This window comes from Lampetra planeri, chromosome 2 (genome assembly GCF_965212315.1).
Source record: "Lampetra planeri chromosome 2, kcLamPlan1.2.h2, whole genome shotgun sequence".
Taxonomy (NCBI): Eukaryota; Metazoa; Chordata; class Hyperoartia; order Petromyzontiformes; family Petromyzontidae; genus Lampetra; species Lampetra planeri.
The window spans coordinates 34,021,094-34,093,182 of record NC_136108.1 but is presented as its reverse complement, the minus strand read 5'-3'; the positions used below and the strand labels follow the sequence as shown (position 1 = coordinate 34,093,182).

The 72,089-nt window shown below is 49.8% G+C and overlaps 1 protein-coding gene across 1 annotated transcript; it reads right to left on the bottom strand.

The window, feature by feature from the left end:
• Positions 1-21,927: 21,927 nt before the first annotated feature.
• Positions 21,928-65,670, bottom strand: LOC144732426 (angiopoietin-2-like). Its single transcript, XM_078613915.1, has 9 exons — positions 63,986-65,670; positions 42,876-43,085; positions 42,540-42,661; positions 41,882-42,117; positions 36,882-37,063; positions 33,488-33,589; positions 29,103-29,269; positions 25,306-25,436; positions 21,928-24,375 (listed from the first exon to the last, which is right to left on the bottom strand). The coding sequence occupies exons 1-9, from the start codon at positions 64,427-64,429 to the stop codon at positions 24,209-24,211; spliced, it is 1,761 nt and encodes a 586-aa protein (XP_078470041.1). The 5' UTR covers positions 64,430-65,670; the 3' UTR covers positions 21,928-24,208.
• Between the last annotated feature and the right edge of the window lie 6,419 nt (positions 65,671-72,089).

Sequence of the window (72,089 nt, the reverse complement as noted above, 5' to 3'; positions counted from 1 at the left end):
CACAAAATGAGCTTCCATCACCGCACAAGAGCACCGTCCCCGCATATGCACACAACAGCAGTGTTAATTGGAGATTAGCACTATGCTGATGGGAGAGATTAGGGGGATTTGCAAGTTAATGTCATGTGTATGTGTAACACAAGCTGCGGCGCTGCCAACTGCGTTGTGAGAGGCAAGCGCATCCACGGAAGAGAGCCACCGCAACGGTGGTCGTGCCAGTGAGACACAAAGCCCATCACACAGCCAGAACCATCGATACATCGAGGCTAAGGGAGCAGAGGTGGCCATGTTAGTGAGACCCCAGCCCCTTAATGCAGAAGCACCTAACAGGGTAATGCAACTCAGAGAGTCGGAGATAACAGCCAAACGGCAGGGAAGAATGGAAGCACCACAGCAAGTGACGACTTTGCTTGGCTAATAACGTCCTTCCAATGATTGCTCAGCTTATACCCATCTTCTCCGTTGAAATTGTCTCTGTGTTTATATATCTGGATGGCTTCATGGACGAATCTTTGATGGTAGCCCAAAGGTTTGCAGAGCACCTTGGTCTCGGAAAAAACAATATCGTGCGAGCCCACTGCGTTATAACAATGATCAGCCACTGCAGAGGTATTGCTTCTGCCGTGTTTCAAATCTGCCTTGTGTTCGCGCTACACGGTCCGAGACATTTCCCCAATGTAACTGCTGCCACAGACACAACTCAGTTTGTAGACACCAGGGTATTGCATGTCAGGAATGACATCCTTCACAGATGGTATCAAATCACGGATTTTGTGTACTGTATTGGATCAGACCTGGATCTTGTGTTTGTTTAAGATTTTGCAAATCTTTTGGTAACACCTGCTATGTATGACAAGGTGATGGTTTTGATTGGGTCCTCAGATGGTTGTCTCCCCATGGTTGCGGATACAGCTTTGCGGATTGTGCAGTCTGAGTATCCATTCATCTTGAGGGCTTGGTGTACGTGCTCCAGTTCACTGGCTAGGTGGCGCTGGTCGGAGATGCAGTGGGCCCTATGGTGTAGTGTTTTGATGAGGGAGTTTTTCTGGGCCGGATGGTGGTGGGAGCCAGGCTTTAGATATGAATCCGTGTGGGTGGCTTTCCTGTAGACGGAATGTCCCAACGAGCCATCAGGCCTCTTCTCGATCAAAACATCCAGGAATGGTAGCTTGCCATAATTTCCACTTCCATGGTGATTTTGATGGATGGGTGTATGGAATTGCTTAGCTTCTGAGATCTGATAAGATTTGGGGCTTTCCATGTGATTTCTTTGTGTCCGACTTCAAATAGGCCTATTTAACTGACTTCAAGTAGGCATATTTAATAACAAACACATCGGGAAACAAATTGGCAAGTAAACATATGTTCCACTTTCATTGTGTTTGGTGAAATTAATAATAATTCCCCCAAAAGGCAGTGGTTTTTTTACACGTCGCTCTTGATGTGCCAGAATAAACAACAATAACGAAACGATTTTATTTTCGGTAATGTTGAGACAACATTACCGCTCGCCTTTTTGGAGTTCTTTGCTCTGACACTGTGTGAGACTAGGCCCTCAAAGAAGGCTGTCTCTGGTGTAGGCCCATCGTATTTATCAGAGCGTGTTTTTTGTTTGCATGTTCACCACAAGTACTGTGTGGTTAACGAAGACACGATTCCTTGCAGAAGGTTTCTATTTGGTGATTGAACATCTTAACACCTCCTGTTTTATTGTCAAAAAGGGTAAAACCTATTCTCAACATTTCCGTATTCGCCGGATTATAGGATACTCCGGAAAGTAAGACGCGGTCCCAACTTTTGCTTTAAAACACATGCGCCCGGGTGTGGTCAAAAAGTGCGTGCCATATAATTTGGAGAGAACGGCGGTGATACATTTTGCACCATTCCCGTAGCAGCGCAGTCCTATCACGGAGCCCGAAGCTGTCCGCCGTTGGTGTTTTATGTCGACCGATACATTTTGAATGCAAAACGCCTCTTTGCGTTGCCTCTCTCGCAGGGTCGGTGCACTCGGAAATCAAACAAATACAGCAATCCACCGGCGACCCGTGATTGGCATGATACGTAACAAAACATCAAATCGAGTGTTTCTGTTGCGACAAAACGCGAAACACATTGCTTTGTGTTGTGATCTCTTACCGTTAAGTCTGAAAGTGTAGATTTTGGAAACGAGCTTAAAAAAGCAAAAGTGACGGTTGATATGTTGCCTTTACATCAACTGGCAAAGACCCTCAAGCCAAACTTGCCATTGTCAATGTGACAGAATGTCCGTCATTGATTTTCAGATTTTCACCATTCGGTTCAGAATGAATTTTTTTTCTGTCTATTGTGGTGCAAAACGCTTACACGTCGATAGTGCATGGGGGGGGGGGGGGGGGTTAGTGTCCTGTGTTAGAAACTCCAGCGGCCCGAGATCGATTCCTAGTCCCAGCTAACATCACTCCACAAGGCGTGGGGTTTCAGCTGGTCTTGTGCTCCCCCCCCCCTTCACCCAACCCACGCTGACGAGTGTGGTGAAGTGTGGATCCTCTGAATATGAATTCTTTGAAAAAGAGTTTGCCGTGTGTGCCGGCGGTCACAGACCAAATTTTGTCAACGTTTGCAAAATTGCTCACAAATTACTTCAAAGGGGAAAAAAACACGTTGCAACGTCGCTCCACTGGCAGACTATACTTGTCTGTGACGCATATCGCTTTCGTGATGGCCTTGCAATATAATTATTGCCCATATTGCACGTTGAACCTCTTTCGTACCGTGCGTAGCCAACCGTGCTGGGGAAGGACAACAAACTAAACACAAAAATCAGTTCTAAAGAAATTACTTTTCAATTGAGATTATTTCAAAGTTGCATAGCCCCAGCGGCTTCCTAACGTCGCATGGAAGAGCGTTCCAGACGGCCACAGAAGCGCATCCAAAAGGACGCACAATGTAGTGAGCGTCTTTGTTCGACGGCTCGCCAAAAGCTGCCGCGAGGATGACCGGAGTTCATGGGATGGTTTAAAATACCAAATGTACAAAATTTTTGTTAGTATTATTATTAAACAATGACCATTGTCGACACAGCATAGAGAGTCTCTAAGCCAGCAGTGGATGGAAAAGAGGCTCTTTCACGATAGTTATTCTATTTCAAGGTGGGAAATAGTTCTTTAGCAAGAGTGCAGGAATTACATTTTCATACAATTTCTTTGCTCGGTCGTACGTGCAGCAGGTCTTATGAATCTGTAAACAATTAGAGAGGGCTTGCGGAAGAATGGATGAATATTTTTCTTGGTAAAATGCAAGTGAGGGAAAAATCTTCACTTCCCAGCTCCAAAGTCACTTGACACGGCACGAAAGCTATAAAAATAATGCTGACATGGACGAAGGGGGGCGTGCGAGTTTGCAGTGTTTTTCACATCTCGCAGCAACTGATAATCCAAAATACACAGACACTTACCGCATCGTATAATGTGGGATCTTGTTAAAGAAGAATCGTGTTGCCTCCACCCAGAACATCCGCAGATGCGTATCTGCATCCCATTCTCGTAAAACTCGATATTCGCGATCATTTTCCATGTATTGTGCACACGTGGGACGAGGGCACTTGCTGAACTGATACTCTGGTTTTGGTATTAATAAGCATAGAGCATGGGTACTGCATGTATCCGTGTCGTAAAAAAAGAGAGAAATCACCAAATTAAGATGGATAACACTGGTCAACAAAAAAAAACATTTTTTTTCTGGCCTGGACTATTGCAGCTGTTTTAGACTAATTTCAGGGTGCTGATTCCAAATCTGATCTCAGATTTGCTCTATCACATCTCATTTTATCCTATTGGCATACCCCATTTTCATTGATTTTACCCGAAATTAACTCTGTCACTTATGATTGCAAGTTGTTGCGAGTCAGTGACTGCTTTAGTTTTAAAATATGGTGCTGTATTTTAGGATAGTGTGTTTATAATATCATTTTATGTAGATATCCACATTTATTTAATATTTTTCTTCTGCAGCTTTTATTGAAAATGCAATATTTGATATCTCAAAAACCTGATGTGATAGACAAAAACTGATGCCAGATTCGGAATCAGCACCCCACATATTACCTCAAAACCATTGGAATACCTTATGCCAGAAAAAGTGTGTTGACCAGTGTAATCATTCCGCTGTGCCAAGCGGGGCGGTTACGCTGGGACTGGAACTCGGTGGAGCGCTTTTGAGACGCGGCTTTGCCACGACGAAGCAGCGGCGTCAACCGAAGCTTGACGCCACTCTTACTGGACTGTGAATGACAACGACGGGCTGGAAAGATGTTTTTTGTTTTACATTTTCTCAACCCCACCCCTGCTTCTATTTGGATGCGATTCAGGACCGCGTCCATCGCGGCCAAGACGCAGCTGCAGTGAGGGCCCCCCTCCTAGGTCAAAGCCCTCGAACTCTGGGGCGGCTGAGTTATTAGAGCACGCGCTCTCGCCTTTCAGGTGCACGGCTCCGCTATTGGAAGCAGATGAGCGACTTTCACTTCTTGAAAACAAACCCCCCCTAATTGCTCAACTGTCTCAAGTGCGCGAGCCGTCCGCGCTCCGTCGCTCGCTCCTCTGCGCGGGTAGAGACGGCCATGCTTTCCGTTAACGGTGTCGGCTCTGATGGGATTGGGCGGCTGCGATGCACAGCAAAATGCATCGGCGATTTTCCTGCACAGCCACTTTGATGCCTCGGCAAAGGGAGCTGTTTGGTGTTCGAACATCTTAACACCTGCTTCATTGCCAGAAAGGGAAAATTTAAACTTTTCTTACGTTTCATCACTTTGCTACCAATAAAAATATATGGCTATCACCACTATTGTGCACGAGCTCTGTATTGTATGCATGCGTGTGTGTGTGATGAACTTCTAAACTTTGATTCTGATTCAACCGTGCTGATCGGAGGTGTGGGAGAGAAACAACAAAGTACACAGAAAAAAGCCCAGTTCTAAAGAAATTAGTTTTCAATCTAAATTTAAAAGAGCGTAGCTACAGTGGCTTCCTCATATCGGAAGGGAGAGCGCGTTCCAGACGGCCGCTGAAGCAGCGCATCTGAAAAGCGTGCGATACACTCGCCGTCTTTGTTCAAGGAGCCCGTACCGTTGGCACGATCTCGACCCGTCCAATTCTTTTGGGATAAACAACATCAGCTGCCCACCGTAGCATTTGTCACTCCCACAGCCAGATTGTCCACCCGCTGCCGGATTAGAGGCTCCCCAACACCGGTGCAGGCAGCGAGCGCTATTTGACCATACTTCACTGCGTAAGTATACATGTGTCGCAACCCTCCACCACCCGAACACGGCCAATCAGTAAAAAAATGTGTCACGTTGACAAAAGACAAAATAGTTCACTACTTTAGCCCACCGGTGTGTTGAAGAGTGAATCCACAACAGTACGCCGTTTCGCTGGTAATTACATCCAACATATTTGGGCGATTTTCCAGACTAGAGAAGCCACCCACGTGCTTCCGGTTTTAAATAGTGCAGGATGACGTCATCATTGAACCCAAACAGGTTTGGAGATCGGAGGCAGAAGTGGGGGGGGGGGGGGCTGTATTGTAATTATATAACAGATTAGAAATCAGTTAATTAGTATGTGATTCCTCTATAAGGAATTGTAATATGTACTGTGTATTACTTAATAATACGCTTCCAGGCTGCGCTAAGTCTGTAGCTATCAGTGGTTACAATTATTGGTATTTCTCTCAATTTCGATGGATTCTCTAATTAGTCTTGGCCAGTAATAGTTCGTTTTGCATGACACTTCAACGTTATCAAAATCAATTGAGTGTCCTTGTTGGCAAGCATGTTCTGCCACTGCCGACAGTTGTGTTTGAGATAATTTAATGTTCCTTTGGTGTTCTTTTAGTCTTACGCTAATGTTACGTCAAATATAGCATTTACAGCATTAGCACTTCATCCGATATACACCTTCTGTTGATAACTTAGGTAATGCATCTTCAGTACAAGACACTTACGCGATCTAACCCAAAAAACCTTTATGATGAAAAATAGTGGTCGCGAAAGCCCACGTGTTATACTTCACTGGTTCAGTGCGGGTTGTTGACGGGTGGGTGAGTGCAGAACAACGGATGTTGATGCCCTGCTCTATACTGCCCACAATTCAATAAAACTACCGGTTACATGCTTGTCTTGTGCAATGTGCAATGAACCAGCGACATGTTAGCATTTTACTTTTAGTATAAATTATTTTTTTTCACGAACATTTTTTATTTGTTGAAGGGTTTTGTACTCAACAGCTGTTATAAGGGAACTAAGTGCCAATTGAAAAACTTTTCATCAAAAACATTTTGAAATGTTAATCCTCACCAGGTCCCATTGTGCTAAGTGCAGTCTCTAACTCATATTATCCACTCTGGCCTCCATTTACGTGCTGTGAAATGTCACATGTTATATATTTTTGTCTTTTAAGGCTACGACGTTATTGATGAATGTTATTTGTTTTAAAATATATAATGCATGGAGATCACATATTCTGGCTTATTTGTTCAAAAGATATTCTCAGATACTCACACACAATCGTACGTGTGTATGCTGGGGTGCCACTCAAAAGTCACGTTTGGATATGTTCGAGGTCACGCTACCTGGTTTCATTCATTTTCCTGCTAGGAGGCTGAAGCCACGGCGAATTTAAAGGCAATCCGTCGATATTTACCGGTTGCTCCATAGAGTTGAAGAATGCATCACAGTCAGTCCACACAGAGAGCCACGGTGTAGAGAATTAGAGGAGATGGCGAGATGTTAACTACCTTGCCTAGGATACAGGAGGTCGTGGGTTCGATCTCGATCCTGACGCCTGCTGTATAATTGGAGTTTGCGTGTTCTCCCCGTGGTCGCATGGATCAACATGCACTTCGAGTGTTTGGCTGCTATAAATGTCCACTTGATAAGCCACTTCATTGAGCTATCATTTGTGTGCCAGGTCGCTATATAGCTCAGTGGGCCTTACCTGGTATAAAAAATAGCAGTAGTTTTTAGATAGATTAGAACGACATTCTCTTCAATTGTCCACACGCGGAGTGAGTGACACCCTTGTTGTAATACATAGATAACCATACAATAATGAATTGCATTCATTAAATGACATTTTACACATTCCTGCGGAGGGAGCTGGTAGGAACGTTGGGTTGCTCGGTCAATGGCCAGGGTCAACGGAGGCGTGGTGTATTCCGCAAATATGCCCGACTGTGAGTAGGTTAAACGTTGAGTTTTATATGAGCACCAAGGAGTGACCAGCCCCTCCCCACCCAGCCCCACCCCTCCCACCCCCCACCCAGCCCCACCCTCTCCACCCAGCCCTTCCCCACCCTCCCGACCCCGCCCCTCCCCACCCTCCCCTCCCCACCCAGTCCCTCCCCACCCTCCCCTCCCCTCCCCACCCAGCCCCTCCCTCCCCACCCAGCCCCTCTCTGCACGACGGACGGACACAATAATCCCCTGTGGGCTGGTGGAACCAGTGGGTTCCTACCAGTATTAACCATATGTGGAACCATTGAGATGCATTGGATTCGGTCATTGCTGATTTTTTTTATTGACTTACCTTTTGTCCGACTCCCGTCTTGTCAGTTTAACACGTAGGCATTTCATTGTCAGAATTAGATTAACAATTTTTGCCAGTTCTATGAGCAAATGCTTCAGTTACATCATCATCCTCACCAGTCGTACATGCACGTGGTGAGGACTATTCTGTCACGTGTAGACGGTAAGGCTACATAATTAAAATGCCGTTATTTCAACAACTGAGATATTCCAGGCCTTGCTAGCCCCTAATATGGCGTGCGTGCTCGTTTCTTTCGCAGCATTTTCTGGACCATCACACGAACGTCCGCATTAATTATTATTATGACAGCTTATTTTTCTTTCATTTCCCAGAGTTCGGGTGTGGAGAAATGCCCCCGCTTTTAAGAAACGAAAACTAGCAGCGATTGTGGTGCACGATAAAAATCTAAAGCAAATATGTTCAATATTTTGCGTAGCACAGAGAGCAGTCCAGGCGCTACGGGCATTTAACTCGTGGGCAATCGAGGTGTGGTGTAGAGCGGTGGTGCAACGGTTAGGGCCTCGTCCGATGGATCCGGTGACCAGAGTTTGATTCCCGGCCACAGCAATGGTAATATTCACAGAACCGGTCTTGCCCTCTCAACCTCACCAAACGCCAATTTTCACTGACCAGCGGGGTGAAGTTACGGTGCATGACGTGTGGATTGTAAATCGGGTGAACATTATTTTATGTTCTTATTGAGGCGTTCACCCGACCGCCGTTGCAATGCCTCTGTTTACATTCCTCAGACCCTCTTGTATTTAATGAAAGGCATTAGAATAGGGATGTGATGTTTGCTTCTATATATATTTTTTCATTACCAGGAAAACAATCTAACAGAAATGTTTAAAATTGTCTTTCCACGAGCCCCGAACTTCTGCATCAGCACAAGTCCTCCACTGATGCCTTCTTGTAATTCCCCTCCATCCTCCGTTCCATCAGTGTCCCTCTCTTTCTCGGTCACCCCCCCCCCCCGCCGCTGTTTCGCTCCGCTAAAGCGTTGCCGTCGCTCAAAAAACACAAACCCGAGGCTACAAGACAAGGAAATAAAAAAATCTGCCCGCTCTCGATAATTAATTATTAGTGTAAAATTTTCCCATAAAACAAATTTCCGCGCAGCGATGCCCCCGAGCCTTGATGGTGTCTGCAAATTTCACAACCCGCCACAGAAAGCAGAGCTCCGCTCGTTCTTATTATTGGTCTTATGTTTGCGGAGGGCCAGCTGACTTAGTCAATCTTCTTCCATGTGACACGCAGGAAGAACATACCTTTTGCCTGGTTCTCCTTAAATAAAATAACAACAACCGCATTGTACAGCGTGTGAAAGAGCACACGCGAATTGTCAACAAACTGTAAAATGTCGTCACTTTGACACGCAACGGAATACTTAAGTGCGGTGATGAATGGGGGGGGGGGAGGGGTACTAACCCCACTTAATTACTTGCGTGCGTGCGTGAATACAAGTGACAGATGATTGAATTGGCTTGCACCGCCTCTGCAGTAGGGCGAGCGCAACTGCATTGGCACGTGGGAAACGTCCGCTTTGAGAGCGATGGCCCAGAACGCATTACACAGAATCGTGAAGGTCAATACGAATTTGCAGCCGGTGCAGCAGTGGAGCGCGCACTGCTGTAACCACCCCCATGCGTTTCCCTTCCCGTGATTTTCGTCAAGCCGGCGCGTACCTCGACCCGGTCACGTCTCCTCCGCCGCGATCGGTGAGGCGCGCGAAAAAGGGCCGCTCGTCCGCTTTCGGTGAGTTTCCAAAGCAGTTTCTAGTCGTGGCAAATTAACCACGACGTAAGCAAGCCGTGGTGCCGTGAGATTTGCAGTCATTGCCCTCCCCCCACCGCTCCACCGCCGTAAATATTATTTCAATGATGTTTTTGGTAAACGCAGGCCAAGCTTTGGCCGAGGAGGATTTTCTGATTTTTTTTTCCCAGAATTGTTCGTTGCAATTAGCGCGTTGGAATGTCTTTGTGAGCGATTGCCCTTGATTCGATGGTAGCTCGAAGCGACGATATTGGGCCACTTAAAATAAACTGCTCCACGAACGCCGTGCTTTTCAATAGAAATGTGTCTCGCGTGGTTTTCGTTAATATTTTCCCCCGCTCAATGTCGGGCACGGATTTCAATTGCTGCGATTTCCTGCCACGGGTACGGAAATGTATCATCGTAATGGAATATCCCGTGTGCCCTCAGTGACATTCTGGTGTGCGTTACACCAAACAATGCAACATCGTTCATAAATTTATCGAAATGATATTTCGCAACAAGAATCCCCGAGGCCAAGTCGGCTTCCCGAAACATATCACTCGCCCCGAAGCATTTTTATTTTTACATCGCTTATTTTGCATTCCGACGTCCGTTCCGGACAAAACAGTGTCGATCGCAGTTTGGAAATTACGTAAGCTCCGTGCAAAGGAGCCGCAAACAGCCGTCCATCGATGCCATCATCTGCACGGCCGTAAGAGGGCCCACGTGCAAGCGGATTGCGTCAAGGCCGCGGTCGCCTGTTTTCTTTTCCATTCCACCCGGCTCTTCCTCTTGATCTGTTGCCTCATCTGGCAGGGAAGTGGGCATCCCCGCACCAGGATGCAGTGACAGAATTGGGCATCTGGCAAGGACAACAACTCTCAGGCACGTGTCTGCTAGACCGCTAATGGCCATCGTAGTATTGGTCACTCGGCATGAATATCTCGCACGGAGTTGCCTGTCCTCTGATTGAATATACTTAAGCGAGCTTCCGACCATGGCGTGCCATACCTCTTCTGTTTGCCTTCCCGTGAGAAGATTATTTTAAATAGTTTCAAAGGTCACCCCTTTTAAATGAACGATAATATCACGATGTCTTTCCGTCAAACATCGCAAGCTTTTGTCTTCTGTTGTTCGTTTCAAGGTCACTGCATTTCGATCAGATCTAACACAACATCTGAGCATCCCACCCCCGCCTCCCATCACCCGTGACTATTTAATGCAACCCCTTTATTAGTAATCAACTGGCCAAGTGCTTTATGCAACTGTTAATTGTTCTCTGTTGCATCACTGCCAACGCAGCATCACCAAATCGTTTTCTCAACTGTTGGTCGACTCCAAATCCACGTCTTCAATTAAAACATTAACGGCGAAGCCGCGGTACACACTTCAAACAAATAACACGATTCGAAGCGAACGTTCATTTCGCAATGATTGACGTTCCTGCCAAAAAAAGAAAATAATCATTGAATCACTGACAAGTTAAAACGTAGGGAGAAAAAAATCGTATTGTTTTTTGAACTTCTACATTTTTCAATGAAGAACTTTTTTTTTCTTTTCCACCCATGGCCAACCCGCAGAAATGCACTTGACAACAGCTTCAGTGAAACGGGTCGTCTCGCTGGGATTCTAACGACTGCAGAGGTTCAACGTCGCTCACATCATCGCCTCCTCACGCTTTGTTTATTGGCTGACAGCAGTCTCTTTCTCTCGCTCTCTCTCGAACAGTGCTGAGCAAAATCTATAGAGCAAGTGCCAGGCCTGAACATTTTAAAAATAATAAATATCTGCTCTTAAGTGTGGCTCCAGCTTGCTACACTAAACACTCCCGAAGGGGATGCGGGAATAAAAAATACCGAATTGCTGATTTCAACCACAGGACCACCAGGCCGCACTGCAGAAACGGATACTTGCGCGGTCATTTGGCGATCCCAAAAGCTGCATTACTCTGATTCCCCACAGCATCCAGTAATTTTAGCACCATCATCATAATAATCATCATCATCATCCTCATCATCATCAGCCACGGTCAATTCGCTGCTGGGCGAAGGCCGCCCCAGCCACCGTCACCTCTCGCGCTCCTGCCACACGACAACCCGCCTACCATTTGCACACGAGCTGATTTCATTACTCCATCTCCTCGTTGGCCACCCTCTACAAGACGTCCCATGCTGTCACGCCGTCGTAATGATTGACCGTCGGTCGAATGGCTCCTCGCGAATGATACATGCCTCCTCAGCAGCCTGTACGACTACATGCAAGTGGTTGAAATGAAAATGTAGAAGTCCTGGCAGAGGTGGGACAAAGTCATTGTTATGCAAGTCCAAGTCGAGTCGCAAGTCATCAAATTCATGACTCGAGTCCACACCTCTGAGTCCTGGTATGAGACCAATTCATCGTCGAGCCCATGAGAACGTATGTTGCCCTTCCGCAGCAACACCATCGTACAGGAACAGGAGCAGTTCCGAACGGTGCCCTCTAATATTTGCTGTTCTGAGAGGCGTGAGGTATGGTAAGCCGTGGACGTTTGCCAGCACATATTGGCCACTGGCTCTCGGGAGGCCTAGGTATGAACACAGCCACAAACTTATTTTTTTACGCCCTCCAGAAAACCACACTCGCCCACGTGCGACTCTGCCGAACGAGCGAACCGCTCTGTTGGACGAGCGACAAGAAACTCCGAATCCCGGCCCTAAACCAGATCTGACATCAGGAGCTCTTGCGCTACTCTGAGAGAGCAGAACACATGGACGCTTAACTGGTGGACAGATGGCACGTCCAGATGTTATGTGAGTGCTGGCAAATCACTTTATGCTTGCGTGTGCCAAGTGGCCGAGTGTATTGATAGCCCTTCCAATTGCCTCTTAATTCCATCACCTAATGCCCCGTGTGTTTCACTCCGGTAATGCGTTCCATATGGAGATACTCCTTTCTATAAATGTGCAAACCTTAATTTCGAATGCTTAATTATCCCTGGGTTCTGTGTTATTGTTTTATTATTCATGCCGAACCTTGTCGGAGCAAAACTGAAAACAAACATTGGCTGTTATGAGTTCAGCGCTGCGTGAAGACCACACTTTTCAAATAAAATCCTTTAGAGACCCGACGGGGCTCTAAAGTCTGCGTACGATGTTTGTAATTAAGTTAAAATCGTTTCTAATACAATGAAATACAATTCAGATGTATAACGGGGTCTGCAAGCAACTCCATCTCGAGATGCTCTACAAAGACCGCGAGCGTATTTTATTTTATAGAGAGAACGAGGCAGTCGATCAGAGGGGCAGAGAGGACAAAAAGAACGAACGTTCTTGAGCCGAGACCTGAAGAAATTCGACATCAAGACTGGCTGAGGGAAGGCAGTTCCAGACTCGAATGGCAGTAAAGGAGAGTGAGCGATCCCCCACTGAGCGAATATTCACTGGGGGGCTTGGGTAGAAAGCCTTTGTGGCTGGAGCTGAGAGTGTGTGGAGGGGAGTAGAGTGAGATGAGAGGGGAGAGGTAGGAGAGTGTATGGAAGGGAGTAGAGTTACATCAGAGGGGAGAGAGAGGTAGGAGAGTGCGTGGAGAGGAGTCGAGTGGAATAGGGGAGAAGTAGGAAAGTGCGTGGAGGGAAATCGCGTGTGACAGTAGGGAAGAGCTAGGCAGGGTTGGTGAGTCTGTGAAGGATCTTGAAGTCAAGTGTGAACTTGAAGTCGACTTCGGACTGGATCGTACTGGGAGCGAGTGGAGCGGTCGTGGTGTGGGGGTGATGCGGCCTCCTTTATGGGTGCGGGGCGAGGAGTCTGGCAGCAGACTTTTGGGATCATTGTTTTTCTGCTGAGACCGCATCGAGAATAATCCACAAGGTTGGAGGCTTGTGCAACGGACTGATGTGTGAGTGCGAAGGTCGCATCATTTCCCACGAACAATGTCACGCAATCGACGAAGTCGTCCCTAGAGCAGACGACTCCTGTTTGATCTTAATCCACTTCCTGTTCGATCTGAATCTGCTTCCTGTTCGAGCTTAAGCCACTTCCGGTTTGATCTCAATCTGTTTCATGTTCGATCTGAATCCACTTCTTTTTCGATCTCAATCCGCTTCCTGTTCGATCTTAATCCACTTCCTGTTCGATCTCAATCAGATTTTTGTTCGATCTCAATCTTGGCCAGCACCGGCGACATCGAGACCCATCCTGAGTGAACCCATAATACATTTCACGTAGTTATTTAACTTGCGTGTCGCCACCATTAGGTGTGTGTGTGTGCGAGAATTAACATCTGTTGTTAGAAAGTATAAATTCCAGACATTTTCAATCCACAATTGGATGAAGACATCCCCAACGCTAAGTCGGACACGGCGGACAGTTGGAGTGCGGTTTGACCATACTTCACCACCCCGGTCAGTGTGGGTTAGTGAAGGAGAGGTTGCAGGACTGGTTTTGATATCACTGATGTTAGCCGTGGCCAGGAATCGAACTGGGGTCATCGGGTCCATAGCACGGCACACTCATCCAGCACCACGCCCGGCTAAACCATTTGTTTATTGACGGCAAATCAATGAGCAGGGACGGCAGTTTGTAGGATGGCGTGCGCAGAGGCGCGCTGCTGATTGTTGTTGAAAGAGAATGTCCTTCCTCCCACGACTCCTTCCTCTTCCCTCCTACACCTTTGCGTGGCCGCATTCTTCCTGCAAACAAGCAACCAACGCGGCGGATGATGCTGCAAACACTTAAACAAAACATCGACCGTGAATGTCAAACGGTCGTACTCGGGGGAGGGGTGTGGGTTGAGAGGGCTAGCGCGAGTGGTGGTGGTGGTGGTGGAATTAATAGAACGCAGGGAGAATAAAACAGGATGTTTTTCCTTTTTTTTCACGGCCGGTCTCAAAACTATTTTGCATTCCTGATAGCGGATAAGGACGGTGCCTGCACGCACAGTGACAGCAGCTGGCTGGGCTGTCCACAACAATCCCTCCTATCTCACCGCATCGCGCCTCCGCTGTTGTTGTTGTTGCTGCTGCTGCTGCTGGTGTTGTTGCTGCTGCTGTTTTCGTTCTCGACGACTTCTGCTCCGGCTCTCTCGCACTCGCGTCTGTGGACATTTTCCGCGACGTTGGCTCCTCTCGTGCCGCGTGTCGTTCGGCACGATGTCCGACGTTTCGCTCCGAGGGCTGGATGTGTTCTTGGTGGCTTCTTTTTTGGGGGGAACGTAATTATTCCTTGCACTTAGAGGAAGGCGACCTGACGATGCAGGCAGTGACGAGAAGGAAACTGGCACTGTTTGGACACACACGTGTAGGATGGACAACAACAGGCAAAATAAAAAAAAGTGTGTTGTTCGGCAAAAATGGAAGGAACAGGAAAGAGAGGAAGACCTAACAGAGGATAGCTTGACGATGGCATCACAAGAGATTGGTGCCAGAAAGCCAAGTCACTGCGAGTGGCTCTCTCGCCAACAACACCGACTTGGAGTATCTTTCCTTTTTTTTTTATACCCCTCGAGCCTTCGAGATTTCTCGAAAAAAAGTCACGTTCGTTTGAGCGTTGAGATATCTCACTATATAGGTACTAATAATAGGGTTTTTCCCCTTTTTTCTGCCAAGAAAACTGAAACCTTTTTACAAGGAATCATGTCTACATTAACCACAATACTTGTGGTCAAAATGCAAAAAAAAACACTGATAAATATGCATTGTCATTGAAACTGATTGGTCCACACCAGAGACAGCTTTCTTTTGAGCCTCGTCTCAATTGGTGCTAGACCAGAGGACGCCAAAAGGCGTACAGCTCAAAGACAATGCACTATCAAAGTTATGAGACCACAAGTATCGTGGTTAATGCACACATGATTCCTGGTAAAAAGGTTTCAGTTTTCTTGCCAGAAAAAGGGGAAAACCCCTATTATTATATTTTGGTACAGGCAAAGGAGGTCTAATGATATGTAGGTACTGTTTATCGGGAAACAATTCAAACACGTTCGGTAAAACTTAGAATTGTCAGCTGAAGAAGTCATTGCTCAACCCTGTTTATTTTCTCACCTATGCGTGTTAGCTTATAGGAAAATATATTTTATTTTAAATGTACTTATTTACACGTATTGCATAATATGTGCCTGTGCATTGTTTCAAAAGCTACATTTACATCTGGGTCACAAATAACTCTATTAATCGTTCAATTTTTTTGTCCGTTTTGCACACGACGACGAGTTTCACGGTCCAGAAATGTGGAGTCGGGAGACCGGCGAAACGGAACAAGTCGAAAGTCAAGAGGCACCATTTATCCTGAAGTTATCTCGTTGTGTTGGGGTGGGGGGGGGGAGTAGGGGGGGTAGTAGGGGAAGGGAAATGTGTCTGTGCGTCCTCTGTAAATACGTTTGCTATACCGATGACAGATCAATCACTGGAGCCTGGGTCGGGGCTCGCAAGGGTTTTGGCCGTGTCCAGCGCAAAAGCTTCGCCAGGGACACCCCACCCACCCATCAACCCCGAGAGCACGAGGTTTTGGTTCGACGTCTGCGCGACTGCGAATATTACTGCGGCTTTGCGAAAAAAGTAATCAAGGCAACCCACCGATAGAGAGCCCACGGCGAAACCCACGCGCGTGCCGCCGGCAAAAGTTTTTCGCGACGCAAATTCATCGCGGCAATAAAATAAATGCGCGTTTTTTTAAATTTCTCCTCCTCTAGAATTATTGAAAGAATTCCAAATGGGAGTAATACCGCTTGGAATATATTTCAACAACAGCTCGGGGGAAGTGTTTAAACGTTGTTTGTTTTTTTGTTGTTGTTGAACATTTACTTCTCCATAAATCGGAATTACAGAAAAAAAAAGTATTTGAACTTTAAAACGTCCCAGCGCCGTCGAGGTGGGAGCGGACGGACGTGACGGCAAACTCTGCCGACGCGATCCCTCGGCATCAATCTTCTGTCGCGCGTGCCAAGACAGGGCCGAGACAATGGTAACCGGCACCTCGGGTGATTGGCAAAAGGAAATAAATAGATTGGCAAAAATAAATAAAAGGGCTCAAGCGATCGCTGGAACCAACAAACTCCCGATTCAGGTGGTTTTTGTTCTCGCGAGCAGCCTGTGAATGTGGACACTTTTTTTTTTCTCCACAATGAACGCCTTTGGCCAAACCTGTACCCCGGTCGTAAGGCTTGCCAAGGGGGCTGTGCTTCATTACCTCAGGGTGTCAGGCCTCGCAAACCCTCACCATCCATTAGACCGCCAGGTGTTGCGATGTACATTTTCTATCATCTGGTTGATGTAAAATAATACTTGGGGGGTTAGTCCATTATTTATTCATATTTCAGCAATGCTCCAGCTTCAATTTTGCCACGCAAAAAAAATTACCACATCTGGTTGCGGTATTCCTGTCCCCCTCGTTGATTTGTTTCGTGGCGAAATGAATAGATGGCTAGGAAGAACCTGCCACGACCAGCCAGAGTGGTGTCCCTCTCTCACTTACCCCCCGCGCTCGCTCTGTCGCGCAACACTCACATGCCTCGCATCGTTTCAAGCGACGCTCAAATGTTTAATTGGGTTAAAGGTGCAGCCCTTGCAATTGCTTGCTCATTGCCACTGCTGGAGGAAGGGCCTCTCTCTCGAGAGAGAGGCGTACAGCCACTCGAGAGAGAGAGAGCTCTGGAGGATATTTTGGCCTACTCTTCCACGCTAGCCAGGGAATACCCACACTTTAGAAACATGCGGTTGAGTTGTTTTGTTCCCCCCTCCACATTTATAAATATGGGTTTCGAGTGTTTTGGTTGCGATAAATGTCCACATGATAAGCCACTTCGTTGAGCTATTAACTTGTGATAACCAGGTCGCTTCTGAAAAATAGCTGCATAGCACAGTGTGGCCTTGCCTGGTCAAATAAATGTAGTTAAGTTAATCCCACCACACGTGACCTGCCGATCGACCTACCGTGGTGTACTCATTGATGCCGCTGGGATACACAGCGGTCGGGGGGGGGGGGGCGGATTTAAGACGTGCAACTGCCGCGCCAGGAGATCGAACCGGCGCGTCCTGGACTTGCAAGCCCGGTGCGCTAACGAGTGCCATCGACGGCGGCATCTCGCAACGTTCGACGGCGTGGAAATAAATTCACCGTTGAGCATTTGCGCCAACGGGGTGTCAAGCAACAACAGAACGCAGTGGGAGCTCATTCAGTTTGTAAAATAAAACTGGAGTTGGGGGGGGGTTTAGTAAAAAAGAATATGTATTTATTTGAAAATATAATTATTAAAATATATTGATTTTAAAACTAATTTAATTTAAAACAATATTATCTATTTAAAAATATATTTATGTATTTGAAAATATATTTACAAAATATGTAAATATTTGAAAAAAAGATTTATTAATTAAGAAATATTTATTTATGTATTGCGACGGGCGGGGCGTAAGAGCTGCGCGACCCAAGGGAACTCCAACAGTCGTCAACAGCCGGCCCAACGAAAGCGTGAGGCCGACAGAGCGATCGAAGGTGGGGGGGTAGCAGGGGGCGGTGGATCCATCACGACCCCCGCCACCGCATTTCCGTCACGAACCGAGGGACCCCCCCAGCCCCGCCCCCCAGCCCCTCCGCTCATCGTCACTTCACGGTTGACGAGACATTTCCGAAGATGGTTTTTAGTATTTGTAGCCGTGTTAAAAAATAAAAAAATACAAAAAAAATGCGGAGATGGTTGAGTCGCGATTGTCCGACAGATTGCACGGGACGAGATCGGTGGGGGGTGATTTTTACAACGCGTCGCGCGGCGTCTCTCTCTCTTCCCTGCGCGCTTTGTGCGACCCGGGCTGGTGTGGCTCGATCAAAACGGAAATTAATTGGCATCGCGACAGACACTTTACATCGGCAGCCCGCGGCGGTGTTTGGATAACAAGCTAACAAAAAAGTGGCGGCTCTTTTCTTTTTCAGTTCTACGAAAGTCCTCCCGGCTGCCACATTCCTCGCGCGATTCTCCACGGTGACATCGCACGCGTTGCTCTCGTCGTTTAGCTCATCTTCGTCGTTATGAAGAGTGACGGAACACCGTAACTGCGTAATGTACTGGCGAATAGGTCATTGCAACGTGTACGGTATTGCTTTCTCTCGTGCGGTCCTGGAATTTGTGTACGTTCAAGGTTATGCGAACGGGCGTTGTGTCGTGCTCAGGGTTTTTTTTTATTTCTCGAGTGCTTTCCGGCAAGCACGTCAACCCGCAGCCCAGCGGGTTTGGGATTTTCGGTGACCCACCAACCCTCGTATTAGACATGGGTGGGAATTGAACTGAGGTCAAACATGGGCCGGCTTTCATTAAACACCAGCACCAGCAGCAGCAGGCAACGCTCTATACTCGAGGTAGAACGTGAGCAACTCCCTTCACTTCCTGAATTGCTTTACGGGCACGTACATGTATGTATTTTGAACTTCTTTCGCACCGTACGTAGCCAACTGTGCTAATCGGAGGTGCAACGTTTATGTACTCTGCGACCGCTGAACTCAACTTTATTCCCTGCCACAGCTGACATCAGTGTGATGTGATATCTGAACCGATCCTGGGCATCCCTCCTTCACTGAATCGCAGTGGCCAGTGTGGTTAACGAGAGGCAAGGCACCCCCATAACTGACGCAGCATTAGGAAGCCTTCGTCCAGGTGTGAATCAACAAAGGTCTGTCATTGTTTATTGTTCTAACCACTTAAATGTATTTTTGCACCAGCACGATTTCGGACTTGCTGCCGTTACATGTCGTAATGTTTGGCTTTTGAGGTCACGATATAATTTGTGATGTAAATTAATCCCGAAGGGACGTTCATTAAGGCTTGTGTTCCTCGTTTTATGAGGTAGGGCTCCCAGAGGCACCCACGGTCATTTTGCGCCGCTACCACAACAGGGCTCCTCGGGATGATGAAAGCAATGGTCTCAAGACGAGACCAGGAGGGCATTACCACCCAGGGCCAAGCAAACACAGGTGGCGTGAAGTCACACGAGTTGGGCCCCAATCGGCCACGGGAATCCGATCCCTGAATGTTGTCACGAAGCTGCCCGTTGTGCATTTAGGCTTTTAGGGGCGGGTGGAAATGTTTTCTTTCCCCGACAAACATCGGCCCGATGACCACTCCTGTGAAACGTTGATTAAAAAAAAATAAGCATGGGAGTGACGAGGTGAAAAAGAAATTGCGCTTGCAAAGGGCTCCTATTATTCTAATTAACGTAATTAAATCATTACTTCAGCTACAGAAAAGTCAGGGACCAGTGGGCCGTTCAAAATTGTTTCCTGAAAGATGGCGGAAAACCTCCCACCCCCCCAAAATTCCAAATTTCAAAATGATCACGTGGCCAACAGAAAGTCGAGCTTCTGAAGCATTTGCCAGATATTATCGTAATTTTTTTTTATTAAGGTCATCGAGTCTTTCACAATAACACGAAGCCACTTTTCTCCCGTTTTTTTGTTGTTTTTCAAAATCTGATAAGAAAGCGCAGAACTTAAAAGATTTTGGCTCCGCATTATAAAAATTGTCAAAATACGTTTCTCTTGAAGAGAGCAAGGCCACGCTGCTAATTGGACGCGGTGACGTATTGGCATTTCCGTCTCGCTTGGAAGCGAGCGAGCTTCGTTAGTTTTTTTCTAAATTGTTAAAGCTGAAATAAGGCAGAGCGCAACTCTGACAGCAACCGTTAGCGAGGCCGTTCCCCGTAAGTGGCTGTGCTCGATGCCGTTATTCATCTGACAGTATAAATACGGGCCGAGAAAATTGGCACGCAATATATTCTACGGGACATTTTTTTTTTTTGCCAGTATCAAAATGATGAAAAAGAAACGAGGAGAGGATTTGCCCTTTCTGGCAATAAAACAGGAGGTTTTGAGATGTTCAATCACCAAATGCATCAAGTCTACACTCACGAAATGCTTGTGGAAAGAAATGCTAACAAACATGCTCTGATAATATATGCATCCGTCATACTTGCATTGCCTTTTTACCGGTGGCCTTTTGGCGTCCTCTGGTCTAATGGTGAGACGAGGTCGTTAACAGAAGGCCGTCTCCGTTGTAGGCCAATCAGTTCCGAAGACAATGCAGATATCAATTCTAGATTTGAAGCTTTCGTGACTGCAAGGATTCATACTCTGAGGTTTTTTCGGTAAAGTCACGTAGGTAAAAAATAAAATAATAATAAAATATTTAAATCACGACGTTTCGGAGGCAACACAAGTCTCCGTCTTCAGGTGGGACCGTCACAGCTACATTTATACTGTAACAGCTCACTTGATACAGTAACAGCAAAATTTATACAGTAGCAAAAAATGTATACAGTAAATTTAGCTGTGACGGTCCCACCTGAAGACAGAGACTTGTGTTGCCTCCGAAACGTCGTGATTTAATTGATTTATTATTATTATTTTATTTCTATTATTATTTTTTACCTACGTGACTTTACCGAAAAAACCTTAGAGTATGAATGCAGATATCATCAGAGCGCGTTGGTTTGCGTGCCGGATGTATGCGTCACGAGACGGGATGATGGCGAGTGGTCGATTAAAAAGATGGGAGTGCGAGCCAGGAGAGTGAACGCGCTCAGCAGGACGCCCGCCGTGGAAATGGAGCGACGAAACCAGCTCGTGTGCGATGATCCGTGGATCGTTACACTGCGGGGCAGCGATTGACGGCGACGGCTTGGGGAAGACTTCACTCAGCGCGCATCGATCAAGGCTGCTAATTGATTGACGGCTCAACTCTAGATCTCAGGCAGGGTGGACACGTTTACACTTTTTCAACGTTCTCAAAACATAATCCCACACAAGTGACGCGTGGCGTTTGTCTTGCGCGCGTCTAATATTTCTCTGTTTTCGCGTTTTTTTCTATTCTTTGCGCATGACGATGGCAGCAGTTTGGTTTGGGAGCTGAAATTGACACCATCGAGGTCTGCTCGCCACGACAAGAGGGCTTCAGGAGAGAGACTTCGCGTCGTTTTTCTGTTCCTCCTCCGTTGAAAGAGCGCAAACTACGGTGGCTTACATCAGTAACTTGCCATCTGCATGCTCTATGTATATTGTATGCATGGTGTGCGTATGCATGTTGAACTTCTTTCACACCGTATATAGCCGACCGTGCTAACTGGAGGTGCGGGGGGAAGGACAGCAAACTAAACACAAAAATAAGTTCTAAAGAAATGAGTTTTAAATATAGATTTAAAAGTGCATCGCTCCAGTGGATCCCTAATATCGGACGGAAGAGCGTTCTCGGTGGCAGTAGAGGCGCATCTGAAAGCGCGCGATGCAGTGACCGTCTTTGTTTGGTGGCAAGCAGCCACAAGCCACTGCTGCTGCTGCAGCTGCAGCGAGGATGACCGCAGTTGGCGTGGTGGTATTTTGTGCTCCTTGACACACATCCTCGGCGTGTGTCTCCTAGAAGGCGACGGTGTGAATGGTAGTGTTTGTGTGTGTGTGTCATCTCAGTCAGTCGACCCGTGGCACCTGGGTCTGCCCCGTGACTTCCTGCCAGCGGGCGTTCGACACTTCACGTGGCCTCAAGGTGCACATGGCCTGGCACAAGCGTCGTGGTGACGTCACCGCCACTTAGTGGCGAATGGCGCTTGTTGTTGTTTTTCTAAGTATAACAGTCACTGGGCACTGTGTAGAACACAACGTGTTTTCCAGTTCATATTTATTGTGTATCAGAATACGCACATTCTTCCTTTAAAATATAAAACGGTATAAAAGAAAATGTTAATATATAACTATTATATACAAAGGGCTCATATATATATGTCAAGATGATGTTAAAATGTAATCACCACACGCCGCGAAGTGATTTTACATGATAGCAATATAACGGTATTACGCACATATATATATAACGTCTGTAATCTTTTCGAGACTTACTTTAAAAAAAACAAAGTGCTTCTGCACTTGTAGTGAGAGCGGCTTTAGGAAATCAGCCGTCCAGCAATAAAAGCAGGCATTGTCATGATTGAAGCATCTGGGATGAAATTTGTTTGGAGAAAAAAAAATCACATCCCTTGTGAAATGTAATGAATTATCACCATTCGGGGTTCTGATCCCATTCAAGAATTGATTCTTCCGTGTCGCCGTTTTCACCATCTTATTTCTACTAAACTTTTATTTTTTCCACCTTATGTTGACATGTGTGCCCGTGCCATTAGCCCTATCGGCACCTTTAGCATTTCACCTACATGTGCTTTTAATTCGTTAAAACCATCGATGGGTGCATCGTGGGAATTGTCAATTGAAAAACGGATGCATCGTTACACCCCTAATATCTGTGATCAAACATTAATCATTTATATAAATAAAAAAAACTCAACACATTCGTCAATATAACACTGCCTTTAAAATAAAAATATGTATTATAAAGAGAAGGTCCATTACCCAAAATGTCGCCTCATATACGTTTTTATTCTTTTAAGGCCACAGTGTTATTTACAAATGTGTTGAGTGATTTTTTGTTATTTGTGCTTGTGTATAACTGCCTATGCAGCAGCATCAGCAAAAAATAACTCGCTAAATAATTTATCTGTCAGTTAAAAACCGTTTGCCTTTCAGAAAACTGTCAAGAATGTCACGTGACTGAAACAAAGTTGCATTGATACATGTTAACAAATAACGTATATGTATAGATGTGTTAATGAATAACTCGTACGTTTGTACGTTGAACTTCTCATTATTGTCGTTAATATTATTGCCCTGGTATTTTCATGACAACGAATTGGATGCGTAGCTTTGGAAACGCACGTGGATCGTCAGCATAAAAAAAAAGAAATGCGTCGATGAAATAACGCGAAAATAAATCGGATGGAAGTGGCCGTACAACCGCTTTGAGTCCATTTTAAATACTACCGCCGGATCGCATATCGTGCCATGTGGCCCAGGCGCACGCGTTTAAGGCGCTCTTGCCGCGTGCACATAACCGCGGCGGGAAAACACAAAAAAAGCACACACAACCCCAGAGCGGGGTTTTACTGCCAAGCTCGTGTGCGCAATAAAAACCCAGCATCTGAACATCTGCAGCTTTTAATAAACGCAGGAAGTCTCGGTGGCGGATGTAAAGACGGAGAGGGGGGGGGGTGTTTGTCGTACGCTAAATAATTGTTGCAAAAACAAAACGGAGATCGTCACAAGTCGCAGTCGCCCAAACCCTCACCCACAATCCCCCGCGCCGCCCTGGCAACCCCGTACGAGCTGGTTGTGATAAGTCACCGCGGCCGTACGCCTTCAGTAACTGAGCGGTTATTTGGATGTTTAAGCCATCTTACCGGGGGCAGATTCGAGGGGAGGTAACAAGCGGGGATATTCGTCTCGGGCCCCAAGACTCCAGGGGTATCCATGATAAAACAATATATATATTTGAAGAAAAGTTGGACTGTTCATTAATATCATAGCTCTAATATTAACACTATAAACAATGGAGTTATACTTTTACTGGAGTGCGGTGACGGTTGGGCATTGTGTGTGTGTGTCAATATCAGGGTTGCCACCTCTGAACCACAAAAAACCAGGACATGTCATGGGATTAAGAATGCCTTTCACAGCACTGGAAGCGGGGGCGAAACTACATTGTAATGCACCGTGTTAAGCGTAAGGGCATTGTTGCACAGCTGACTTACAGATGCCCCAGGACCGCTATCTCACTCAAACAGAGGACGATCCTGGGAAAAAGACCAGGACAGGTGGCAACTTTAGCCTCTTGAGTGTAAGAGATTGGGTGCGGGGGAGGGGGCGTGAGCACGGGCGGTTTGAGGAGCAGCGGTTAATTTCTGCTCCGATGCCCCGCTCATGAAGATAACTTAAATCATCTGACCCTACACTCTCTACCCATACGTCTACCACCAGAGCAAGCGTCGCCACCGTTAACCAGCAGCGGCAGCTGCAGCGAGTCGCGAGACGCGCGACAAATCGACGTTTGTCGCGTCAGGAGTCGAAGTCGGCGGGGCGGATCTTCATGGTGGTGGTGCGCAGGGAGTAGCTGGAGCCCTTCCAGTAGTGCCACTTGACGCCGTTGAATTTGCCCGTGTGCTGCCCCCCCGAGTAGTGGCGGCCGTTGAGATTGGACGCCCCACACGCGTCGAACCACCAGCCTGAAAGCAATTTTACGGGCGGAACGATTATTCTTATTCTTACTTTTTTTGGGTTAAATGTTTCACGCGTGCGAGTTTCCGCGGCTTCAAAACCCAGCCGAGGGCGGGCGTGCGACCGCTCGCCAATTGTGTGCCAGGACAGAAAACAAGGGAAGAGGTGGGTAAAGAACACAGACACAGCTCTCTCTCTCTCTTTCTCTGTTAAGCTCATGTGGCATTGCGTTGTGTGCCAGCACAGCGTGCGGTTTGTTGTGCTTCGGGGGATTGTTGTGGCAAGCATGCTGGGGAGAAAAGCCAGGGAGCGTTACGTCGACTTAGTCGTGCTCAGCTGCGGTTGGCGCGTGAATACCCTGGCCAGCCGTAGACAAAGGGGGGCTCTGTGCCCGCACTCCGGAATCGAGCGGAGCACGCGAATCCAATCGCAGCGTTTAGCCGGCGCGTGAATGGAGAGCTGCGATGGGTAGTCCAGTAAATACAGCGGGAGAGACGGGGTTTCTTTCTCCTCCCCACCCCCCCCCCCCAAACTATTTTCACTTCAATTCGATGGATGAAGGAGCAGCCCCTGCAATTGCTTGTTAATGCCCCACTTCCGGCGGAAGTAACTCCACCAGAGGGAGCTCTAGAGCCCCTCTAGAGGGCAATGCAGTTAAAAACGGGAAGGCATCATGGAAGAGGTGGAAGTACCCACACTTTACCCCACCACGCGCGGCCTTTCAGTCAACAAACTTGGTGCACACATTGATACACGGCTGGGTCGACAGACGCGGGAGGAGGGTTTAAGAAACCTGCAAAGCGTCAACACCAGCGCAGCAACCATCGTCGGATAATTGAGTGAGTTAATCGATGACTTTGACAAACGGATAGCCCAGACCCTACACGTGAATCACGACAGCCCGGCATTTGCTGGGGGTGATTGGCTCCTCTTCTCACCTCCGGTCGCCATCTGTGAGCAGCGGCAGCCGCAGTTGTCGTTGTCGGCATCCTTGGTGCTGAAGCTGACGCCACTCTGACTCAGGCTGCTGAAGCGTCCGGCTGTGCCGCCAAAGCCCTTCAGCAACAGCCTACGATGCGCACGCGTGCACGTGTGTAGGTATGTGAGATTTATACAGGCGGTTCTCGACTTAGGAACACCCGTACTTACGAACGCCCGCAGTTACGAACACCCCTACTTATGAACACCCCCACTTACGAACACCCCCACTTACGAACACCCGCACTTACGAACACCCCCACTTACGAACACCCCCACTTACGAAAACCCCCACTTACGAACACCCACACTTACGAACACCCACACTTACGAACACCCACACTTACGAACACCCCCACTTACGAAAACCCCCACTTACGAAAACCCCCACTTATGAACACCCCCACTTACGAACACCCCCACTTACGAAAACCCCCACTTACGAACACCCACACTTACGAACACCCACACTTACGAACACCCACACTTACGAACTCTCGCACTTACGAACACCCACACTTACGAACACCCCCACTTACGAACACCTCCACTTACGAACACCCGCACTTTACGAACACCCCCACTTACGAACACCCGCACTTAACGAACCAGCTTCCATACATTTTTTGCATTGACTTAAAACGCGAACTCACAGTTGCAAACTGAACCACGGAAATATTTTGTTCAGCAAGGCGATCCTCTGCGAGATGTAATGAGTCAGTCTCGCGTTGGGAGTGAGTGTTTGAGTGTGTGCGCGTGTGCACATTGTGTGTGTGAATGTGAGTGTGGGGAGCGGTAGCGTAGCGGTTAGCGCACTGTGCTATGAACCCGGCGACCCGAGTTGGATTCCCGCTCACGACCAACACCAGTGGCAATTATCTGAACGAGGTCGACTCAGCCTCAAATGAGTACCTTGTGTGGTATGTAAACATCACCACAAAGGCGTGGTGTTGATCACACATCCCCTCTTGTGCAATGCCGGCCTTCATAGGTGCTACTCGGTAACAACACTTGTCCCGACAGCACTGTTAAGGAGATATATATTCTTGTTTGCTCACGTATTAGTACAGTACTGTGGTCACCCTTTATCTGTTTAATGTTCGCGTTTCTGTGACTTAGTTTTGTAATGCGTGCCACGTACAATCTGGAGGTAATCTGCCTGGGCCGATTTGCGCTGCGGGGAATTTAATACTTTACTTTGATTTTGCATTGATTTATGCTTGTGCACTATTTGGAATTCCTCAAGCGAATGGGGTTGTGGTATTTTTTTTTTTTGGTACGATGTCTGCTTACTTCACCGCTGGACTTATTTTGTTTGTTTTGCTTTTGTTAATTTTGAGTGACCCGGTTACTCTCTGCAAATGCGGCTGCTCTGGTCCCATGAGTTCCCGCCCAGTTAGACAGGACAAAGCTCGAACGTGCACAGCCAACTTGCAGGACAACAGACCCTTAATATTCGCGGGGCTTCTCCAATTGCGGTTTTACTTATTCGCGGCAAATTTAGAGTTGTATGTTTAATGTGCAAGGCCACAGTGTGCCACTTCCCAACAAGAAATCGCGAGGCATGGAAGATTTTCTTTACAAATGATTTTTTTGCGTCACTTTGTTGTCCTTCCCCCGCGACTCAGATAACCACGGTTGGCTACGTACGGTGCGAAAAAAGTTCAACGTACATGCGGATGGAGAGAGCGCAAAGGTTGCTCCCCAGCTCAGTTTGCCTTTGTTTGCTGCACCGTTTGCACCGTGAGTTTTTTCCTTTATAATATTTTGAAATTTGGTACCGTATAATATAAATTTATATGATAATTGGTTCTTTACCCTTCTATCTGGCAACAAAACTGACACCTTTTTTACAAGGAGTCATGTTTGCATAGACCGCAATACCTGCAGTCATAATACAAACAAAAGAACATAACTCTGATAATGTGCAATGTCCTTAAAGTTGATTGATCCACACCCGAGACAGCTTTCCTTAGAGCCCATATGAGACTAGGCTCTAAGGAAAGCTGTCTCGGGTGTGGATCAATCAACTTCAAGGACAGTGCACATTATCAGAGTTATGTTCTTTTGTTTGTATTATGACTGCAGGTATTGCGGTCTATGCAAACATGACTCCTTGTAAAAAGGTGTCAGTTTTGTTGCCAGATAGAAGGGTAAAGAACCAATTATCATATTTTTACTGGCAAATGAGGTTCCCATAGTATAAATTTATATGTTTCTATGAATTATTTTTAAAGGTGACTTAAATAACACAACGATGCTGTACAATATATATGTAGGCATTAGTATACATGGACAGATGATGTGTTTATATTCAAATCTAATACATGTTTATGCCCCTCCATAACCCTATTTTTTGCGGATTTAATGTTCACGAAGTTCTTCAGGAACGTACCACCGCGAATATTAAGGGTCTGCAATCTAGCAAACTCATTGCAAGCCTGTACTACTCGTTACACTCTAAGTATGCACATAGTCACTTTAAGATGTTTTCTTGTTCATGTTTTTTTGTTTGTTGCGGTTGCACCCGATTCAAGAGCCGAATGGCTCACAGGACTATACCTAATAAATGAACTTTGATGTACTATGCTGAACATCTTTCGCACCGTACGTAGCCAATTGTGCTGATCGGAGTCGACTGGCACTGGGCTCCCTCTGTGTTCAGACAAATGCTGGTTTTGTGCTGCCACTTTCTGCATGTCCCATTTGTCACTCCACCGCTAGACGAAGGCTCTCTTCCAGGTCATGGCGGGGATTACACTGTGGAACACAATTTCTGTTCCTGGGTAGTAAGTGTTGTTTCGCAATTGCTTATGCATAAAAAGTCTAGAAAATGCCTATTATTGCACACAAACTTTGCTTTTGACCAGGACAGTGATCAAATGTACCTATTTTCAATAAGAAAACGGGCGAATTTGTGTCTTTTCGTTCACATAACATGAATCAAAATTAACATGTATTTATACTAAAGTAATATAAAAAAATTACTACAAAAGATTTAGAAGTGAGTAGTTTTTCGAGATTTACGATTATGCTGTAAATCACTTTCACGAATCAGCCCCAAATGTAGTGTCCCATCATGTTCTTGTCATACTGTCCTTGGTAGCGGCATTCAAAGTCCAATATATCCTGGTGGAAGCGCTCGCCTTGCTCCTCCGAGTACGCTCCCATGTTCTCCTTGAATTTATCAAGATGAGCATCAAGGATGTTGACTTCGGGGGATCTTTGTATATACATATCTCCCATGGGGCGTAAATGCAACGAATCCCTGGGGCCACCTCTAACCCCGCGAGCTGCCGAATCCCCAGCCCTGCGGTAGTGCAGCGGTTAGCGCGCTGCGCTATGAACCTAGCGACCCGGGTTCGATTCCCGCTCACGGCCAACACCAGTGACGATTATCTGAACCGGTCCTGGGCCTCTCCTAGGTCGACTCAGCCTGAAATGAGTACTTGGTGTGGTGTGTAAACATCGCCACTGGGGAGACAAAAGGCGGTCGGGCGTGGTGCTGGCCACCCACCCCCTCGTGTACCGTTCCGGCCTTCATAGGTGCTCGCTATAACAGCACTTGCCCCTAGAGTCTGTTAAGGCTATACGGGGGATCTTTGTATATACATATCTCCCATGGGCCGTAAATGCACCGAATCCCTGGGGCCACCTCTAACCCCGCGAGCTGCCGCGTCCCCAGCCAGCCCTGCCCACGACGTCGTGTTTTTTGGGGTTCTCAGCGGTGGCGGTGACGCTGCCCCCCCCCCCCCACCGGTAGTGCTGCTTCTCGGAGGCGACGGAGAAGCGCTCGTAGAGGGAGAAGGCGCGGTGGCCCTCCCAGTCGCCCAGCTCCACGCGCAGCACGTGCGCCTGCTGGCTGCTCAGCTGGTGCACGTGCTCGTTCCCCAGCCAGTGCTCTCCCGCCGGCTCGCCGAACCCCTGCGGGGCACGCGCACGTTGCAACACACACGGATAAAGGGGCGAAGGTCGTCCACCACCCCCCCCACCACCTCGTGTAGACTGTTAACAGGCTTTTCGATTTAAAGCTTTCGTGACTGCAGGGATTCATCTTCTTGGTTCTTTCGGTAAAGTCACGTGGAAGGGAAATAATAATTAAAAAAAAAATATAACAATTTTATTATTTCCCTTCCACGTGACTTTACCGAAAGAACCAAGAATATATTAACAGGCCGTTAGCGAGCGCCGATTTGACGGCAGGCACAGCGACACTGCCCTGCAGCCTTTGTTTCCCCAGTGCCGATGCGTACATTACCACACCAGCTATTCATTTAATGCACAGACCACCTAGGAGAGGCCCAGGACCTGTTCAGACAATTGCCACTGATGTTAGCCGTGGTGGGGAAACAAACTCACGTCGCCGCATTATCATCGCCAGTGCGCTAACCACTGCGTCACCGCTCCCCACAAAACACATCCGCGCGCACGAGCGCACATACATACACACATGTACACGCGCACGCAGGCTGATCATCGGACCCACCACATTTTAACTGAGCGCTTTGAGGAGCTTTTATAAACATTATAACCGGCCCACAAATCTTGATGGCATTTTTCAAATGCTCTCAGCGAAAGCCAAGGGCACCTGGTCGCCGTCCCAACTTAGCCAGTCAATCGCACTCACGTGTTTACGTTACCTTTGAAATAATTTTTGTCACCTGTTCTATCGCAGCCACGTGAAACAACTTGATGGAACTTAGATTTTTGTGTAAATGCTAAAGAGATCCAGTTGTGACAATGTTTTGGCAGCTTTGTTCAATAAAACCCAAACCACCCTCCTCTCCAACCTCTTCTACACATTATGCAAGATTTGGCTGCATAACCGTCTGTTAGGTCGAGTGAGAGGGCATGTGGTGCAACAGCTACGAACCCGGCGACCCGGGTTCGATTTTCCCCACTCACGGCCAACACCAGCGACGATTATATTATCTGAACCGGTCCTGGGCCTCCCCTAGGTGGACTCAGCCTCGGATGTTTACTTGGTGCTGGCCACCCGCCCCCCTCTTGTGCCATGCCGGCGTTCATAGGTGCTCGCTAACAACACTTGCCCCAACAGTCTGTTAGGGCTATACGGGGGATCTTTTTGTGCGGGCAGAAGCTGTCGGGAAACGATGACAGTGCGGGGCATGCGATAACTGGATCCATGCTGCCAACACCAAAGTTACACTAAATAATCGTGGCAAAGAAAAAAAACTCCACGCAGTCACTAACAACACGGTGTGTGTGTGGCAGAACAGGGGCGCAACATACAAACTCCGCACGGAAAAATGCACCCGAGTTCGGAATCGAAACCAGACATTTCTTTCTGTGGTGTCACAAGCGTTACCACTGCACCACCCAGCCGCCCCCAGACGAGTGGTATACGAATATTATTATTATTGTTTTAACTCAACACATTTGTTAATAACACTGCCTGAAAAAGAAAATACAAATACGTATACAACATATCTATGATAGATTGTGTTGTTGACGAACGTGTTGAGTTTGTTGTTGTTGTTATTTTTGCACCACTGCCAACGTAGCAGCAGCAGCAATAATTGGCAACACAAACAAAAACAAAGGATTTAGTTGCGTAGCTGTGACCTAAGCCAGGACAGGGTAAGAGAAGACGGAGACGAGAGCGTGACAGGCGGAGAGTGCGCAATCGGTGAAGGGGACCCAAGCCGCCAAGCGAGGCACGACGACTCGAGCAGCACCACCCACGCCGTGCCGAATGCAACGCGTTCGAAAGAAATTGTTCAACGCGCGCCGCGTGCGTCTAACTAATTCGGGCTGACTCGTGGCATCGCTTCTTAGAGCGCAGGGGGAATTGACGATGACAAAGCCTTGCCAAAAAAAACCTCTTATTATCGTTTGAAGCTCACAGCGGAAGGGGCGTGTTTTCTCGATTTAGAGAACTCTACGTTTAATTCTCCGTGCTCGGCTGTCCGTGGAACGTCAATACTCGCGCCTCGAGAGCTCGGGGGTTTGAGCGTGACATAGTCAATTATATTTAGGCAAAGTACCAGGTACGCGTGTTTATTTAACGGCGAGCGTCAGTGCGTGTGCGCAGGTGAACGGTGTTGCTGCAAGGGCACCGAGCTGAGTGATTGTAAGCGTCCTCGAAAAGGAAATGAGTATTGGCTCATACAGCGCTATTTAAAAATAAAATTCTCTCACCCCCTGGAGTTTCATTATTTTATGTAATTTCGGGCGTTATGAATGTGGCGGCGGTTTTTTTTTTACCCTGGCGTTTTTTGTTTTACGGATGCGTTTAATCATAATTTTGTCAGATGTATGAAAACATTCCATGATATCATCAGCGACAGCCATGATCAATCCACTGCTAGATTAAAGCCTCCCCAAGCCGCCTCCGTCTCTCACAATCCAATGCATTAATCCACCTAGCACGTTCACATCATGCGAATTTATTTCATCGCTCCATAGTCCCCGGTGAACACACTCTCCGACGCGTTCCATTCCTTGGCTGCCACTCCATTGTTATTCTTGTCCTTTGGCCACCAACCCTTCACGCCATTCCTCCAACCTTCTACGCAACGATAGCCGGGTGGGTTTAAGAATCATGGCGGAGTGACGGCCAACAAATAATTTCACCATTGGAACCTCCTTTGCCAGTAGCAAAATATGATAGTTGTTTTTTTACCATTTTATCTGGCAGCAAAACTGACACTTTTTTTCGACGAAAATTCTGGATACATTTCCAATGGTAATTTCTTCATGCCCAGTTGCCCTCTCAGCACGAAAGTTACACCGAGAATCCAGTAAGGGGAAGCTCAAGAGAGAAGGGCACGTGTGCTCACATCATCGATGCCCACGCTCGCAAGAGCCCACGTGCCGCACGACGAAACAATGGTGTCACTATGGCGAGATGTTAACTCCCTCGCCTGGTATGCAAGGAGGGCATGGGTTCGATCTCGACCCTGACGCCTGCTGTATATTTTAAGTTTGCGTGTCTCTCTCCCCGTGGTCGCGTGGATTTTTCTCCGGGTCCTCCGGTTTTCCCTTCCACATTTATCAACGCGTGTTTAGAGTATTTGGCTGCTATACATTTTTTCGTGATGAGCCACTTTGTTGAACTATCATTTATGGCCACGTCGCTTCTGCAAAAGAGCTATATAATTCAGTGGGCTTTACCTGGTAAAATAAAAATGGTTTAGTTGAGTTTATAGTAGTTTCGTTTGGTGTCCGTGCGTACAATATTCTCCAATACGCACGGCTCATTTCAGCCAGGCCTTTCCGGATCGGTGACTTGCAAAAAATATTGGCGCACCCGGCATGCCGCATCCATCATACCTCTTCGTTATGGCTTTAGCTACGAGTCGGGAACCACCTCCTCCAGTCTACCAGGCACCCGAGAAATATTAAAGTGACAAATTAAGCTCCGCAGGTTTTTGCGCGGCCGTGCTCCATCTGCGCCGGCACGGTCCTTTCGGCCTTGCGCCGCGCGCCACTCGGCCTCGACGTCGCGCAGACACGTGGTGGGACCTTCGTCTGGAATGAGGCCAAGTCTACGGCCACAATGAGCCAGGGCGCTGGTGGCTCCGCTGTTGCACGTGGCCGCTGTCTGTAATCCGGCGCCGTGGAAGCAGCGGCGAGGGTTGGTGAATCGCCGCACAAATGTTGTGAAACTCCCCTTCTTCCCGTGGGCGTCGAGGAGGTGCAGTAACCCTGGCTCGCCAGAAGCCAGTACAGCAAGTGGGTTAATCGCCATCTGTTTGCATCTGTATGGGGTTAGAGTGTTGTCCCCCCCCCTCACGCGCGTGGGTTTACTCCCGGTCGCTCCGGTTTCCTGACACGTGTGTGAACCCTCCATATATCGGCTGAAAACATCATAAAATATAAACCCAATGTAGCGGGGACCCTCCACAATTGAAATTCCGTTCTGTGAAAAAAAATAAAGCCCCCGCATCTCCAATTGCCACGGCTGGCTACGTACGGCGCGAGAGAAGTTCAACGCACGGTGCGTTCATACGAGTGGAGCGAAACGGCGACCACCGTGGCAAATGCCTCGCGCGGTCCGGTTAGCGTAACGAGTCGCGGAGCCGTTGACTTACGGCTTGCACGCGGTGCGTGCGTGCGGTGCGTGGGGTGCGTGCACGCTCGGTGCGTTCATCTCCCTGGCGGCCGGCGCGCTCTCACCAGCTTGTACTCCGCCCAGGTGCGGTGGAAATCCAGGCTGCCGTCGTCCCGCCGCTGGATCACGGTCCAGCCGCCCCCGTTCGTCTCCATGTCGCACCACACCTGAGCAACGGATGCAACCAATTTACAATTGCCGCAGCTGATAATTCGTTGCACGCACAGTGTACTCGTTCACTGGTAGGGAGGGAGAGAGATGTATTCAGATGCGTGGGTTACCACGGCGAAGTGGGGAGACAGCCAGAACCGGCGCCAATAATTGCCCAAGCTCTGTTATCCTACATTGGGATGTTTGGCCAACTCCAGTCAGACCAGTACAGTCACATGCATACATGGGGAGGGAGGGGCTGGGTGAGGAGGGGAGGGTGGGGAGGGGCTGGGTGGGGAGGGTGGGGAGGGGCTGGGTGGGGAGGGTGGGGAGGGGCTGGGTGGGGAGGGTGGGGCTGGGTGGGGGGTGGGAGGGGTGTGGCTGGGTAGAGAGGGGCTGGTCACCCCGTGGTGCCCTTATAAAACTCAACGTTTAACCTACTCACGCCGGCTTGTGCCCAACCTCACAGTCGGCCATATTTGTGGAATACACCACGCCGCCGCTGACGCTGGCCATTGACCGAGCAACCCAACGTTCCTTCCAGCTACCTCCACAGCATGAATGTGTTTTGTCTTTCGCACGGCTGATGTGGATGCAGAGCAGCAACCACAATTTCACGTCCAGGTGGTCAAGCCAGCAGATAACCGCGTCAGGAGTAGCCGAGAAGTCGTCGAGTATCGTCGCTGTGTGATGTCTCCTTCGTATTTGTGCACAAGCTCTGACCCGCAATGATGTTCGCTGTGGTTGTGAATAGAACTACATCTGCTAACGTGTGGCGACGCCGTCTCGTGCCAGCCTGAGTGTGTGCTCAGTTGCTTGGCCATTAATAGACATGTTTTTGCATGTCAGCTAGCCTGCCTGCTTGCCGATTAGCACGATTATCTATGTACGGTGCGAAAGAAGTTCAACACACGTGCCTACTGCCCATGGACAGTTTCCATGATTGGGACAGGTGTGTTTTATTACAACGGCGGGATTTTTTCATTTGAGAATAATTTGTTTACTCGGCGTTTACGTATATATTTATATATGTGTTTTTAAGATAGCGTGAATATATAGCCTAACTTTTATTAGCTCATTTGCGCACATTTAGACGCGCGCGTGTGTGCGTGTGTGCGTGTGTGTGCGTGTGTACGTGTGTATGTGTGCGTGCGTGTATGCGAGCGAGCGTGTGTGTGTGTGTACGCGCCGCGTATTTATTTACAGCGCACACGCGTGTGCCAAAACGATGATTAATTGAATTTTTATTTTTAAGCGTATTTATACAACGTAATTTAATTTAGCTGTGTACAGCTTATTTCTGATAATAATAATAGTAATAACACCCCACGGTCAATGTTGTTGTAGATTCGCCCGTGGCTGACGCCGAGTCTGGGGGCCTGGGAGGCACATTCATTTGCGCGTGTTTGTATTAATTATCGCTGGTGTGCATTGGTCTGTAAGCGTAAGGGGCTGGTTTGGATAAAAAAAAAAGTGTGGGTTCTGTGATTTTGCAAAACGTTAAAAACATTCCTCGATCCTGATTCCCCATCGGGGGAAACTTGATTTGTGCTTTTGAGAATTGAACGAAAAAAATCGTATTAATAATGAGCCACCTGGTCCGTTAGCATTGTTAGCGTTCTAAGAATTGAATGATTATGCCAGAGACTTAACTACTCGGGGCATCCTAGCGAGGAGATGATGTGACCTGTACAAGTTCTGTACAATTGCGAGCTCACGGCAACGCCAGTTGGCTCAGCGGCAGAGCCATCGGCTCGCAGTTGGAAGGATGCGAGTTCAAATGCTGCTTTGGGGCGGGTGTGTTGGGGACGGGGGTTCTCACTCAGCCCATCATCCTTCCTGCGGTGCTAAAATAGGTACCGATCTGCGTGCAAGTAACCGGTTGGCTGTGCGAGGCGTAGGCTCGTCATCCCGATAGGAGAGTGGAACTGCCAACGGTGGCTCATGGCTGCGAACAAGAGGCGAGGCTACTGCACCGTTGTTCGCTTGAGCAGGAGATCTACGCGGCTCGGGCAAGACACCGACAGACACCCGCGCGCGTTTCGACCTCCCCCTCTGCCAAGGGGCGGCCTCTTTTCAATGCCATCACTGCCGCCGCCGCCGCTGCAGCTGCGATGGGCCATGCGAGGCGATCGCAGTGGACACTCTAATCAGCTTCGGCCGGTTTCTCCATACGCCTGGATCCGCGCCCGAAGTCACTCCAAGACAAACAACGTTTGCTCAAATCGGTCATCTCTGCCATCTCCACCCTTGTCAACTCTAATTTAGTTTTCCTTCTGCGGAGCCAACTTAATGTGACCGAGTATCGCGAGCAGCTTGGCATCGGGAGAAGCGATGGAGGCCCGCTGACCTGCGCGTTGTAAGTTATTACCCGAAGCAGCGACTATCTCGGCCAACATGGTTCATCACTGGGGCAACAATCCTGCCACCTGGGTTTGGCATATATGACGAAATTCTGTCTTTGAGAAAAATGTCACTTGTGGATATATATAGAGATTGGATGAAGGCCTCGCCCCACCTGTATCGGTCGCGGGGGTTGTTTGACCATACTTCACCACGCTGGTAAAGAAAGAGGTGGGGTGGGAGGCCCAGGACCAGTTCAGATTAAAGGCCGCCAATTTTAGCCGGGAATCAATCTCGGGTCGTGGGGTTCTTAGCCTCGCGCACTAACCACCGCGCCACTGCTCCACGGCTATACACAAATCATATTGAAATAACAAAACAGACTGCAACATTTCATTTTTATGAACTGAATTGTATCCTCCGCCCTCCGGGCAATGTTGCAGCGTTATTGTAACGTTCGGACCTCGTGGCCCTACTGGGCATCTGTTAAAAAGAGCTTCATAGCTCATCGGATTTCTCCTCCACTCCACATTAAGCAGCGAGCACCCTCCCTGCCGAGTTTCCGCTCCTCCGTCAAGACCTCCACCTCTTCGTCTCCCTGGCCCATCCTTACCTCCATCCCTAGGTACCCACCGTAATTCCCGTACCCACGAAGCCTCCCTCCCCATACCCCCTCCCTATTCACCGTATCACCTTTAGTTACCCTCATTGTACCACTCATAACCCTTGTAAAACGCCTCGGTTTTAAAGGGCTATGAAAATATTGAAGATAAGATTCTGATTCTGTTCATCTCCACGCCGAACGTCTTCTCTCTGCGCCGAGGTCTCTGCCCTGACTCTGCACCCCAAGGACACACGGAGGGTTCCGTGCTAGGCAATCCCAAGACGAGATTGGGGGGTGGGGGGGTTACGGAGGGGGCCGTGGGGTGCGGGTGGGGGGGCAAGGGGTGGGGGGTGTGGCCATGCCTTGACGGGCTGGCTCGAGTTGAACGCCCGCACGGCGTAGACTCCGCTCTTGGTGACTCCGGCTTGACGAGCGTGAGCGCAATCTCGGAACGGGGGCTTCTTCCCATCCTCCGCCTCTTCCTCGTCCTCCTCCAGCTCCTCATCGTCCCCGCCCGTTGACCCTCCGTGGCTGCTCTCTGTGGCTGCGGGGCAAAGAGGGTGGTGGCACGGGTGAACGATATGGCACGGGTGTACTGCAGCTCTGTGGCGTGACCTTGTTTAGAGGGAAGAGGAGGAGGGTCACGTGGCCCGACTCCAGCGGGGAGCAGGGCACAGACAAAGCGCAAACGGCCAACGCCAGCGACCGGCTGTCGTCGAAACAATAAAACGAAACAGTTTTTATTTATGCCAGGTAAGGCCCGCTGAGATATTTAGAATCAACGTGTGTTTAGAGTATTTGGCTACATTTCCACGCGGTAAGCCACTTCGTTGAGATATCATTTGTGGCCAGGTTGCTGCTGAAAAAGAGCTATATACCTCAGTGGGCCTTACTTGGAAAAATAAAAACATATTTTAGTTTTAGTTCAGTTAAAATATTTATATATGCTCACCACGATAAATATAACAGTGACTTTGGATTGGCCTCCACTAAGACAGAGCCCTAGAGAGTTCCTCTGGAGGGGAATTTGACCAACTGCTACACGCTGGCCAAAAGTCTTGGAAGGAGTTTGGAGCACCCATACTTTACCCCCCCCCCCACCGCATGAAACGTAGCGATCGGCTGGTGAACTTTAATTCATACTTGTGGGTTTGATAGAGTGGTGCTTGATTTTGGCTCGCGGTTTTGACGCTGTTCACAACACACAATGGTCCTCGGGGTGGTTTTAAACAACCGTATCACGCTTTCCGGATCTCCCAGCAAAAAAATGAAAAGATCTACGAACAGCGAGGAGTCCGCTTAGGGCCAATTAACACGTTAACATTTTATTTTTATTGAAGTTTTTTTCAGTAGGAAAGTGTTCTTGGCAAATGAAGCAACAACAAATATATATATATATACTTTGGCAACAGGCGTCTGGTCTTGTGGCCTGGCACGAGAAGCAGAATACAGCCCTAGTGAGCAGCAATTGGTTCACTGAGCACAAAGTTAGTGCTGCTATTGTGAAGGCATGGGCACCTGTGTGGTGTGTGTGTGTTTGATGCCACGCTTTTGGGTTCCAAATGGGGGACCAGATTCCAACTGTGGCTCCCCCGACGTGTCGTCGGGCGGCACCGCCGCGTTGTCCGACGTTTTGCTGCGCAACGTGGGGAGCTCCTTCAGGGACTGAACTCGCAACCGCCCGACTGCGAGCCGCTCGCTCTGCCACTGAACAACCCGGCGGGCCAAGTTTGTATTGTAACATTCGAATCTTTATTTGCTAAGTACGAATTAAAACATTTAGCAAGGTACATTAGCGTTACATTTACATGTATTGGGGTTTGTTTTTTATGATATAATGTCTTAATCGTTTTCGCAGAATATACGCAATGGTGTTTTTTTCTTTTGCTGTGGATAGTGTGAAAAAGTAGGCCAAAGATACCCTCCGTAGTGGATATCTGTACAACTCCCTGTACCGGACACCCTTCAGCCAGCTGTGGAGTGAGCAAGCCATAGCAGGGCTGCACCTTAACCTAAAGTGGGGATACCCAGTTGCCTCGACTGCCTGGCGAGCGTTCCTTTTGTTTCTGCCGTATGTATGTACGTTGAACTTCTTTCGCGCCGTACATAGCCAACCGTGCTAATTGGAGAGGCGGGGGAAGGACAACAAACTAAACACAAAACGCAGTTCTAACGAAGTGCCATTTTCAATCGACATTTAAAAGTGCACGGCTCCAGTGGCTTGCTAATATCGAGAAGGAAGAGCGTTCCAGACGGCCACGGAAGCGCATCCGAAAGCGCGCGACGCTGTGGCCGCCGTCTTTGTTCGATGGCTGAGTGGCGAGGACGAGCGGAGTTCGCGTGGCCCATGGATTCGCGCTCCACGTGGGCCCCAAGCTGCCTAACGCGGCCACTCTCTCTGCCGTGCCAATGCGGACGAGAAGTCGCGGTGACGCTGACAGCCCTCGGCACGCAACAACTCGGCCGTTCGTTTTGTTTTGTTTTTAAATCCTTTATATTAAGTTCACTTGCTTGCTTGCTTGCGTGCTTACGACCGTGCAAATCTTTCGGTCGTTTTTTAACCCACTTCCCGTGATCCAATCGAGCTGACATTTTGCACACAGACTCGTTGTGCGTGACAATTTATTTTCGTGAAAAATGTTTCCCAAAATTTTCCACTTTTTAGGAATTTTTTTTTCATATTTAATTTAAAATACCAATGTGATAAAAATGAAACTCTTACTCAAGAAAAACAGAAATGAATAATAAAATAAAACCGATGCCACGCATATAAAGAATTTATAGTGAAAAACTTTGCTTTAACGGGTTAATTTTTTTCCCACCCAACTCGGGCGTGACAGCGGCTACTTTTGTCCAAGCCCGTGCCTCTCAACTGAACGAGCCGCTTGATTCGCTTGCGCGAATATAATGAGACCGAAAGATTGCCAGTTGTGGTTCACCTGCTTTTGTATCTGTGTGTTTAATCTTCCACCGCAAATGTAAATACATTGGAGGCCAATTGCTCTTTTCCCATTTGGTGTACAATTACTGCGTTTATGAGCACTTTGCTGTAATATAAATATCACAGTGGGGTTTTTGTGTGTTCTCTCACAATTCTCTCAGCGCCAAATGCTCTCCCGATTCATTGTGTTGTCATCAACATTAGTCATGATCTATCCACTGCTAGGTAAAGGCCACCACGTGCCGTGTTGCAACAACCCATTTGGCTCCTGTGCACGAGCCGATATTTCGATGCTCCATCTCAACTGTGGACGTACTACCATGGCTGCCATTCTGTCGCCGGTCTCGTCCACCAACCATCATCTTTTATCATTTTTGTTGGGCTGCTACAAAAAAAATCCACATCGTGATAAGCCACTTGGTTGAGCTATCATTTGTGGCCAGGTGGTTTCTCAAAAAGAGCTACGTAGCTCAGTGGGCCGGACCTGGCAAAATAAAATAAATAAAAACCATCGTCGCCCACTCTTCTTCACAGTCAACACGATGTCTCCGGCGTGCGTATCACGAGTTTGTTGTCCTTCCCCTTGCACCTCCGATCAGCACGGTTAGCTACGCACGGTGCGAAAGCAGTTCAACATACATCACATACGGGGTCCTACGTGATGATCTTGAATCCTTCGCCACTCACTGGGATCCTGATCGAGCAGCATCTGCCAACTTTAGCCGGAACGCTGCGTTGTACCAAACACCCCCCAGACCCCACACCTCCTCGCTCGAGCCGCTCGCCACCCAAAAAGAAACCGAGTTCCCACTTCACAGCGTGGCGTCGAGATGACGGAAAGCGCACAGGCGGTGCAACTGCACCCGACCCCGTTGGGGCTGAAGGGGCCCTGGACGCCGAAGGGAAACGTCACAGAGGCCCCCTCCTTGAGCCCAGGGCCCACGCCAATCGCACACGACGCCGCATGAGAAGGGCCGCTGGGTTTGCGCGATAACAACTCGGAGTAATCTCTCCGCGTTGGAAGATGCAGCGTCGAAAAGAATGCGCGCGATATAACTCGTGTCGGTTACAAGTCGGCTGCCAAAACACATATATATATACGGGAGGGGAAAGCGACGTGGCTGCTTTGGGTTATGGCCTCTCGCCCGAGTGGGTGGGAGAAACGTTGCTTGGGTTGTACTGGACAAGATGACATTCAATCTGTGGCGGTGAGGCTGGGGTGTTTTTTTATCAAATTGTACGAGTGGCTCAACGTGGATTCGTTGCACGCTTACACGCGCATTACATTCGTGTTTGTGCGAGGTGTAAAGTTCTCTGGGCGCAAGTGTTGCTCTTAAGCCCGGGCATACGAGTGAGGGCCGGTGGAAACAATTTCATTTTGCCGACAGGATATTAAAAGAACACACACGCGCACTCGGACTCCTCGCCTCCTAAGATATAGCGCCCTCAATTAAAGTATTGCGTTGCGGGGATATAATTATACAATTAAGACGCTGCTTTAAATTAAGCCAAACATTATTGCGGGTGAGACCTTATCAGGATCTTGTTCTCAAACCCGTCTCATCACACGTCTCGCACGGACTGCGTATAATTTTGTGTGAACTCAAAAGTTTAGACTGTGAACAAAAGTTACGGGGGCTTGGGCAAGAGGCGTCGCCGGGTGGATCGAGTCTCATGGTGGAGCCACTGGAGCGTCAGCCAAAGAAGAAGAACCCACGCCCAAGAGAACGAGCCATCGGCCTGCCACCCAGCAAGCTTCACACGTCAGATTCGGCATTGGCAGCGACCTCAACAAGAGGGCGACCCCACAGATGACGCCAACGGTAAGCAGTGGCTGTGGTGATGGCGGTTGTAGTGGCTGTGGTGATGGCGGTTGTAGTGGAGGTGGTGACGGTGGTTGTCGTAGAGGTGGTGATTGTGGTTGTAGTGGCTGTGATGAAGGTAGATGTAAGTGGCTGTTGATGTAGTGGCGATGGTCATGGTGACTGTGGTGATGGTGACTGTGGTGACAGTCGCTGCAGTGACTGTAGTGACTGTAGTGACAGTGGTTGTAGTGGTGGTGACTGTGGTGATGGTGGCTGTAGTGGTGGTGACTGTGGTAGTGGTGATGGTGGCTGTAGTGGTGGTGACTGTAGTGACAGTGGCTGTAGTGGTGGTGACTGTGGTGATGGTGGCTGTAGTGACACTGGCTATAGTGGTGGTGACTGTGGTGATGGTGGCTGCAGTGGCTGTAGTGACGGTGGCTGTGGTGATGGTGGCTGTAGTGACAGTGACTGTAGTGGTGGTGACTGTGGTGATGGTGGCTCCAGGTGGCAGTGGCCGTAGCGGCTGCAGTGGCCGTGGATTTCAGCGGCTGCTGTAGCGGCAGTGGCGGCACGGCGCGCACGGCGCCCGGGTGACGCCGTCGCGTGCGCCGCTCACCCTGCGCGTACTGCGGCAGCAGGGCGAGCAGGGAGCGCACGCTCTCCGTCAGCTCCTGCTGCTGCCGCTGCAGCCTCGAGTTGTTGGCGGTGGCGGCTCCGAGCTGGCGCTCGAGCGCGCCCACCGCCTGGCTCTGCCTCCCCACCAGTCGCTCCAGCTCGGCCTTCTCCTCGCGCAGAGCGCGCAGCTCCGCGTGGTGCTTGTCACCCAGCTCCCACAGCCGCACCTCCAGCTCCCTGCGGGCAGCGGAGGGGGGCAGGGGAGGGAGGAGTGGGCAGGGGAGAAAGAGAGGGGGGCAGGGGACGGAGGGAGGGGAGTGGGCAGGGGAGTGGGCAGGTGAGGGGGAGCAGGGGAGGGGGGGGCAGAGGAGGGGGGGAGGGGGCCAGTAGAGGGGGCCAGGGGTGGGGGAGTGGGCAGGGGGGGCCAGGGGAAGGGGGTAGGGGCGGGGGGGCAGAGGAGGGGGGCCAGGGGTGGGGGGCAGGGTAGGGGGGTCACACGCACGACGCGTGTTGGCGGCGTCTCTCGGCCACGGCTAAACAAGTTGGGGGGGGGGGGGAGTCCGGACCCTCCCTGTACCCACGGCGGTCGCGCCACTGAGGAGCTGCCGGCAATCGTCTCGACCCGACGGCCGCGCGGTGCGACGCGGCGGCCTCCTCACTTGTTCTTCTGCGCTAGGCGTCCGATGTCCTGGGTCTGCAGCAGCAGCTGCTTCTCCAGCTTGTGGGTGGACAGCGAGTTCTCCAGCAGCTGGATCTCCAGCCGCGACGTCTGGTTCAGCACCTGCCACGGCGCGACGCGCGGTCACCCTTAGTCACCCGTAGTCACCCTTAGTCACCCTTAGTCACCCTTAATCAACCGTAGTCACCCTTAGTCACCGTTAGTCACCCACCTGTGTCTCCATGTGGGTGAGCCCCCCCCCCCCCACCTGTGTCTCCACGTGGGTGAGCCCCCCCCCCCCCACCTGTGTCTCCACGTGGGTGAGCCCCCCCCCCACCTGTGTCTCCATGTGGGTGAGCTTGCGCGTCTGCTCGGCCGTCTGACTCAGCAGGCTGGTGCCCATCTCCAGCATGGCGGCGGCCGCGTGCTCCTGCTGCTGTTGCTGCTGCTGTTGCTGCTGCTGCCGCTGCTGCTGTTGCTGCTGCTGCTCCTGCTGCCGCTGCTGCTGCTGCGACAGCGCCACCTCCACCCTCACCGAGTCCTCCAGCTGCGTGCGGCACCAACCATGACCGTGCCGATCGAGGTCGTGACCACGACGCCACGGGGCAGGGCGAGTAACTCAACACACGTGTTTTTAAAGGTCCACTGAGCTGCACAGATCTTTTTCAGAAGTGACCTGGCCACACACGATGGCTCAACGAGGTGGCTTATCATCACGTGGACATTTATAGCAGCAGCCGAATACTTTGCAACGCGTGACGTTGATTCTAAATGTGGAGGGAAAAACCGTAGGACCCGGAGAAAAATCCACTTGACCACGGGGAAAAAGAACATACAAATACACAGCAGCAGGCGTCAGGGTTGGGATCGAACCCACGACCTCCTGCATATCAGGCGAGGTTGTTAAAATCTCATAGCCACCGTGATGATGATGAGAGAGAGAGAGACACGCAAACTCCAAATATACAGCAGGCATTAGAGTCGGGATCGAACCCACGACCTCCTGTGTACCAGGCGAAGTTGTTAACATCTCCTAGCCACTGTGATGATGATGAGTAGGGGTATGGGGTGAGGGGTTTGCGGTCGTGCCGAGTTTTCTGGTTGTACGGCCAGGCCCGGATTCACCCACGGTCCGATGAGGAGCGAAGGGAAGTCGGTTTGACGTTTTGATATCCGTTTGACATTCGCAACGAAAGCACTTAGCCAGCCCTTTCCAACTGGAATAAGATGGAAAGGGTTTTGTGAAAATGCGTGGCACCACTGGTTTTGCTGTGAATCCCATAAAAACATCAGATAGCGCACTATAACGGTTTTTTTTGTTATCCCATAAAAACCATCCTATAACAAACTATAACGCTTACCACACATTTTGGAGGCGAAACGCAAGGGCATTGTGAGAAGACGGTGAGCCCAAAAGACAGTCACATCAGAGAGAGAGAGAGCTGCTTTCGCCTGACGTGATAGCGAACGATACGTCGTGCACGGCGTTTGTGTCGCGCCGATTCCCGCACGAATATCGATCGTCAACGTCCTCCTCCCCTCGTGGATTGACAGCGATAGCGCGTTCAGGAAAAAAAGTAACCGAGAAAAAATGCAAAACAGCAACAACAACAACAAAAGAATACCAATAGAAGCGAGAGAGTGAGCGAGAGAGTGAACGAGAGAGTGAGCGAGAGAGCGAGCGAGAGGTAGGGGTTTACATAAAGCAAAGTTTAAAAATGTTAATTTAATAAAAAAAAAATTACGAAATGATGAACGAAGCAAAGTGCCGAATACACCGAGCATCTTCTTGTTTCCACTGATCTAAAAAAAATTAACCAGTCGAGAAGTGTTGTAACTGCCGGCTGTGGTACTCTTGACAAACATGCAAGAACTACATTCACCTGCCTGGAAAACGTCCAATAATCACAATGAGGCTATGTTTTTTACTTCTTAGGTGGCAACTTGACACACACACGCACACGCGATCATGCATGCTCTCTGTTGTGTCCTGTGCGATATCGGCAAAGGTGCAGCCCTGCAATTGCCTGCTCACGCCACTGCTGGTGAAAGGGTCTCCACTGGAGGGAGCTCTCTCTCTCTCTCTCGAGAGAGAGAGAGCCTCGTGCAGAGGTTATTTTGGCCTCGTCTCCCACGCCGGCCGGATGTCTTTGACGAGTTGCGAGTACCGACACTTTACCCCATCTGCCGATCAACGGACGGTGGAGTTCCCACGTACACTGCCTGGATGGACAGAGGCCCTGGGTGTGTGGCGGGCGCGCGGGCGAGTTAAGAAACTCGCCCCAATGTTTTAACTGCCACGCCGGGAGATCAGCTCGGCAACTCGTGGCTCGCAAGTCGCGTGCGCTGACCGTGGCACCGTTGCAGCACGCAGACATCCGTCTGGACTCTCCAGGGGGCCTTTGACCACGGCGAAACCGATTCACTTCGCCCACCCAACTTATTCCTGTCCCAAAAAATTGTTAGACGTTTAATTCTTTTTTAATAAAATATATTTGAATAAATATTTTCGACAGAGCCGTTCCCCACCCCCCACGCCCCCACTTCTTAGGGCATGAGAACAAAGCGATACCTTGTGATATATATATAACTAACCGGGTCTCGGGCGAGAGGCCCTGTTATTCCAGCAAAACGCTTCGTCCATCGCCCCAGTCGCCTTCCTCATAATTAACGGAACTACATCAAGGGGACGCGGCGCAGCACGGGGGCAGTCAGGGATTTGGCTCGCTCTGGGAGATTTTTTTTCGTCTTCTCTTTTGCACCAGATTCATACAAACCCGCCCCCCCCCCCCCCATGGGCGCAGAGACTATGCACAGCTTACAAAGCGCAGGCTGAGATGGAAGCTGCTTACCCGTCCCACCCAACCCACCCGCCTATTCACTATAGTCAATCGGTCAATATCCTTTATTTAACCAGGAGATGGAATAAACCCGTTGAGACTCGTGGAACAACAGCGTTGCCTCCCTGGCCAGGGCGACAATCTATGCATGTGATGTATGTTGCACTTCTTGCGCACCGCACGTAGCCAACCGGTGCTACTCGGAGTTGCTGGTGGATAAATGTCGAGACGATTGAATTGCACAATGTTGTCATTGTTTGTTTTACCAATCTGGACAAAACATTGAATGATAATTTAACACGAATTCACGTGAGGTTAAGTACCACAGAGAGGAACGATTTCCAACCTTCCGTTCATCGTGCACCAACTACGAGTCCTACGAACTGTCCCAGTGCCCAAATCAGCACGGAAATCTGTTAAAAAGAGCTTTATATACAATCGGATTCCTCCAGTATAAATATACATTCTGATTCTGAGCATGCCCGGAATTATATTTTACCGATCCAGATTTTTTTTCAATTACTGACCGATTGGATTTCGGCAAAACGTTTGAAAAATTCCCAAACTCTATTTACATTTCCACGTAGTTCCTAATGTGAATCCGCTGCCAAAGACGCGTAAGCCAGGCAACAAAACATAACCCCGCCGTAAATTAAAATACGGCGCAACGTTACATATCCGACTCGCTGGGGACACGTGCAAAAGTTCAGACACGACACGTGACCACCTCCAGACGACGACTCTGACACTCCGTACACCGCGTGGGTGTCGGAGGCGCATCATGAAATGGCCACGTGGGATAAGTGGCGGTGGGACACGTGACGTCGCTTGCCGCTGCGTTTAATCCACGCGCTGTTTTCGTGCCACGGGCATGTGAAGGGTGCCGTTGCTCGGTGCTCGAATGAATAACTTCAGAGCTCGCATACACCGACATACTCACGCTACAGGGCAGATATCCCCACCACCCACCCGCGCTGCCTATTTGTATTCGTAACTTGACTCTGCAATCCGCTACCGCCTCTTTTTTTCCTCTTCATGAGCGCCCTCCTCGCCATCTCTCCCCACCCCCCCTTCTCTGCTCATCCCCATGGCAGCATCAAATCGCAGGGGGTGCCAGCACCGTCACACAAAGATCTGAGTCATTGTTGGTGCCTCGTGAAACAAAAAAAAAACATTGAGCTGTATACCGGGCACGGATTTGATTAAAGACGGCGGGGAAGCCAGGGACCGAGGCAACAACCGCTCCGTTTTAACTGATCTGTCGGATCAAAGTTTTGCGTCGCTGCTGCACTTGGAATGTGTATCTAGTTTTCTCAACACGGTGGCGAGATGTTACCTACCTCGCCTCGTATGCAGGAGTTCGTGGGTTCGATCCCGACGCTGACACTCGTAAATTTGGAGTTTGCATGTTCCCCCCCGTGATCGCGTGAAATCCCCTCCACATTTAAAATCAACATTCGTTAAGAATATTTGGTTGATAGAAATGTCCACATGCTAAGCCACTTCGTTGAACTATTATGTGTGCCCAAGTCGCTTCTGGAAAAGAGCTATTTGGCTCAGTGGGCCTTACCTGGTAAAATAAAAATAGTAATTAAAAAATACAAATTTCTCATTCAAGGCGACGCGCTCAAAATTAAAATGCCATTAGTGGCTACGGAGCTGTAGGGCGTCTGGCTTGTTATGCGTGGGTTTGTCACAATGAAAACACAGTTTTCGAGTTTATATTTCATCCTTAATGCAGTACTCGTCTATACTGCATGTGTCTGCGCTATGTTCAGGAGATAAATGCCAATGTCGAGGTCTGCTAGCCACGACGAGAGGGCTTCAGGAGAGATTTTGTGTAAATCTTCGAATCTTCCTCCTCCTCCGTCGAAGGTGGGTGATGGTAGCATTCTCATAGGCCGGCCCTGTCACGTGTTTCGTGTCACGTTGAACACAACTAATACCGCCATCAAGGCGAAATGTACGTCGCTAATGCATGGCAAAGAACCAAAAACCTGACAAACCCCCTCTAAATTACGGTGTTTTCACGAACTCATGTGCTGTAAGTGCAGCATTACGGGTCATGGAATACATTAATTCCTCTGCGTTTTGCACCTCCGCGTTGATTACAATTAAATATATTTAAGGCCATCAACCAATTGCCAATTGCTCCATCTAACAAACCCTCGGCGGGTTTCAATCTCCTGTGGTCTCACCAGCAGAAGGCGGCTTGCTGAACAAAGGGAGGCGTTCGAGGCACCCTATCGGTAAGGAGGGCTCCCTCTAAACGACGCAGGCCCATCCGAGTGCTGTCCAGGCTCAAAACCTGCTTAGCTCTCAAGAAACTGAAGAGATCGTGGCACATTCCAGGTGATTTTGGTCAACGCAGCATCAATAATCAGTGCGAAGTGGTGGTGTTGACGTGCATAAAAAAAATGCATTCTTATTAACCGACTGTGTAATCATTCGGGGGCATAGCTGCTAGAAAGTTACTTATTGACGTGGACGCTTAGAGTATTCATATATTGAATTCCTCTAGTCTATATGCTATTACCAACGTGTCTGAAGTGTGTTACATTGCTGTACGTTCTCGACTGTGACATGTGGCTCGCAAACTTGGCAAAAGGCACATTTTTAAAATATAAAAAATAAACAATAGCTGGAAATTGCACAAATATGCGTGGAGGGGTTCACTCCGTCGAATCGCACTGAGAGACAGAAAGCAGAGCAAAGTGGATTTGAGAATGTGCGCAAGTTCGTTGCATCGCGTAAGCCGCCGAAGCGGGTTTGGGCAGGACACGTCGCCTCGAAAAGATGCTGAACTTGCGTTGAACTTCTTTCGCATCGTACGCAGCCAACCGTGCTAATCGGAGGTGCGGGGAAGAACAACAAACGAAAGACAGAAGAGTTTGACGATGACCGTGAGCGCCAAGGATGCTGACGCGGTGTAACGGTTAGTGGCGAGCTGGACTTGCAATCCTGGCCACGTGCATAATCCAGCGAGGGTTGGTGGATGACCGCGCGGATGGTGTGAGCTTCCTTTCCCGTGGGCGTCGAGGTGCCATACCCTCGCCCGCCAGGAGAAGGCGGTACAGCGAGTGGACTAATCGCCATCAGTTTCCATCCGTACGGGGATAGAGTGTTGCCCCCTCGCACGCGTGGGTTTTCTGTGGCTGCTCCGGTTTCATCCTGTTTATATAACAATCACTCGTTGTTAATTGTCTGAAAGCATCTTGAAACACCCCCCACCCCACCCAATGTAGCAGCAAGACCCTCCTGAAAAAGAGTCCAATGACTAAAGTGCAGCTCTTCAAAAGTAATAAAAAAAATATTTTAAGTAAATTGCAGAGGTCTGCACATTTACCTTCTCATTCCTCCACGAGGAGACCCCCGGTCCAAACGCTGCGGCTGCATTTCACAAGTTCGATGACCCCGCAGGGAGCGCACGTTGAGCAGCAGTCGACAGTGGAGGGGCGATTGCCTCCGTCAGGTCGGTGCGGAGTGCCTCTCCGAGCCTTCAACTCTAGGGGGGAGGTTTCAGCCAGCCTGAAGTGCTTCGCTTTTAAAGCTTTCGTGACTGCAGGGATTCGTCTTCTTGGTTCTTTCGGTAAAGTCACGTAGAAGGGAAATAATAAAATAATCAAAATAAAACATAATAAAATAATTCTCACGACGTTTCGGCCACAACGCAAGCAGCCGTCCTCAGGTGAGAGAACCAAGAAGATGCTTCGCGTTCTCACGAAAGGAATCGCTCCTTGCACTCTCTCGGCGTCAACTCTTCAGAGGCCGCACCGCCTGACCCTGAGGGGCAGGCGGTTGGCAAGGGGTGGAGGGAGCGGCCGAGCAACGCACGTGCCGGTGTTGCTTCAGCTGACGACTCCGTCGGCATTGTTGCGTCAGTGGTCGTCGCGTTAATGCCGAAGAACTCTTTCTTTGGAGCAGATTGTCGAGAATCGGCGCAAAACGAAACTGCAGATAAGTGAATTAGCCGGCACGCAGCTTCTGCTGCTGCCGCCGCTTGCGAATTCATATTCGGTGCCAAATCACAGCTGCTGTGGATGAAGAATTACCTGATCGATGGATAAATAATTACCGGATCGATATGGGATTTCTCCAAACGTGAACAATGTTTTACTCATCCATTGAGGGGGGAGGGGGAGAGGGGCACCCTAAGCAGACACATTATTTCGGGGGCCCGGCCTTTCACAATTTTGAAATCCTGAGAGAGATGACAAAATAAATATCGGCACGGGATATGGATCTCGTGTTCGAAGATAAATATCGACAAACACAGAGATGCGGTGAGATGGATGAGAGATGCAAACGAGATAGAGATGAGAGATTTACAAGATCACACTCATTACTTACGAGTTCGAACTAATTACGCGTAAAGTGCATGCCAAATGAATCCAAACGCCTCGCTGATCTCATCAATAAGCTCGAAGCCATCACGCGACACTCCGGTCATCCTCGCAGCAGCACCGGCGGCTTTTGGCTGCTGGCCATCGAACAAAGACGGCCACCGCATCGCGCGGCGCTCTCAGATGCGCTCCTGCGGCCGTCTGGAACGTTCCTCCTTCCGATATCAGGAAGCCACTGGGAGCTGTGCTCCATCGGGGCACCAAAGCGTTTTGCTCGATCTGCTTGAGCCTGGCGCTGCAACCAACAGGAATTGATTGTCGTCTTGTTTTGACAGCGACAGTAAAACGTTGATCTGAACGTCGGGAAAGCCTTCCTGTCGCTGCCGTGTCAATCTCCCTCGCCCTCTCGTGGCCGCGCGTTTGCTGACCACTTCCGAGCGCTGCGGCTACAAAGCCCCGCGGCTCGCGGCTCGCGTCGACGGGGACTCCGTTCGTCGGATCGGTCCGCGGTGTTCGCGGTTGAACCCGACCGCTACGTGCTCAAAGTCACGGCTCTGACACAAAAAAAGCACAAACCTCATGACGCGCGCCCCCTCCTCCTCCTCCACCTCCTCCTACCCCCCTCGTGATCATTGAGGCGCTCATTCTTACACCGAGGGTTTTTTTTCTTTACAAAGCCGCGCGGGTGGTGGGGGGAGGGGGGAACGCCGCTCCGTGCATTAAAAACCAAAAACATCTTAACCCGACGACGGTCTGAGCCCCACTCTGGGGCCTGTCGACTGCTCCGCCGCGATCTACATCATCTGGCCCATTCTTGCGAGAGTCGGGGGGGGGGGTTGTTTTACCGTGCCCAGAGATTTTAAACGACACGGTTACATGCCTCTTTGGCAACGGTACAATACGCCGGCTTTTATTTTTCCGATGTACGCTTCTTCCTCTTCTTGTTCTTCGTCTTCGTTCGCTTTCCACATCTAACACTCGATATGTTTTAGCGATGTCTCAGAAAGTCCCCCCCCCCACCGCACCACCCCATGGCCCCGCGCCCTGTGTATCGCGAAGACAATTCGCGCTGCCAGAGAGCGCGTGCAGTCAACGCCTTTTGTGGCCCCGTCAACTCGCCCCCAATTCCCTTGCCGAACGCCGTTGTCAGCACGCCGTGGGATGACAGCGCTATCCAATTCGAGGATGTTGGGTGAAGTTATCGCGTTCTGCTCCGCAGCAATGAACCGCGATGGGTAAATAAACTCACTTTTAGACCCTCTTTGAGCACGCAATGTTATTCATAATAAAAGTTATTTTGGGTTAGAGCGCTTAAATATACCCACGACATTTTTATTGTAAAATGTTGTTTGGTTTACTCTTCAACACACCGGGGTGCTGAAGTAGTAACTGATTGGCACGTTTTGTTTAGGTGACAGACCGTACCGATTGGCCGTGTCGGGTGGTGGTGGGTTAACGACACATTTAACCCAAAATAACTTTTATTATGCATCACTTTGGACCACGGATGAGTGTGGCCTCCGATGTGATCTCGGGCTGCACCTCGTGTTGTCCAGCAATCATCTTCTGACGTTCATCGCTTCACGTCCTGGGAGCTGCTTTCACTTCCCCAGGAATCTTTCAGCAGATTAAACTTCGTTTATTAAACCACCACGATTCCTAAGCACACAGTGCCAAAGGCCCAAAAAAGCCAAGCGGTCAGCAACAAGCAGCACCGTTGAAGTTGTGACAGATAAGAGCTAATACGTGTTCTTGATTTGAGCGAGGTTGTGAGAACTTGGGGAAAGAGACGATGGGAGGGGAATTCCAAAGCGGAGCCGTGCGAGAGAGGAAGCAGAAAGAGAAGCAATGTGACCTGCAGTGTGGTGAGTGGGTGAGTGGATGAGTGAGTGAGTGAGTAGGTAGGTGAGTGGGTGAGTGAGCAAGTGGGTGAGTGAGTGGGTGAGTGAGTGTGCTTGTGACCTGCAGTGTGGTGAGTGGGTGAGTGGATGAGTGAGTGAGTAGGTAGGTGAGTGGGTGAGTGAGCAAGTGGGTGAGTGAGTGGGTGAGTGAGTGTGCTTGTGACCTGCAGTGTGGTGAGTGGGTGAGTGGATGAGTGAGTGAGTGAGTAGGTAGGTGAGTGGGTGAGTGAGTGAGCAAGTGGGTGAGTGAGCGGGTGAATGAGTGTGCTTATTGTGACCTGCAGTGTGGTGAGTGGGTGAGTGAGCAAGTGGGTGAGCGAGTGGGTGAGTGAGTGTGCTGTTGTGACCTGCAGTGTGGTGAGTGGGTGAGTGAGCAAGTGGGTGAGTGAGTGGGTGAGTGAGTGTGCTGTTGTGACCTGCAGTGTGGTGAGTGGGTGAGTGAGTGGGTGAGTGAGCGAGTGGGTGAGTGAGTGTGCTGTTGTGACCTGCAGTGTGGTGAGTGGGTGAGTGAGTGGGTGAGTGAGCGAGTGGGTGAGTGAGTGTGCTGTTGTGACCTGCAGTGTGGTGAGTGGGTGAGTGAGTGGGTGAGTGAGCGAGTGGGTGAGTGAGTGTGCTGTTGTGACCTGCAGTGTGGTGAGTGGGTGAGTGAGTGGGTGAGTGAGCGAGTGGGTGAGTGAGTGTGCTGTTGTGACCTGCAGTGTGGTGAGTGGGTGAGTGAGCAAGTGGGTGAGTGAGCGAGTGGGTGAGTGAGTGTGCTGTTGTGACCTGCAGTGTGGTGAGTGGGTGAGTGAGCAAGTGGGTGAGTGAGCGAGTGGGTGAGTGAGTGTGCTGTTGTGACCTGCAGTGTGGTGAGTGGGTGAGTGAGTGGGTGAGTGAGCGAGTGGGTGAGTGAGTGTGCTGTTGTGACCTGCAGTGTGGTGGTGGTGGTGGTGGTTGAACACAGCGTGGATGAGACGAAGTAGCCAATCCGACTGCCCGAGTCCTCAACGCGCGTGGAGGAATCAAGCAGTGCACAAGCTGCCAGCGCGTGCGGCAAAACGTCGGACTTTGTGCTGAACAAGACGCGGCACAGGCCAGACAAGGCATCGGAGAGCCAGCAAAGCACATCCGCGAAAAACTTGCGCAGATTAAGCGCCTGTTCATTGAAATGGCCTGGGCTCTTTGGCGATGGGAAGAGGGCATTGTGCCAGTCTCTCAGTGCTTCCGTTATCCTCGGTGGGACAGGCTCTGTGGCGAGTCGGGGGGCATTGTGTCAGTCACTCAGTGCGCCCGTTATCCTCAGGTCCTGTGGGGGTCCGTAGCTGCCAAAGTCGACTCACGGCCGTGACTCGCCCGCTGATGGGAATGCATCAAAGCGAACGGAGGCTGGTGCAGGCCACTCCCTCCCCCGCCCCCCGCCAGACAGAACAAGATCCTGAATAAGATCCTGAGTAAGATACTGAATAAGATATAGTGCGAGAAGTGAGAGAGTCTGCGACCAAAACTACGGAGGGTTTTTTTTCTCTTCGCGGTTTCGCCGTTGTGCTGTGTAACCCAGCAAAGTGTGAGCTGGCACAACGCGGAGACCTTCACAGCTCATCGGATTCCCCTAAGATAAATACGTGATTTCTGATTCAAAACGCCGAGCAGTCGGAGTCACGTTCATTTAACACGTAGGCTTTCGCGACCAATATAATTACAATACCCCCCCTCTCCTTGCCTCGAATCACTGCACCAGATTTAATTGATTTAAATGATGACGTCACCCTGAGGCTGCTTTATTTAAGAACGGAAGCAACAGGAGAACTTCACCATTCTTGCCCGATGAAGCTGATTGTAATTATCAGCGAAACGTCGTACTCAAATTTTAAAATGCTGTTCATCCTCTCTTCAGCACACCGGTGGGCTAAAGAAGTGAATTATTCTGTCCTTTGAAAACGTGACACATTTTTTACTGTTTGGCCGTGTCGGGTGGTGGAGGGTTACGACACATTTATAAATAACGCGATCTGACCCAAAAATCTATATTATGAATGACGTTCATTTCACGAAACCTCCGAGTTTCACAACAGCGGAGCATTTTGTGTTGTTGTTGCAATTTCTATTCTCGCATTTTATGCGAGTTTCATTCCCGCCCCTGCTTCAGCCTAGAAAGGTCGCGTGCGTTGTTGCGTCTCGTCGGCATGCAACGAGCGATTTCATCGAATTAGCACGCGCGCGATGATGTCACACTGCCTCCTGGGTCTGAGGTCACCCCTGGAACGTTGAGCGAGGGACCTCTGCACGTGACTTCCCCCGCCTCGCCTCGCATCGCTTGACTCAACTGGTGGCCCTCGTCGGCACCGCCGTCGCTAATACAGCCAGTGGGGGCTGGGGAAGGTAGCGAATCGGGCGGTGTTCTTCATTGCTAAGGCTCCGTGGGCTTCTTGACGGCCCCTGGTGGTCGTCAGTGGGGGGGGGGGGGGCTGACGTGCCCCCCACGACAAAACACAAATGGTGAAAACGGCCCCCATCATCGTCGTCATCTTGCTGCTGTCAAAGCCCCAATGGTTTCAAATGGTGTGGAGGCCCCTTCCGAAAGTTCGGGAAGGCCCCCACCGGTGCAGGGGGATAATCACTCTTCGTGAGGTGTAACCCTTTGATTTTCTGAACATCATCGGTCATGATCAATCCACTGCTGGATGAAAGTCCGGTGATGGAATGGTACGAAAAAACGGGGAGACTTTAGGCGAGAGGGCAACCAGCGCGGAGATGGAGCAGTGAAGATTCGTCCCTGTGCTGGAGTGAAGATGGACGTTGACATCACAGGACCATGGGGCATTGAGGCATCGAGGAGGTCTTCATCCAGCATCAGGTAGACCATGGCCCATCGTGATGGACGTGAAGGACAGAGGGAGTGGCGTGCTAACGAATATCCTCCTCACCCGCACGATACCACTGGGATAAAAGCCACATCGTGACGCATTATTCCGTAACTGGAGCCCCCCCCCCCCCATAAAGTGAAAGGTGAAGAGGCAAAGGTGCATCCCTTCCACTGCTGGATCACGCCACTGGGTGGTTAAGTGAGTAAGTGGTTGAGTGAATGAGTGAGTGGTTGGTTGAGTGTGTGGTTGAGTGAATGAGTGGGTGGTTGGTTGAGTGTGTGGTTGAGTGAATGAGTGGGTGGTTGGTTGAGTTGGTGGGTGGTTGGGCGAGTGGGTGGTTGAGTGAATGAGTGGGTGGTTGGTTGAGTTGGTGGGTGGTTGGGCGAGTGTGTGGTTGAGTGAATGAGTGGGTGGTTGGTTGAGTTGGTGGGTGGTTGGGCGAGTGGGTGGTTGAGTGAATGAGTGAGTGGTTGGTTGAGTTGGTGGGTAGTTGGGCGAGTGTGTGGTTGAGTGAGTGAGTGTGTGGTTGTTTGAGTGGTTTGGTGGGGGGTTGGTTCAGTGAGTGAGTGGGTGGTTGATTGACTGGGTGGGTGAGTGAGTGGTTACGTGGGTGAGTAGTTGATTGAGTGGGTGGTTGATTGACTGGGTGGTTGGTTGAGTGAATGAGTGGTTGGTTGAGTGAGTGGGTGGTTGACTGACTGGGTGTGTGAATGAGTGAGAAGTCCCCTATGGAGAAGCACCGAGTAACAGGTTTGTGTGTGAGGATCTGACCGTTCAAGGATGGGGCTGCTCAGCCATCACTACCATCATCATCGAATGAAATGGACAGCGACGATGACGTTAAAAGCCCCACTTTCTAAACTTCGCGTCCATGTTTATTTTTGCGCTTTACATTTTTTTGCGATCGTTTGGAACAGAATTCTGTCACTTCTTTGCTTTGAGCTTCAGAAGGCAACTTTGAGCTTCAGAAGGCAAGGGCCCACGCAAGCACTTGCTCACTTTGACCGCTGTCGCTGATTAATGAGCGCGTGTTAGTTTGCGAGCGTATGGCACGCTGAGGAGCGGTGGCGCAGCGGTTAGCGCAACGCCGCACCACGAACCTGCTGGCTCCGAGTTCGATTCCCGCTCACGGGCCAACACCAGCGATGATTATTTGCAACGGTCAAGCGCCTCCCCTAAGGTCGATTCAGCCTCAAATGAGTACCTGGTGTGGTGTGTAAACATCGCCACTTGGGAGACAAAGGCGGCCGGGCGTGGTGCTGGCCACCCACCCCCTCGTGTGCCGCATTAGCCCGCATAGGTGCTACTCACTAACAGCACTTTCCCCAAATGTCTGTAAAGGCTATACGGGGGGTCTTTGTATTTGTATGGTGCTATAACACTTCCGCTCGACCATATGCGCTTTCTCACAAAAAAAACAAGGCAGCTTTCATCAACTGACAACCCTATCGAGCTTACACACGCATGCACATATATACACACACACAAGTGAACACACACAAACACACGTGCACTGCACATACCAACTCTGCATGCAACGTTGGACCGATGTTGGTTACGTGGTTGGAAATGTTGGAGCAAAGTTGGCCCAATTCTGGCCCAACATTCCACACAAACTGGGTAATATGCATGTGCACACACACGTGCCCTTGTGTATGTATACGTCCACACGTAGACAAGTCGTGGCTTTGTTGTTGTTGTATATACACATTTACACACATACAACAACCGCCACTCGCCACGAAGTGACGTCACCACAGCGCTAGTGCCAGGCTAGGTGCACTTTGTGGCCACGTCAATTGTCGAAGGCTCGCTGGTGGCAGGAGGTCAGGGGTCAGATCCAGGTGTTAGGGTTAACTGAGATGACTGACATATCCACCACCTGTGCTCCCCACTGTGTCACACACACACACAAGGCATATTTTGCAACTGCAAACCCCATAAAGCGCGTACACACACATGCACATGTGTGTGTGTATGCGCACACACATACACACACGTGAAACTCATACCCACACATACGCACACGTGAAACTCATACCCACGCATACACACACGTGAAACTCATACCCACACACACACACACGTGAAACTCATACCCACACATACACAAATGACAGAGATTCCCCTGGACAGTATAGCCTTCGCAAGCTGTTGGGGCAATAGCTTGTAAGCAAGTACACAAAGACAAAGATCTCCCGGATAGGCTACACAGACTCTTGGGGCAAGTGCTGTAAATGAGCGCCTATGATGGTTGGCACGGCACACGAGGGGGTGGGCGGTCAGCACCACGCCCGGCCGCCTTTGTCTTGCCCGTGGCAACATTTTACACACCGGACCAGGTACGAATTTAAGGCTGAGCCGACCTAGAGGAGGCCCAGAACCGGTTCAGATAGAATTAATCATCACTATTGTTGGCCATGAGTGGGACTCTAACACACACGTGCGCACACGCACGCGCGTGTGGTATTATTATTATTATTATACAAACATAGTCAAGACTGCTTACTAAGCAAGCACATGGGGCACTTGCAAAGCTCAGAGAGCCACGGGGAAGAGACGGGAGTGAGTTCCCCACCCCCCCCCCCTTCTGCGTGTTCATAACCCCGTTGCCTTCTAAAGTCCGTGGAGGGCGCGTTAGTGAATAACCTATACGCCGGGGACAGCCTCGCTGACAAAGCCCGTGGCGGTCAAGCGGTGCGTGCTGTCTGTCGCCGCCACTCGCGGGCTACGGCGGAATGAATCTGGCCAGATGGCCTCATATTCTCGCACTTTGGGTGAAGGGGGGGGGGGCTCGAGTGTGGCCTCCTCCCCCCCACCCCCACACTCGGGGGTCATCTCGGTCTTGCGTCAGCCGTTGAGTCTGCGCAGACAGCGGCTCGCTACGACAAGCCCTAATTTCTCAGTTGTTTCTGCAAGAGGCGCTGTAAAAGCGGTATCGAACGAGGGCCGTGGAAATCACGTCGAGGCGGGGGTCGATCACGATGACGTGGTGCAGGTGTGGTCGGTGTTCGCTCACCCCGTGCGTGGAGTTACGGAACGGGGATCGATAGAAACGAAGAGCGATTTCCATTCCACGCTCAACCCCGGCAGTGCCTGAGCATATTGACACTTACAAGGCGGAGAGGAAAGTGGAAAAAAATGACGAAATGCGCGGTGGACACCTAGAGTAAGAGGGGGCTATCTGCCCCATGGATCGTGATGACGATGATGATGACGATGATGCTTAACCCCATGCTAGATCGCATGCTTCAAAATCCGCGACGGCTCATTGGCTACGAAATGACTCGTGCACGCGGTGACCCCTCCATCTATCCCGGACTCGATCTGTGGCGGTCCACAGCTCCGCCTTGTAAGTTAAAATCTCCCGAAAGATTAGTCGGTCAATCTGACCGGCTCGATGGACTTCCTCCTGCTGCGATGACCGGTACCCAACAAACTTCGTCAGTCTTGCCGCTTGCGTTCAATTTAGTGCGTTATTCATGATAAAGGTTTTTCTTGGGTTAGATCGCGTAAGTATAAATGTGTCGTAAACTTCCAGCACCCGACACACCCAGTAAGGTTTGTCATGTAAACATCGCGCCAGTTCGTCTACTACTTCAGCCCAGCGGTGTGTTGGAGAGTAAATCCACAACATTTACAATTTGAGTAGTACGACGAGTTATGTAAGACAAGCGTTAATGATGAACGGATGCTGCCACGGTGCGTAACGATTAGCTCACGACACTTGCAAATCCTCTAGGTCGACTCAGCCTCAAATGGAGCGATGTGTAAACATTGGACAATAAGGAGACAAAGGCGGCCGGGCGTGATGCTAGCTTACCCACCCGCTTCATATGTGCTCGCCATCAGCACTTGCCCCAGGAGTCTGTTAAGGCTACACGGTGCCTATTGTGTATTGGTCTCTATGTAAGGGTAGTGGGTGGAAGAAGCACATCATCGACGTGATGCCGACCCCCGCACTCGGACCGGTCTTCTTGGCTCAAAAGACGAACGCCTTGACGTCTGGGTTTGCTCATCGTTCAAAAAACTACCGGAGACGTCTCGTGTGTCGGCATTTCAGAGTAACTCCGTCGTCATCGTCAGATGTGTCCGTAGGTGTCCCTTCGGTTGGCCGAGTCGCATTTGGATGTAATTTCCTGCACTAAGAAAGCGAAAAGACCCCACTTATTTTTAGAATTCGCGTTTTTATACATTCTCGTCTCGTTCCACGTGTTTGTGATTTTTGCGGCTCACGCTGCGGTATTTATATAAAGTGCTTCCAAAAAAGCGCCGCGATTGAGCAGATTTTTTTCTATGTTTTTTACGCACTAAATGTTGGGTTGAAATAAAACATTTTGTGCGTTTGCGGAGAAAATAAAGTTTTTTTTTTACGAACATAACTATCGTGACATTTCACGGAAGCCAAGAGACAAAATCAAGGAGCTACAAAGTGGTCGTTTGTTTGTAATGAAACAGGAGAAATAACTCAAACCATCTCCAAGCGAAATCGCCCTTTTTTATTTCAATAACTCTTTCATGTCCGTTCGGTTTGTGCGGCATGTCGCCAGGCATGACGTTCCGATGGTGCCGTTCCCTCTCGCGGGGAGCTTCCGCAGCAACTGTTCCCCTTTGCCGAGCATGCTCTCGGCACGAGGAACGAAACGTCGGACCACATCGTGCGGACGCAAACCCGAAAACGCATCGGAAAGACGTACGGCACAACCGTTTTGTTTGAGTAAGTTGAGTAACTTTACATTTTACGAGGTGGGGTCGTTACGCTGCAACGACCACTACTGGAGCAGTGTGCTGTGATTTGTGCTTTCGACTTCATTCTACAAAAAAAGAGACGAAGAGGCCGTGTAACATTTCGTGTCGATCGTGAGTGCGATAACAGAGACGCCACTTTATGTAAATTAAACATTTACATTGTCCTTCGGGGAAATGTAATTAATGGGACGCAGTGGCACCTCTAGTCCACACTTTGATCGATAGCCATCTCTGCTGGACTGCCGAGATCTCTCCAGGACCTCCGATTATCACGGTTGGCTACGTACGGTGGCGAACGGAGTTCAACACACACACACTGACATCTAGATTGACACTGACAACTGTTCATCATGTCCCGTCGCAGAAGGAAGTTGCCACGTAGCGGCACTTAATTTGAATAAAAATTAGGGAATCGGAAAAATCCGTTTAGTGGATGGCTGCGTGCGCCTTCCACATTCCACGGTCAACGGGGGGTTTTGCTTTTAGAAAAGTGACCACGATTAATAAATTACGCCGGACCTCGAGCGATACGCTTACGTAAACCCCATTACAGTGCAGCACGCCTGACTTGGTGACGCGTATGTCACGACTCGAGTAAACTGTGAACGAGTATCGACTTTCGCGCTTCCATTGGGTCACGATATCCTCGCCGTGACTTGCGATGCGTTCCTCCGAAAATGACAGTAAGCGAAGTAGTGTTAGAATTAATAAAATATATGTATCGGTTGCCCTGAAAATGTATTCCCACCGGTGGTGCATTTGTTCCGCTCTACTTATTTGTGCCGCTTGAGGAGAGGGGATCAATGCAAGGGCCACGTGCTACACTGGTGGAGACAAAGTTGAGACCGAGCACAGAGAGTGAGTGGCAAGCGAATTGCTGCACTTAAAATTGAGCAACAGCTTTACCATGAAGTTTGGAGAGTGGGTCTTAAACTTAACGTTTTTGTTGCGTCGAAAATTCACGGCTATAGACTTACACGCACACGAAGACATTATTTGAGACAAAATCTTAAGGAGGGTACAGATATTTAAAGGGGCAAGGTAATGTTCCTGAATGTTGGTTCCTAGAGGGTAATGAATATTCAGTGAAGAACAAATATTGTATGGCTTATCCGCTGCTAGATGAAGCCCTATCCACGTGATCGCCATCTGTCATCAGTCTCAGAATGCAACAATCAATCCATCTCGTGGTTGCTGGATGGCACATGTTTGTGAAACTCCCAGCAATGATGCGCTGCAGAGTGACATCGACATGACAGTCACAGACGATGGATTCTGAAATCGTTCCGTGATGGGTATGTGAGTGTTGTCCCTCCACGTGCCGTGGGGCATCTCCAGACACTCCAGTGGCTTCCTGCTTGCCAAACGCAGCCCACGCGGCAGAGGCCTCCTGAAAAAATGTCTCTTAAGACTCGGGTGAGATTTTCTCAGCCGTATTATGAAGTGCATCTTTTACTTGTAATTCTCCTAAACAGCACCTACACAGAATATAATTCAATACGGTATATCGGTGATTAGTGAACATCGTTGAAAGGAAGGACAATTTTGCACCTCCCCGGACGTTTAACTGTCTGCAACAACACTGCAATGTTTCGATTTAAAGCTTTCGTGACTGCAGGGATTCATCTTCTTGGTTCTTTCGGTAAAGTCACGTAGAAGGGAAGTAATAAAATAATAAAAATAAAACATAATAAAATAATTATCATGACGTTTCGGCCACAACGCAAGCAGCCGTCCTCAGGTGAAGACCAGGTCTGAGGACGTGACTTTACCGAAAGAACCAAGAAGATGAACACTGCAATGCTTTTCCCGAAACGTCACCTATTATATATATTTCCCTTGCACGACCACGCGGTGTTATTGATGAATGTGTTCGTGTTTTGTTTTGTTAAGCGTGCCTTGTGCACCACTGCCAACGCAGCAGCAGCAGCAACATAATTCGTTTTAACTTCCTGGGCTGCTTTTTCCGAGTGCCAAGTATAATTGATCTCTCAAAGGCAACACACTCGCACGCACACACGGAAAATATACAACTTTTAAATGCACGCAAATGCACAGGATCCGAGTAGTTAGGCTTGTGGTGTATTACTATCTTTTAAGTGTGGCCGCTTGTTTGAGTGGTTAATTGTGGTGGTGGTGGTGGTCGAGACGGAGTGACAACCAATGGAGGGCATAGACACGTGACTGAGCACGTGCGCCAAGGAGATGGAGCTGTGAAATGAGATCGCGCGCAGCAGCTCGTCGGATTATCGCGTCGCGACACCACGAGAGATGGCGACAGCTTCGGGTTGGGTGGGGGAGGCCTTCATCTAGCAGCGGATAGATTAAGGCTCACATTGATTGTGATGATGATGATGATGATCAAGATGAGTGGGTGGTGCAGTTCTATAACATAGCCTCGGCGCCTTGAAACCATTTGGTCAGCCTCACTGAAGAGCACACATTCCTTAAAATCATCGCATAATATGTTTATGCATTCAAAAATATGCAGGGTTGCCATGAAAAGCAAATCAGAAGTTCAAAGAAAATTGCTTGGCAGATGTTTACGGCGCGTGTACTCTTCCAACCCCCTTCCGTCTGTGCGTTCAGAGGCAACAGACGCGCAGCTGTTTGCCTCGATCCCGATGAAGTGTTAATTTGGAAGAGGCAGGGGGACGGTGTCGCTGTGAACCCGCTCGTGACCGATATCCCTTTGGTCGGCGGAGCTCCGTCAATTACGTTGCAAACAGTTAAAGCAACGTCGACATTTTCTGCCGGTGGGGGGTGGGGGGTCTTTTTGAAGAACCACCATTTCTGTGAAATTATGCACGCGCAAAAAACAAAAATCCGCTGCCAAAAACAAAAAATGCAGCCTAAACTAAACAAGAGGGGAAGTGAAACATCGCAGGCGTTATTAACGTCGCACTTAATTCTATCGGCGACTTAATGACCGTTCGCGAAATGCCCGAATTGTCGCTTTCAGCCATTTGGCGGTTTTTGGCCGATCACCTTGATGATGGTGATCACTCCAACAACAACGGAGGGCGGAGGAGCGACGCTGACAACAACGAGCGGAGCGCCGGGTGGATAAAGCACAGCAAGTTGGTACTGTAGGGGGCACAGGTGGTGCATCAGCCAGTCATCTCGGTCATCTCGGTCAGTCGACCCGTGGCACCTGGGTCTGCCCCGTGACCTCCTGCCAGCGGGCGTTCGACACTTCACGTGGCCTCAAGGTGCACATGGCCTGGCACAAGTGTCGTGGTGACGTCACCGCCACTTAGTGGCGAATGGCGGTTGTTGTTGTTGGTGGTGGTGCAGAAAGCTGCGTCGCGCGAGACGGATCGCCGTCGGACAGGAAAGAAAATAAGGAAGAAAGCAAGGGGGGTGGTGGGGGGTGATGGTGGGGGTGGTGGGGGTGGTGGGGGGTGATGGGGGTGGTGGGGGGGGCAACCTCCCACGGACAGGGAGCCGGGCGACTTGGAGAGAGTGGCATTTCAGCGCCGCGAGCCGCACGTCCGTGGCGGTGGTGGGCCCTCGTCCCGCGGGCTCACCAATTACACACATCGTTAGCTGCTGCAGCTGTTAGGTGCCTGGGGTAGGTGGCGGGGGAGGGTTGGCTGCTCCCGTGCCAGGGGCGCGTGCCGCGTGCATGTGCAGCCAGAGGTTAATGCGGGATGAGGCCGGCACGGGCCAGCCTCAGCCAGCGGTTGTGGATTTAGATTTTTTTCTATGTAGATTTGAAGCTTTTTTGACTGCAAGGATTCATATTCTTGGGTTTTTTCGGTAAAGTCACGTAGATACGAAATTAAAATAAAAAAAAGTAAAATAAAAATAAAATAAAAATCACGACGTTTTTCGGAGGCAACACAAGCCTCCGTCTTCAGGTGGAACCGTCACAGCACGCTCGCTGTATCAAGTAAATGATACAGCTATCGTGCTGTGACGGTTCCACCTGAAGACGGAGGCTTGTGCTGCCTCCGAAAAACGTCGTGATTTTTATTTTATTTTTATTTTACTTTTTTTAATTTTAATTTTAATTTCTTATCTACGTGACTTTACCGAAAAAACCAAGAATATTCCTCCTACGTGTGTGTGCGCGCGTGTGTCTAATTGACGCCGGCTGACATTATTGCTTGAGTCGACTTTCAACGGCGACGGCGTTCCACGGGGGCCTTGTGCTCATCACGAAGACCGATTTTGCCGAGTCCAAGAGACTCCACAAATTAAGTGACAGGGTTCACCCCTGTTCCCTACAGAGGGCTGCAAGGCTCTCACACTCTGCATCGCTGCTCCTGGAAAGACCTCGGCTGGCCAGCAGAGATGACCAGTGGTCGCAGTATGGGCTAGAGGCGCGCTGCTCCCAGTTGAATTGGAATTTCCCCGAAGCTCAATGTGTAATCATGTCTATGAAATGAATTAACGAAACGCATATGGAGAAATGCCACTGCGTAGTCGTGCGTGCGTAGCTCTGCTACCTGCCCGAGGTTTCACTCTACACGGTCCGGAGCTGAATGTTAATCTCCGAGCACCTGGGGCGAAACGTCGGACTAATCGGGCAGAACAACACGTGACTCAATCCGACAACTCACCGGAGAGCGTTATGACGTGTGATCGTGATCGTTGCCCAGTCAGCTAACTCCGCAGGTAGGGGGGGAGTGTGGGCGAGCGTCTACAACAGATGGGAGGCTCTCAGTTCAGTGCGGGCTGCAGCCCAACAGCAGGTCGAGCGCGCGCGCGCGCCAGCAGTTGGGGGGGGGGGGTGGCGAGCGCGAGCCCCGTATGAGCCGCCTACCTTGCGCAGCCAGTGCGTGTTGTTCTCCATCGCCACCTCCAGCTGCTGCAGGCGCTGCAGCGCCCAGTCGGGCTCGGCGGCGGCGGGGGGCGGGGGCGCGTCGCGCTGCAGGGCGTTGCCGCTGAGCGACGGCGACGGGAAGGGGGGGCCGCCCCCAGCCGCCGGGGCCGCCCTGCAGCCGGAGCCGGAGCCGTCCGCCGCCCCCACGAGCTCGGGCAGCAGGAAGGTGTAGGTGCAGGCGCCGTGCTGCAGCCGGTGGTAGCGCCGGCCCGAGGCGTCCACGCCTCCCGACGGGGAAGAGGCCGAGCCGATGGAGCGGCCGCCGCCGCCGGCGCGTGCCGAGGAGGCCCCCACGCCGACCTGGGCCCGCGCTCGGCACGCGCTCATCCCCAGCAGCAGCAGCAGGCAGCAGCTGGACAGCCGCGGCCCGTCCGGCACGGCCATGTGTCCTCGACGCGTCGTCCCGGCGGACGAGGAGGAGGCCCTCTGGATGAGCAGCGTTGGGCAGCGAACGCTGCTCCCGTGGCTCCGCTGTCTGCGTCGGTTTCTCTCTTTTCGTTCGTCCTACAAATCTGGCTGCTTCAGGTCCGCTAAGCTAATGGCAGCACTTCTGGAAGAGGTGCTTGCTTCTTAGATTGTTGGCTTTTGTTCGCCAGTGGCACTGCACAAATATCAAACGAAAAAAATAAACCGTGAAGAGCTCGTTTCGCACTAGTTGTTCAAAAGGTTAAATTCCGCGTGAATGCAAACGATGTAAGATGAAGATTTACAACAGCAGGAGTATTTTTCTGACCGTGGTCCTTCATAAAGCGTTGACAAGTCTGCATTGTATTTCCCTATCGCCAGCATCCAACAAGGTAATTAGGGTTGACCGTTTGTTTGCGTATAAGTCGTTGTTCGGGCACAGCTCTATCTTAATTAAACTTTGGCACCAAAAAAAAACGAATGTTGGGTACGCATTTTCCTTTCTAAGTGCCGGTGGAACAGAATGTTCACTGAAATGTCCTAACCGCAACGCTAAAACGCAGATGTGTTATCACACATTACGCAATGCCAGACAGGCGAGTGCTGACTGCAACCTCGAACGATCTGAGTGGCACAGGAAAAAGCAGAAAAATAAATCGATGCCCAGACGCAGACTTTGCTTTCTTGAGGCCCTCTCTGGCACCACGGAGAATAACGGAACGTCTTCCTCGCACCAAGGTGCAACCACACTGCGAATAATTGTCAACCCCCTGGAATGCTTGCCTCGTCTCGGTACGCAGCAGTCGATAACAAAAAAAAACGGGAACGCGTTCACAGAATACCGGCTTGATTAAGCAAACATCTACTGTTTCGTCTACATTCAGCCACAGATTAGCTGCAAAAACGTAATGCCATTTACTTCTCTCTCCCGGCCTCTGCCCACCCCACCCACGTAAAAGAAGAAGAAAAATTCTACACGCGATTAAAAAAAACCGTACTCTCAAACAGAGGCGAGCCAATCGCAGCCGACAGAGTGCTCCCCGCTACAAGTCCCGGCAGAAAACAGCGAGCCAAGAAAATTGGTCCCAAATCAGGGGAGCCGCTGTGGCATGCGGAGGAGCTTGCCAGTCTTGTGCCCACACAGAGAGGCAGCCCTCCCCTCTCTGCGCTGCCCAGCACTCCTGAAATACCCTGGCCCGGCACGGAAACTCTCCGAACGCTGTCACCGCCGCGGTGGGGAGAGGTTGGGCGCAGGCACCAGGGGGAGGAGGGGGGTGGTGGAGCCGCCCACATTCGCATTGACCGTAGCGCTGGACAACGCGGGGTCTGGGACCCAACCACAGAACGCCCCCACCGACCCTGCCTCGCTGAACCTCGCGTTGGCTCGCAGCCAGGGCCGGATTACGTCTGATGGGGAGGGGGGCGATGCGGTGGCGAGATGTTAATTGCCTCGCCTGGTATACAGGATGTTCGATCACAACCCTGACGCCTGCTCTATATTTGGAGTTTGCATGTCTCTCTCCTCTAGTTGGGGTGGATTTTTTCCCCCTACACATTTGGAATCAACATCACGCGTTTGGGGTATTAGGCTGCTGCTATACATTTCCACGTGATAAGCCACTTCGTTGAGCTATCATTTGTGGGCAGGTCGCTTCTGAAAAAGAGCTACACAGCTCCGTGGGCCTTTACCTTGGTAACATTTTAAAAAATATATGTTGATAGTTTGTGGGGTGGGGGGGGGAGTCCCCTCCGTGTCTGTTACATCCATTCCCTTGACTCTTCTACCACCACCCATACCCGATATTGCCACACACTTTGTTATTAATCCTTGGTGATTTCAGTTTCGGATTTTACGTGCGATGCACGAATTGTAAAGCCAACGGAAAGTAAAAAGAAATTGTCTGTAAATCATATATTTAGTGGCACGTAACTGGTGCTAACATGCACAGCGATTGCACAGCTTGAACAATTGACCTGTGGATATTCATCATTGTGCTGCGGTCTTGCGTTTCACCCACTAAGAGGCACTTTATATATTTCTATATATATTGGGGGGCCTTACGATGCAGCCCCCTAAACCCCCACCCCCCTCCCCCCAAGATGATCTGGCACTGCTAGCGGCAGCGGTGCCGCTAACCCAGAATCAGAATATTCATCTATTGACATTTTCTTAGGTTTTTTCGGTAAAGTCACGTAGGTAAAAACATTAAAATTAATAAAAGTAAAATAACATAAAAATCACGACGTTTATATATAAACGGAGTGGTAGCTCCTGCAATCTCTCATTTACTTGATACAGCTGTCGTGGCTGTGACGGTTCCACCTGAAGACGGAAGCTTGTGTTGCCTCCGAAACGTCGTGATTTTTATTTTATTTTACTTTTATTAATTTTAATGTTTTTACCTACGTGACTTTACCGAAATAACCTAAGAATATGAATCCTTGCAGTCACGAAAGCTTCAAATCTAGAATCATCTATTGAAATTTAGTCATAGTGGAGGAATCCGGTGAGCCATCAAGCTCTTTCTCACACACACGTGCCCGGCGTTGTTCGCAGATGTGTCGGGGGCGAACTCGCACATTGGGCTGACCGGAGGAAGTCGAGGGGGGGGGGGCAGGCAAATTGATGAGGTGGACGAATGTGTTGATGTATCTTCGCTGAGCCTTGCGATGAGGTCCGTATTTAATTAACTCTTTCGTTTTGATAACTGCTCAGAAATGCTGACACGGCAACTGGAAACGCGACCCGTGCAAGCTATGCACCCTTGGCTCGCGAGGGGTTTGTGCAGCTTTTGTTAATTACTCTTTGATGTTGCACTTCGTAGTTTCTTTTTTTGCGTTGCTCCACCCTTTCAGGGTGGCCGTGTCCCGCTTCCTTCGCGTGCTGCGGCCGTCGCGACGATCATACAACGCGTGTCGAGGAGGTGCAGTGGTGAGCCCACCGCACGGGCAACGCGGAGTTCGCCGGTTCGACTTCCCGGTGCGGCAGTTTATACAACGCTGCAGGTTTCTTCCATCTCACCCCACCCCCCTCCCTGCTACTGCATCTGTCCACCCAGCAGTATAGACGAGCAGAGCGCAGTCAGTCGATCGGCAGCTCGCGTGTGAGCAGTCACATCTTTTACAAGACGTTTGACCAGCGTGGAAGAGTCGGAGGTCCGTGGGGGGGGGGAGGTGGGAATACGCTCGCCAGCTCGATGTGGTGGAGGCCTCTTTGCCAGCAGCGGTGTGGGCGAGCGATTTGCGGGGTAGCGCCTTTTGCCGCTCGCGTGTCGAGAAGGCGAGCGAGGGTGACACGTGACGGCGGGACGTGGGGTCTGTGCAGACTCTGTGATTGAGATGGTAGAGAAACGCACGCTGGGAGTGACACTGAGAGACAGCAGCGAGAGGAGGCCACGTGGACGGCGAGTTGCAGGTGGCACGGAAGCCTTGCGCGAGTTAATAAATGGGGAGACCGATGGGGAGGGAATGGAATTCACGTTTCAGATTTTGACACGGAATTAATCACACGGCTCTTTAGTGTCTTCCTTTGTCCAACAGCGATTATAATTCATCACAGTTCTGATGAGTCCAGCAATGGGTTACCGACTACCGGGCTTGAGCAAGTTCAAAAGTAGAAAACGCCAACCAATTATGGGGCTTTTAATAGTTCTCCCATGTGTTTTAGGGTTGTGCCTCCTGGTGCTCAGCAGGATATCCGACTTTTTGCTCCAGGTGCTGGGAGCTGCTTCCGGCGCGAAACGTCGGAAATTGTGCCGAACGACACGCGGAATGACCTGAAAGCAACCCGCGAACCACTGGCGAAAGAAATAAAATAAAACAAAACTCCTACGCAGCACAGAGGAATTCAAATGAACGGCTTAAGATTTGAGGGAGGATTTGCAATATTGAAAAAAACAACGCGTTGCCAATTCGTAGAAAATTCGTTTGATTTTATTGCGTCCCTACAGAGCTGGGAATTTGGTAAACATCATTGGGTTGCTGAGGAGAGAGAGAGAGAAGCTCGTTTTCATTTATTTTGTTATTTATTTGAAAGCAACTCCCAAGCCTCCTCCTGCGGGTTTGACGACAGAGATTGGCACTGTGGCCTGGCAGCTCTCAACTGTGGCCTGACAGTCCTCACTCCACACAGCCCTCACTCCACACATCCCTCACTCCACACAGCGCTCACTGCACACAGCGCTCACTTGGCCTGACAGCTCTCACTCCACACAGCGGCACTGTTGCCTGGCTCCCTCTAGTGGGACTAAACATAACCCCCCCTCCTCCTCTCGCTACCTCGGGCTACAAACTCAACGGCATCTTCGGTGCTAATTCAGGCAATCGGTGTCAAATGCTCGCTAGGTTATTGTCTCCATTGTGCAGTTGGCCGCCGAATCGAAACAACAACAACAACAAGAAGAAGAGCCGTTGTCTTCGAATGATGTAATAATAATTTTAAAAAAAATCTCAAATATTTCAAGAGAGCCGCAATGCACTGCGTGTGGTGAACACGAGACGCGGTGGGTCCCGAATAAATCACGGTCACGTGTCTGTCCTTAATAAATCACGGTCACGTGGCCTCGGATCCGCAGGTTGCCCCCCCTCCCCTCGTATTTAGTGTGATCCATTTACAGACACCCACTCACATAATTCACAGGAATCACATTAAGAAGTATAGGCAATACCGGAAGTTTAAATATGATAGTAGTAGTAATGAGGTGGAGCAGTGGTGCAGCGGTTAGCGCACTAACACGATGAACCCGGCTACCTGAGTTCGATTCCCGACCACGGCTAACACCAGTGGGAAGAGATTTATAAATCCGCAAACTATGGGCCCTCACTCCACCAAACTCCTATGATGAGTGCCACGGTATGGGGAGGTGTTCATCCAGCAGTGGACTGACAGAGTAGCCGTGAGTTTTGTTGGACTTTACCGGATTCTCCACATTATAAGACACTCCGGAAAGTAAGACGCACCCCAGATGTTGTGTTAATAAAGTTATACAAATTTGGTCCCACACACGCACCGGACGATAAAACACACACACACCGCAAATCATTGCTTTAACGCACCAAGGGAGGGGAAAAAATGTGTGCATTCTATTCCGGAGAATATGGTAATAATATTAATGATAGTTATAATCTCCCATCGCGCCTGTCCCAGAGTGAACTCAGCTCTTGCTATCCAATTCGTATCACAGGTCTACAGAGTTAGAATTCATACATCATCCCAGAGGTCATTGTAGTGGTCTCAGATGTTTGAAGGGGTCTGGCACTTCAGGTCACCCCGCCTCGTAAATAAACGCCTGATGTGGCTTTATTTTTGGTTTGGGGGGGGCTGGGTGTTTCACGTCCTACTCACTTTCTACTCATTTTCTGTTGGAATACGCCGCCTGGGGCTGGAGGGGAACGTGATTTATAAACGCAGCAGAGTTGGAGCGGTTTGCATAGAGCGCGTTGTTGACCCAAGCTCAATATAGTCGTGTAATTGTGGGAAATAAATGTGCTGGGAATTGAAATATAAAAAAAAAACAGTGGACGGAGCCTCCTTTGGCTTGTTTAAACATTACATTGGGGTTTTATTTTTGTTCATTTCCATCCGCTTGCTATTCCACAAAGAGCACTTTAACTACTTTTATGAGGTGGCTATTTCACGTTCGCTCTTTAACATAGGAATAGCAATGTGGCACGAACTCTCTCTCTTTCTCTCCTCAAGCTCTCTCGTGGCGAGCAGACCTTAAGATTGGCATCTAACTCCCGAGCGGATCACTGCCACGCAAGAAGAGAATATCAGCTTCAAATGTTCATTCTCCATTCATCAGCTGGTGCTTGTCAATCCATGACTGGATGTTGAACTTTTTTCGCACCGCTCGTTTGCAGAGGTCCGTGGTTCGAATCAGGCGGCCGCCGCGGTTATTACTGCTGACTGACCACAATGATGCCACGCGCCGTCTGGAATTAAAAGATCCCGTGACGTCGTTCGCAAGAGCGGGGCGATCGTGCGAATTTTCCAAATTCGAAAGTTGCTCTCAAATTTCTCAATTGGGAGTATGCGTACAAAAATCATTGCCCTTCCCCCCCCCAGCTACTCGGATAACTTGGCAGGATCCTCCTGACAAAAAGTCATTAGACTCAGTGGGGCTGTCCTGGATGATCAAGAGGAATAAATAAACAAACCTATAAACGTTCTCCCCAGGTCACTGTTGCACATGAAGCTACCCCAGTTTCTTTAAGTTTTTACCTGGTTAACAAACAAACTAACTTAAAAATGATGGTAGTGGCCTGTACTTACACACCGTTGCTAATCCTATTCATAGAATGTTTATTTTTTCTATTTCATCATCAGTACCATTGTTTAGTTTGTGCCCTTCCCTCGCGCCTCTGATTATCACGGTTGGCTACATACGTTGCGAAAGAAGTCCAACATACATACATACCTGGAAACACTTAATCTGATCTCTCACATTCAACGTTCCTTCCTCTGCACTGTGCACGAATTCTCTGGCGCTTCCCCTCCTTTTGCTGCCACTCCGTAGTGGGTCTCGACCACTTTTAGAGACACCGTCAAAATCATTTTCTGGAAAAAACTGCGTTTGTTCTCGAGCCTACGTTTCCACTTTCTGTGACTCGCCATCATTCCAATGGTTGCGCCTATCCGCGGTTCTCCGCACGCTCTTTATCATTTATTTCGTATTTTTTGCCGTTGAGTGTTCATGCTTCTGATCCGCGTGTCATAACACATCCAATGCCTACTTCTCCATGCCCATTACTCCGTGACTGGTCACAGTCAAGGTCAACTTTACACAAAGGCGTTCCAACCTGCTCTCGCCCGCCTCAAAATTGCGTCGTTTTCATTTCGGCTGGTCAAATTCACGGCTGTCCCTGCAGGTACACACACTGCGCTGCCATTTCCCAGTTGCGTTCCTCCCACAGATGCCTCCACTTGCTTAGCGAGCCTCTTGCCCCGTGACCTTGTCTCTCAGATGAAGGGCAGTTTGTTCCAGATGTCAAACGTTGAAGACTTAACTCCGCCTGCCCCTTACGGCGTGATAAACAGGGAGAACTCCCAGGCCACGTGCGTCCATAGTTACCGTTGTTTTTATTATTATTCGACGAAGACGCAGCACCGTTTTGCCCTGTATGTGTGTGTGTGCGTGCGCTTGAACAGTCGGGGCACTGTGTGAGCTGGTTAGCGCGCTGCACTATGAACCCGGCGACCCGAGTTCGATTCCGCTCACGGACAATACCAGCGATGATTCTCTGAACCGGCCCTGATGCCTCCCCTCGGTCGACTCAGCCTCAAATGAGTACCTGGCGCGGTGTGTAAACATCGCTGCTTGGGAGACAAAGGCAGCCGGGCGTGGTGCTGGCCACCCAACCCCCCCCCCCTCGCGTGCTGTGCCGGCCTTCATAGGTGCTGCTACTCGCTACGACACTTGCCCCAACAGTCTGTCGAGGCTATACGGGGGGTCTTTGTCTTTGTTGTTTTCATGGACGTGGTCAAGAGAAGATGTGGGGGGGGCAGCCGGGGCGTGCTACTGCACTGTGGGAGCCGTTGATCGTGGCACCTCCCACAAGGATGTCAGCCGCGCATGAACAAATCTGCTCACAGCTAATGGCTCAAGTGATAACAGCGACATTTTTTTGGCTCGGGCGC

Coding starts and splice junctions, on each gene's coding strand:
- LOC144732426 (XM_078613915.1), bottom strand. CDS start 64,429: ATGGCCGTGCCGGACGGGCCGCGGCTGTCCAGCTGCTGCCTGCTGCTG. Junction 42,118..42,539: donor CGCCTAGCGCAGAAGAACAA/GTGAGGAGGCCG, acceptor CGCTGCCCGCAG/GGAGCTGGAGGTGCGGCTGT. Junction 25,437..29,102: donor TCCGAGAAGCAGCACTACCG/GTGGGGGGGGGG, acceptor TGCGCATCGTAG/GCTGTTGCTGAAGGGCTTTG.